General features: G+C 31.8%; 9 protein-coding genes across 11 annotated transcripts; 6 read left to right on the top strand and 3 right to left on the bottom strand.

The window, feature by feature from the left end:
- The first annotated feature begins 285 nt into the window (after positions 1 to 285).
- On the top strand, positions 286 to 2771 carry LOC126687202 (RAN GTPase-activating protein 1). Its single transcript, XM_050381650.2, has 2 exons — positions 286 to 487; positions 884 to 2771. The coding sequence occupies exon 2, from the start codon at positions 895 to 897 to the stop codon at positions 2524 to 2526; it is 1632 nt and encodes a 543-aa protein (XP_050237607.1). The 5' UTR covers positions 286 to 487; positions 884 to 894; the 3' UTR covers positions 2527 to 2771.
- An 11-nt stretch (positions 2772 to 2782) lies between these two features.
- On the bottom strand, positions 2783 to 5097 carry LOC126687204 (chloroplast stem-loop binding protein of 41 kDa a, chloroplastic). The gene is made up of 6 exons (XM_050381651.2): positions 4628 to 5097; positions 4373 to 4494; positions 3899 to 4001; positions 3678 to 3816; positions 3320 to 3597; positions 2783 to 3119 (listed from the first exon to the last, which is right to left on the bottom strand). Exons 1-6 carry the CDS (start codon positions 5015 to 5017, stop codon positions 2937 to 2939), a joined length of 1215 nt encoding a protein of 404 aa, XP_050237608.1. The 5' UTR covers positions 5018 to 5097; the 3' UTR covers positions 2783 to 2936.
- Positions 5098 to 6476: 1379 nt separating this feature from the next.
- On the top strand, positions 6477 to 8296 carry LOC126687206 (uncharacterized). Its single transcript, XM_050381653.2, has 6 exons — positions 6477 to 6646; positions 6725 to 6865; positions 6956 to 7078; positions 7158 to 7412; positions 7491 to 7655; positions 7786 to 8296. Exons 1-6 carry the CDS (start codon positions 6590 to 6592, stop codon positions 7999 to 8001), a joined length of 957 nt encoding a protein of 318 aa, XP_050237610.1. The 5' UTR covers positions 6477 to 6589; the 3' UTR covers positions 8002 to 8296.
- A 206-nt stretch (positions 8297 to 8502) lies between these two features.
- Positions 8503 to 11067, bottom strand: LOC126687207 (uncharacterized). Its single transcript, XM_050381655.2, has 5 exons — positions 10951 to 11067; positions 9587 to 10000; positions 9406 to 9489; positions 9224 to 9295; positions 8503 to 8886 (listed from the first exon to the last, which is right to left on the bottom strand). Exons 1-5 carry the CDS (start codon positions 11050 to 11052, stop codon positions 8701 to 8703), a joined length of 858 nt encoding a protein of 285 aa, XP_050237612.2. The 5' UTR covers positions 11053 to 11067; the 3' UTR covers positions 8503 to 8700.
- Positions 11068 to 18321: 7254 nt separating this feature from the next.
- On the top strand, positions 18322 to 20192 carry LOC126687896 (uncharacterized). Its single transcript, XM_050382448.2, has 3 exons — positions 18322 to 19426; positions 19506 to 19943; positions 20035 to 20192. The coding sequence occupies exons 1-3, from the start codon at positions 18322 to 18324 to the stop codon at positions 20190 to 20192; spliced, it is 1701 nt and encodes a 566-aa protein (XP_050238405.2).
- On the top strand, positions 20189 to 22062 carry LOC126686296 (pollen-specific leucine-rich repeat extensin-like protein 2). Its single transcript, XM_050380335.2, has 5 exons — positions 20189 to 20224; positions 20306 to 20701; positions 20781 to 21041; positions 21112 to 21252; positions 21328 to 22062. Exons 1-5 carry the CDS (start codon positions 20189 to 20191, stop codon positions 22036 to 22038), a joined length of 1545 nt encoding a protein of 514 aa, XP_050236292.1. The 3' UTR covers positions 22039 to 22062.
- A 2362-nt stretch (positions 22063 to 24424) lies between these two features.
- On the top strand, positions 24425 to 31164 carry LOC126686582 (probable transmembrane GTPase FZO-like, chloroplastic). Of its 2 annotated transcripts, XM_050380704.2 has the most exons (11): positions 24428 to 25060; positions 25181 to 25722; positions 25832 to 25900; positions 26618 to 26815; positions 27507 to 27638; positions 28129 to 28215; positions 28344 to 28784; positions 28915 to 29082; positions 29399 to 29629; positions 30424 to 30539; positions 30761 to 31164. In XM_050380704.2, exons 1-11 carry the CDS (start codon positions 24559 to 24561, stop codon positions 31041 to 31043), a joined length of 2769 nt encoding a protein of 922 aa, XP_050236661.1. In that variant the 5' UTR covers positions 24428 to 24558; the 3' UTR covers positions 31044 to 31164. The 2 variants fall into 2 exon arrangements, with proteins under 2 accessions (XP_050236662.1, XP_050236661.1); XM_050380705.2 differs by lacking the exons at positions 30424 to 30539; positions 30761 to 31164 and adding an exon at positions 29239 to 29309 and having other exon boundaries at positions 24425 to 25060; positions 29399 to 29488.
- Positions 31165 to 42021: 10857 nt separating this feature from the next.
- On the top strand, positions 42022 to 43379 carry LOC126685917 (protein FANTASTIC FOUR 3). Its single transcript, XM_050379926.2, has one exon. The coding sequence runs from the start codon at positions 42289 to 42291 to the stop codon at positions 43219 to 43221; it is 933 nt and encodes a 310-aa protein (XP_050235883.1). The 5' UTR covers positions 42022 to 42288; the 3' UTR covers positions 43222 to 43379.
- A 19028-nt stretch (positions 43380 to 62407) lies between these two features.
- LOC126688252 (mitochondrial Rho GTPase 2) lies at positions 62408 to 67054 on the bottom strand. Of its 2 annotated transcripts, none has more exons than XM_050382884.2 (13): positions 66808 to 67054; positions 66410 to 66692; positions 65936 to 66112; positions 65591 to 65842; positions 65157 to 65225; positions 64973 to 65028; positions 64752 to 64833; positions 64048 to 64259; positions 63747 to 63831; positions 63445 to 63557; positions 63013 to 63163; positions 62691 to 62877; positions 62408 to 62587 (listed from the first exon to the last, which is right to left on the bottom strand). In XM_050382884.2, the coding sequence occupies exons 1-13, from the start codon at positions 67014 to 67016 to the stop codon at positions 62514 to 62516; spliced, it is 1950 nt and encodes a 649-aa protein (XP_050238841.1). In that variant the 5' UTR covers positions 67017 to 67054; the 3' UTR covers positions 62408 to 62513. The 2 variants fall into 2 exon arrangements, with proteins under 2 accessions (XP_050238841.1, XP_050238843.1); XM_050382886.2 differs by having other exon boundaries at positions 63747 to 63816; positions 66808 to 67053.
- Positions 67055 to 70683: the final 3629 nt, after the last annotated feature.

Here is a 70683-nt window from a genome sequence, read left to right as displayed (position 1 = left end):
AAAGAATTGATAATAAAATTACAAGTCTATAATTTCATTTTAATTTGTACATACAGATAGATACTAAGAAGCCCAATTTCTAATGCATTGAGGCCAGCCAATCTCCACACTTCAGACAAGTTTAGGACTTTTTATAAGGCCATGAAACACATACTGGTAATCTTGAGGCCCAACCAAGCCCATAAATCATAACATGTAAATACAAGAAAATTACGGGGTTATAATCGTCAATTTAAAGAAGAAAGCGAAACGGAAAACCTACCCATGTCAATAATTTCCCTCCAATTTCATACCGCACGCACACATTTTTGATATTTCAATTTCCACTTTTATTTTATCTGCCCAATCTCATCATTACACCCATTATGCTCATTTCTCAATTCAAAAATTAAAAATAATTTTCTAGATTCCTTCTCCTGCTAGGGTTTGCAGTTACCATTTCTCTGCTCCGCTCCAATCTAGGGTTTCTCACGGCGGTTTATCTCCGGTACTCATTTTCCGTCCTCTTTTTAAGCAATAATGATATTTATTTTTTCCCAAGTTCTCATTTATGGTTTGAATTTATTGGCACTGTAGATCTATGTATTTTGTATCACTGCTATAGTATTTTGTTATGGATTGTGTTGTAGTTCATTTATTGATAACTGCTTTATTTCTGTTAACTGCTACCTGTATATTGTATTCACTATTATAATAGTTTAATTTAATTAGATTTTGGTTTTAATTTTCATTGTTTTGACCCGAATTGCTTAATTTCGCAACTTTAGATGGTGTTTGAGAATCTTATGTATGATGGAAGTCGGATGATTCGGGTTTTTATCTATTATCGGCTTTACTTTTGCTTTTTATTTCTCTAAAGTTCTGTTATGTGCATCTTTTTCAGGGTTTTTTGACATGGATTATGTTGCACCGGCTTTCCAACACCATACATTTTCGGTCAAATTGTGGCCTCCGAGTCAGGGTACTAGGCTGATGCTTGTAGAGAGGATGATTACGAATCTTACGACTCCGTCTGTTATTTCTAGAAAGTATGGCCTGTTGAGCAAAGAGGAGGCTGTGGAGGATGCCACACAAATTGAAGAGTTGGCATTTGTTGCAGCGAATCAGCACCATCAGAAGGAGCCAGATGGGGATGGGAGTTCTGCAGTTCAGGTTTATGCCAGAGAATCCAGTAAGCTCATGATGGAAGTTCTGAAAAGGGGTCCTAGAGTGAAGGAGGATGCTGAGGTGACAACCGCTGAGATACCTATCCTTGTACATACAGATACTTTTGATATATCTGGTGGCAACCGAGCATTTATCAGCGCAGAGGAGGCTGATGATCTCTTAAAACCCCTCAAGGAACCAGGAAACCAGTATACTAAGATCTGTTTTAGCAATAGAAGTTTTGGCTCCGACGCAGCTGGTGTTGCAGAGCCAATCTTGTCGTCCATAAAGGGTCAACTGAGAGAAGTGGATTTATCAGACTTTGTTGCGGGAAGGCCAGAAGCAGAAGCTTTAGAAGTCATGAAAATATTTTCTTCGGCTTTGGAGGGTTGTAATTTGAGGTGTCTCAACCTTTCAAACAATGCTCTGGGTGAAAAGGGTGTAAGGGCATTTGAAGCACTTCTCAAGTCACAAAAAAACCTGGAGGAGCTTTATCTTATAAATGATGGCATATCTGAGGAAGCTGCACATGCACTTTACGAGCTAATTCCTTCCACAGAGAAACTCAAGGTCCTTCAGTTTCACAATAACATGACTGGAGATGAAGGAGCAGTGGCTATCGCTGAGATTGTGAAACGGTCTGCTCTGTTGGAAGATTTTAGATGTTCTTCAACAAGGATAGGCTTAGATGGAGGTATTACACTGTCTGAAGCTCTTGGAACATGTAGACATTTACGGAAGCTTGATCTGCGCGACAATATGTTTGGAGTAGAAGCTGGTATTGCTTTGAGTAAGGCTCTAATTTCATTTGCTGATCTCACTGAGATTTACTTGAGTTATCTAAACTTAGAGGATGAAGGTGCAGAGGCACTTGCCAATGCTTTAAAGGAATCTGCACCTTCACTTGAAGTTCTCGAAATGGCTGGAAATGATATTACTGCCAAGACAGCTCCTTCTTTGGCAGCCTGTATTGCAGCAAAACAGTTTCTCAGCAATTTAAGCCTTTCGGAGAATGAACTGAAGGACGAAGGTGCTATTTTGATTGCAAAGGCAATAGAGGGGGGTCATGGCCAATTAATTGAAGTTGATTTGAGCAGTAACCAAATCAGGAGGGCCGGGGCAAGGCTCTTGGCACAGGCTGTTGTGCTTAAGCCTGGGTTTAAGTTGCTAAATATCAACGGCAATTTCATATCCGATGAAGGAATTGATGAGGTGAAGGATATATTCAAGAATTTGCCTGGTGTCCTCGGACCTTTGGATGAGAATGATCCAGAAGGTGAAGATCTTGACGATGAGGGCAGAGAAGATGAAGATAACGAAGATAACGAAGATGAATTAGAATCAAAACTCAAGGGTCTTGAGATCAAGCATGACGAATAGATCTGTAGGTCGCATAAGTAATCTACTACAGCAGTCTCTTCTTTTTTAATGCAGACTTATTATGTTTAGTTTTATTAATATCTGTTATCAAACAGATTGTTTCTTGGGTTCTAGTCCAGCAGCATTAACCATAAAAGTACTGGTTATTCTACAGAAAACCCATAATTGGGTTTAGTTATAGGATTTTCTAGACATTTTGTATTGCAATAGGCAGTAATATTTAGTTACTGTGCTCATTTGCTGAAGATACTCAGTGTTTGTGATGAATTATTTCCCGTGGATTGAAAAGAACACAACATTCTCCACTTAAAAATAGTCTGAAATTGGAGGAATACAAAATTACAGTCTCTTCAAGAGACGATAGCTGCAAATCAAATGACTTGATCTATAAATGTTGCTGATCCAACAGATCATGCTGCTACTGGAACTTTAAGTGATTCGAGTATTTTATCATCTAACTCAAACTTCATAGGCTTCTTGTCTCTTCCAATCTTGACATACTCATCAAATCTTTCTATTAAGTCCGTAGGAAGGTTAGTTGCAGATTCCCATCCCAAAATTTCCTCTGCAGCTCTTGGTTCTGCATAGAAGTGCTGCAAAACATATGTATGATCTTAGATCGTAGCAAGAATATTATGTAGCACGGAAGATACTGAAATGGTGAAACTGACAAGAATAGAGGTTATAAATATAGAATTTGAAATTTCAGAAGTATTTTTGAAAACGAAAAATGCTGATTATTAAGATTGAAATAGTTTTTACGAAACATAGCAAGAACATATAAAACTATTACCATATTCCGGAAAGGAAATGCTTTCTTTGCATCAACTCCAGCAGCCTTTGGGTCATAATGCACTATCTCAACAGGCAGACCCGCAGCTTGAGCACACAGTTTAGCCATTCCATCCAAAGTGACAGCGCGGTCACTTACGCAGTTGAAAATGCTTCCATCTGCAGCCTCAGAATTCTCAACAGCTTTAGTAAGCATTGAAGACAAGTCCTTAACATGGGAGATGTTAGTTAGCTGCATTCCAGACCCAGGGATCGGCACTGGCCTGTTGCGGACAATCCCTGTGTACGACCATCATCATCATCATTATGCGATAGAATTGGAAAAGAAAATAAGCAAACGAAAAAACTATTGTACTTACGATCGAAAAACCACTCCTCGCAATCTTTATTGTTGCCTGAACCAATCATATATTGTGGTCGGAAACTTGCCCAGCTACTGAAAGTCTCTGCAATGTAGGTTTCCACAGCAACATGACCTGCACTAGATTTAACTGCATCCTGTAATGGTAAAGCAATCATTTGTTAAGTTTATAGTACAAATCGTATTTCAATTTTTATAGCTTATCGATCAGTTGATTACCCCTTCAACATGGGGAGGTTCATCAGTAGGCAGATAGATTCCAGCACTGCTGATAAATAGAAACTGCTTCACACCAGCACTCTTAGCCCAGTCTGCTACTGGCCTATCCTATGCATTAAGATTGATAGATCATCTAAATTGTATCAAAATTAGCTCATTCCCCATTTCACAGATTTATGTAACAATTTGGATCCAACTAGCCTAATTAACTTTCAGACCCAAATAGCTAGCCAGCGACAGCACCCGGTATGATATCTGAACCTTAGTTCAGTCGCGGTGAGGACATTGCGAATTTAAAAGAAAAGTGAATGTAACATCAATGTTGAAAATATAAGTCGTTTTGTCATACTTAAAATTCAATTACTAAATTAATTTGTATTAACCGATTTAGTTCGGTAGTTTGGGCCCGTTCGAGTGGAGACTGTTACAGTTTAAGCAGCTTAAATTATATGTAATGGAGGTATGATTTAAAACCTGACAGTATCAATGTCCTTGCCATTGTTATCTAACACAACATCAAATGTTGCTCCTTCCACAACCTTCCCTACTTCTGCTGGGTCTCCCCATACTGTTTTCCCTCCGGCGCTCACAATTTCCTTAGTCAAAACAAACACAAATTAAACAATTCAGTTTCCTACAGACAGTACGGATACTTCATTCAATTAATATTTCCCGTTTCAAAAACGTGTCGGACACTTACGTTTCCAGCACTGAATTATAATTACTTACAGAGAATCTGCTGAACGGCGGTTTCTTCATTTTATCAGATTGCTCATCACCAACGGTGAAAACAGTGACCTCATGGCCAGAACTCAGAAGCTCTTTAGCAAAATAAAAACCAATAACGGCGTGACCTCCGCTGTTAGTATTAATTATAAGCACCTTCTTTTTAGCTGCCGCACTGGCCTTCACTGTGACGGTAGAGACAGCAGAGAAGCGCCGTGAAGTTAACGGCCGGTATGCTGAAGAATTTGGAGATATAGAGAGAAAAGAAGATAGAGATGATGATTTAAGAGAGAGGCGTGATGAAGAAGATAGAAGTGACGGTGGAGAAAGCTTATTGGACGGTGGAGAAGAGAAGAGAGATGAGGATGGCGGTGACGTGGCAAGAGTAGCCATTGATGACTGGTAGTTTTTTTTTTTGGAGCTCACGCTGAGATTGTTTGATCGTTTTAAAACCAGCAGTTTTGATTTGAGGCTATGGCTATAAGATGATTGTAACCACAGAGTTTTGCTACGGTTGTTTTCCCGGGTAATTTCGAATGTTACCCTTGGTAAGATTGGTTAGTCCAAAAAATCAATCTTTTTCGACTTTATACAAAACAAGCTCTAAAAATTTATCATAATTATTCATAATTTAATCACTTCGTCATAATTCTATTTATATTTTTTTTTCAATTAATTTAACTGTCTCAGTTTTTAGTTGAATTTATATATAAACAAAGGGTCCATGCCGCTCTCAAATTATTATGTCGAGATCAAAGAAATCAATTTTAACTTTTTGGGTTCAATTAGAGTCAAAACTTGTATTTTTAAGGTCAAATAAGTCACTTGAGTCAATTATACTCCAAAATTTGTGCCTTAGGATCAAATACTCACATTTGAGGTGTTCAATTTCATTAACTCAATTTTTGCTTAAATTTCTACATAATATTACCAATTGTTTTTTATAATGACTGCAACAATACACTTATAACCAATGAGCTATAGCTCAAATTATATAAGTGCTAGGCAGCAAACTGCTAGGTCGTGGTTTCGATTCCTCCCACAAGCGCTCCCCCTCCCCAATTATAAAAAAAAACAATACACTTATGTAAATAAAAAGTATTTATTGGCAGTCTGTTGATTAAAAAATGATTAAAAACAGTCATTGAAAACTCTTACAAAATTGAAATGCTAATTTAAAAGAATTTTAAATATCACATTAGAGAAATATTCATATATTAATTGTATAGTTATTTTTAAAATATCTTAACTGTAAAAATTATCAATTAAAATAAAATATGTAAAAGAAATATGATCAATTAGAGAAGGACAAGACAAAAAGAACAATAGATTGATAATCATTATTGTTATTTTGTTTAATAAAAATAATAATACAATTATAAAAACATAGGTATAAACTAGGGACAAAAAAAGAGTGGAAAATACACATTATTAGAATAAAATGGTGTAATTAGATTATACTAGTGGAGTACTACTAAGCTACAAACTTACAATCTAATTGTGATTATTGATTAACCTTAATCATGACCCAATTACAATACAATCCAAATTCATGATTAGCATATTTTCATCTTTTGAAATATGATTACTGTACATTTAAGACAAACTAGTTCAATCTAATTTTTGATGGATCTAAGCCAACTGATAATACTTTAAAGTCTAACAAGTTCAAAATCATAATCTTAGACAAAAACATTATTAACCAAGCTAACACTTTCAACGGATGAGATTGGCTGATTGGCTGGATCTATAAATGGCCCCACCTTGGAGCCTTTGAAAAGCACCGCAACTTTGAAGATTATAAAGGAGTGGACCAAGTTTCAAATTTAGTTATCAGATTTTTATAACGTTATGTTAGCTTGACGTGTCCTCTTTTTAAATCCCCATCATCATTCAACTAAAATAACTAGCCGTTACAAAATCTGTCTGACTCCATTTTTTCTTCTTCTTCTTCTTCCTACTTCCATGGCAGCTTCAGTAGAATCTCCATCTCCTTCTCCTTCTCACATGAATAAAAACAAGGTAAATTCTTCTTCATGGGTTTCTTTTGTTATATTTTATTAGGGTTTGAAATTTGAAGATTTTTAGTTTTAATTTCAGGAGACTACAAGCTTGATGGGTTCTACTTCTTCTCCAATCTTCAGTCCTTCTTCCGACAAGCGTTTCTGGAGCTCGCTTCGTAGCAGAATCGATACTCTTCTCGAGAATCGACAGTGCAGGGTTTCATCCACTACCCATGTGGTGAGTCAGTCTACATTTATTTTTATTTTCATTTTTTGGTTGGCATGTTTTGAATTTGAAAAAATAATTGTGGTGTTTTGTTTTTTGAAGAGTGTAGGAGAGTCGGATCGAGCTAAGAGAATGAAAGAGGACTCGTTGCTTTTGATTCGAGGGTTTGATTCTGTTGCTCATACATTATCTCAGCTTTCCAACAATCTAGATAATGCTCTTCAGGTATTGTAATTATATAGACATGGTTTGAATGGTTAATTTGAAGTTGAAGGGTTCATTATGTATTTTACTCTTTTTTCAGGGAGCTAGATGTCTAGCTGAACCACCCACATTGAGTGAAATCTTCAAAACCAATCTCAAGAACTCGGAGATTGAACAGGAGGATTTGAAAAGGAAGGAAAATAATGGAGAAGAGGACCAAGAAGGTGAAGAAGAGAAAAATAAAGGATTAAAAAGGAAATTTGACCAAACCGGTGAATCTGTAGAACAAGAAAATGGTTTAGACAAGGAAACTGGGGAGAATCTGAAGGATGATAAGCTTAAGAAAGCCAAAAATGTTGGTTCTTTATTTCATTTCAGCACCTATATTACTTGTTCTGAAGTTTATACTAATTGGGTATTTGTAAATTTGCAGCTTGCAGTTTCAATGGCAACCAAAGCAGCTACACTTGCAAGAGAACTTAAGTCGATAAGATCGGATTTATGTTTTATGCAAGAGAGATGCTCGCTTCTTGAAGAAGAAAATCGAAGGTTTCGAGATGGATTTTCTCAAGGCACTCGACCGGAAGAAGATGATCTGGTAAAACTAACAAACACTTTCGAATTTGCTCACCTTTTCTTATGAGAATATTTAGAGTGCATTCTGTTCAAACCGAACTGAGCCAGTCAATTTGTTGATTTTTGAACTGAAATGGTTTTAATGTTGACAGATGAGGCTACAAATGGAGGCATTACTGGGCGAAAAATCAAGATTAGCAAATGAAAATGCAAATCTGACCAGGGAAAATCAATGCCTTCACCAACTGGTAGAGTACCATCAAATGACCTCTCAAGATCTATCTGCATCTTATGAGCAACTTATTGAAGGAATGTGCTTAGACTTTTCTTCTCCACTACCTTCCCCCCAAGGAAGAGCGGGACGATAACTCAGATGATCAACAAACACCAGTGCCAAAACTTTGTTTTCAAGAAGAGCAGCTCAACTCTATTTGATATTCTCGACTTCAGTTCCAGGAACAGAAAATTTTCCATCCAATGGACATCAGATGGAAACTAGACACGTTCACTATAAGAAAACAGTGTATTACGCAATGGCAATGGTTTTCTTTATCGTTTTCAGCATTCATTTTGGGGTTAAAATATGTAAATTTTCAAATGCCATTCTATGGCAATGGTTTTATTATCCAAAGATTTATCATAGTAAATAATTTTATTCATTTAGTCTCAGATTTCTTAAATTCATATCATATATTTAGTAGACCAAGTTTACAATTTTTTTGATAAACATGATGAGCCTTGCAAATTGATTTTCACCTCAGGATAAAAAGGTAAGGTAACACATAATCGTCTGATTTTACAGTTAGCAAAATGGATAACAAAAAGATATGAACCCACTAGGCTAAGCAGCTGTGCAGAAGTAAGGTAACTGAACAGAACACAACAGCTGAATCGTTAACGCATAAATTTGTACGATTTTACAGTTAACAAAAAGGAGCAGTACTAGTTTATATAACAAAAAGATATGAGCCCACTAGGCAGCTGTGCAAAAATTGATCAGCTCATAACTCTACCGAGCAGTTACACTGATCACATGGGCATATCATTGCTACAACAAAGGAAGTGCTTTATATTGCACCTTTAACACTTCGCTTTCTCTTAGCAGAACTCTTGCATTCAACGCCATTTTCTGCTGGACTCGGCATTGCGCCGGACATCATGTTTACTGCTGCCTCAGTGGCCCTAGTCAGACTTGAACATAGAAACATGTGCTTCTCCAACATTTCAGAAGTAACATTATTCCCCTTCTCACACTACAGAAAGATTACAAAAATGAGAGAAGCTAAAAGAGTTATCAGCCTGTCAAACTGTTAGAATCTAGATAGCAAGGACACGGATACAGAAAATAAGACACTAGACACGGCACTATTTTAAGGTTTTCTATGTTAAAAATGAAGTTCCTTATCCGAAATGCCAAGATTCTGACATGTTTGCGAAACGGATAATGTTGATCGGATGAAGTGTTCGTGCTACGTAGGTTAGAATCTATATCAATTATAACATGATTCCCTTTTTAGACAAACAAATGTTTATGATTAAAAAATTATATGAGTTGAAATATAATTGTAATTCTGAGAGCAGAAAACGTACAATTTCAATTTTGCCAAGCGCATTTTGCAACCTGTTGTGAAGCTGAGAATTATCTACCATTAAAGCATCCATCTGCAATGTAAATAAAAACAATGTAACTAAGAGTTACGCTAACTCTTGATCCTCAATAAATATCAAAGTTGGAATACTAAATATGACACCAAATAAAACAAAACTTCAACCTTCTTCTGGGAGTCGATATACAAGGCTTTGTATGTGACATGCTCAATAGCAGAGCTTTCGCTATACAAGGCTTTCCTAAATGCCTGTCATGAATCACAATAGCTGTTTCATTTATAGGAGCTATTCAAATTGTAAAGTCAGATAGATAAGATAGCTAGTTTGCATCGAAAAGTTTCGTACCCCAGAGCCAGAAGTCAATTCATCCATTTTCATTTTCTGTTCCTCCAAAAGTTGTATAATATAGTCAACTTTTTCCATAGGCATTTTTTCAAAAGAAACAGGCACTAGCTCTGGATGTTCCTCATCTGCTGGCTCGTCTTCTTTCTCGCTATCGCTGACAGTTATCTCTTCAAAAATACGTTCAATGTCTAGGTTATCTGTAGCCGCAACTGTGCTCTGCAAACGTACAGACCGCCTAACTGAAGATGGTGTTTTCTTCAATGCCTTTTTTCTATAAAGCGTTTTGGTGTTTTCTTGCAGTTCCACTCCATTCAGAGTAGGATTAGCCTGTGCGTCTGAATCTGCGTTCTCTGAATGATTATTGTTTTCAGGCTTCGTTTCTTCAGCCTCAACAGAGGGATTCATGCTCTCTAGCTACGAAAAAAAAGAAGCTAAATTTTGTTACTCGAAATTTCATTATGAGATTTACACATAATGCTTACGGGTTAAGAACATGCAAGTCAGTATGAACAATCTTACAGGTGGGCACAAACATAGCACAAGGCAAAAACAATGAATTGAAAAGCCTTAAACAAAACTATTAAAACTTACACCTACATCCCATAAATCAGTTTAGAAAACACAAACACCGCTACTAGTTCTCCATAAATTGTTCATCGCTGCTTTTGAACTAGTAAATCCTCAATACAAAATTTTGAAAATTCAAGATAATGATGATAAAACACTAGGCAAATAGGTTCGAACCCACAAACAAAAATCACTAATTTTAATCAAAGATCACACCTTTCCTAAATACATCAAGCCGAAAACAAACTAAAATCAAAATGCAAACTTTTCTTTTTCATTTTCTCAAATACAAACAGCCAAAATATCACTAATTTTTCATCAAAAGATTACACCTTTACATAAAGCCAAAGTAAACTAACCAAAATCAAAATGTCAAGTTTCTTTTCCTTTTCTAAAATACAAAGAAACAAAATCACTAATTTTCATCAAAAGATCACACCTTTCCTAAACACCTCAAGCCAAAATTTAAACTAACCAAAATCAAAATGTCAACCTTTTTCCTCTACTAAATTATAAACGAACAAAAATCACTCATCTTCATCAAAAGTTTACACCTTTTTCCTAAATACCTCAACCCAAAAATAAACTAACCAAAATCAAAATGTCAACTTTTCTTTTCCTTTACTAAAATATAAAACAATAAAACCTATAAAAAAATCAGACTTGCATGTAATCTTACTATAACCATGATCACAAAACCTAGAAAAAAAATTAAAAAAAGAACTCAGGTAAGGATGATCATGGTACCCACACAAGCTTTAATGCGTAAAAACGTAACAAAATTATTGTGTTCTTACCTTTTGTAACTTATTTGCATGTCTGGAAGCATAAGGTCTCCTACCCATTTTGATCAACAGTTGAAGCAGAGTGAGAATTAGAGCGAGAAACGAGCAGGTCATCTGTTTTTCCTTCTTTAAATATGGCGTTACGTGTAGGTCATCTTTGGGATAAAAGCTCTTTTCACCCTTCAACTTAACATAAGAGAAAACAAAACTTCAATAACTTTTAATAAATAAAATTCACAATTTATCATTTTCAGATGGCTTGGTGTTATAAAAAGTCTCGATCTTTTCTCTCTTTTTTAATTTCACTCCAATGCTGTAGAATCGTCAGTTGTATACAAATTCACAATGTTGGATTTTTTTTTTTTAACCGCGTTGGATTTTAATTGTATCTAATTTTATAAATTGATTTTTTCCATTCAAAAAAATAATTTAATTTTTTTTATAAATGACTTATTTGAATTGTTTTTATTTAAAAAATTCAAAATGAATGAATTATTTGAACTTTATTCTATAAAAAGGAGATAAATTAATTTAATAGTTGTGCATATAGTTGAAAATGAATGGCGTAGATTTAGATATAATTGGAGATTTTACAATATCGATGTGAGATTGAAAAGGGAATAAATTGTTGAGATTTTTTGAAATATTAGGCCTATTCATATTATTTAACTTTTTCGCTTGATTTTAGTGAATTTCACTTTTTATTAATAAAACTAATTAAGTTTATTTTTTCAATATTTTTAATAAAAACAATCTTCAAATATACACCACATTGTTTATTCTTATTCTAATGAACATTAGAGGTCATGTTCACTTAGAGCATTTTCAATGATTAATAGTGTTGGTATCTCCTGATAAATCAATATAGTTAGAGATAGCAATTATTTTATTTTTCTGTTTAAATTTATTATCTTACCATTGTATGCTTGTAGTATAAAAGCATAAACGGTTATAGCTCTCGTAATATTTTTTATTCAATCAATAAAGATTATAATTTTTTTCTCTTCATTAACTTTCTGGAAAATAAGACACATAAAATAAATTAAATAATTTTTCTTATTACTTCCTAAAAAATTATATTTTCCTATTCGACTCACCCCCAAACAAAGGCCATCATTCACTTATTATTTTTCATTTTTTATTAAACGAATGTTTAATTAGATGGCTTATAAAATGACTAAAAAGTTCATATATTATTTTTAATTAAATTTAAAAATTTATTATATACTTTTTCTTTTTTATAAAAAAAAATGAAAAGTAAAATGGTGGGAATCAAGCAGACATGTTCATGGAGTATTCACCATGCCCAGTTTTTAGGATTAGGCTTGGACAATGATTTTTCGTCCCAAGCCTAACCCGAGCTAAAAAAGCCCTCTATTTCATAAGCGGGCTCAATCTTTTATTTTTATAGAATTCCCACGTAAGACCGGTCCGAACTCGCAAAAATATAGTGATTATTGGCTGGGTTTGTGTAGGAAATATAAAGAGAAAATTTGACAAATACCCTACATGAGTGAAAATATTGTAAATTTTACTAGAGACAAAATCAAAGTTGAATAATACAATTACCAAATTTAAGATTGCACAAATATCAATTTTAATATAGGAAATACGGTGAGCATGAAAATAGGAAACCAAATGTTATGGTATTTAATATCTCCTACAAATGAGCAAACTAACATATTGAGAAAATCTTTTCCAGAATCTTTTCCAGAATCTTCAAGATTCATTAATAAAAATAACGGCAAATATTAAACAAACCTTCCATATATATCAGCAACTAAAATCTTTACAAACATAGATCATTAGAAAAAAGCAATAGGTTTAAACATTCATCTATTCCAAAAGGTTAGTGTTTTCTGGAAGAAAAAAATTAGTTAATTACATGGTTGATTTGCATATATCAATTTTAGTTTTAAATTTGTCTTTTTGGTGTTTTTTGGAAATAAAAAGAAGCTAATTATGAACAGTTGACTGATATTATGTGTTATAATTGGTGAATTATATGTGAACCAATGATTTGAAAAAACCAATAATTTTAAATAGCTGTGATTCAAAAGAAAAAATAAACAATGAATAGCTGGAATTTTATTTCGTAATTGGTTAATTACATGCTTGTATCATAACACTAAAAAAATTGTTAAAGCAATTTCATGTTTTTTTATGCAATATAAAATAGATTAAAACCTGCTTCTGTAAATCTTATTCTAAAAAAAAACGTTTTCAAATTTGTTTTATCAATAACTGAAGTTAACTAGTTAACTAATGTGATTTTTAACAAATATATCATATTAATGCAGGAATGGCCACATTAAAGGTTCTAGTTTACTATGACGGAGTATGACAGGTAAATGATTTGATTTTCTATTTCAATTATTCTGTTTTTATAAAAATGCTAAGTAGTTAACCTATAGTTAACTATTAGTTTACTCAGAATTAACGAACCTCAGTGTTTTAATTGTACTCATCACTTGAGTTGAATCAGGTACTCCACAATGACATCAAATATTGCTGAGTCTGTTAATGCAACAATCAAATCAGCAAGGGAATTACCTATTTCAACACTTCTAGAGTATTTGAGAGGGTTTTAGTTCAAGAATGGAGCTACAAAAATAGAAGCATAGCTTCTTATACTTTGACCAATCTGACAAGTAAAACAGAAGAAGAAATTAGGGATACTTATGCCATAGTCTTCCAAAATGAAAATAATTTTGACATCATATTAGTGTATGAACAATTATGTTTTTTTAATGGTTGTATTTGAATTATATATTGTTAGATTGAAATTATTATTTTTATTAAAATACGTATTCCATTCACATGTTATTTGTAAATTTAGTAATTAAAAGGTATCTTTATGTGGACAGTTGGTTAATTTATAGTATACTACTTATCATTTAAAAAGATAATAGTATGCTACTTATAATTTAACTAACAGTATACTACTATTACTTAACTAATAATATACTACTTATCATTTGGTTAATTGTTAGTTAACTAGTAGTTCCCACATGCGTAAAGGTGACTAAATGGTAAACAAAATATAATATACGTTTGATAATAACAAAATGTTTTGAAAATAAAATAAAGGGAAAACAAACTTGCCTACAAATCAGTTACAAAATACCAATTGTTTTCAATTTATAACTAAAAACAAAACCTAAAAGTTCCAAAACTATAAAGACATCTAATTCTTCTGCCTCCTCCTCAGCTTTGGTTTCAGTTCCACCTCCTCATCGCTGTCAATGTTGCTCGTTTGCTTCATTTTACCATATTGATAAAATATGAAAGAAATACGTTCATGATGGCTCTCAATGGAAAATGCTGCTGGAATTGGAAGATTCTGGATCAAATGCTCAGCAAAAGGCAATACAAACGCTCCATGGTCACTAAACAAAAATGCAGAATTATAAGTAATAATACATAAAAAAATTATGTATTAAAAAACTTACCTATTCTGTTGGGTTGGTAGATCAAAAAACTAATAAATTCATGTTTTTGTTTAAAAAACAAACTAGTTAACTATTAGTTACCACATAGTTAACCATTGGTAAACTATGTTTAAGAAAAAAAAAACCTATTATCATAAAGTCAATTCAGATAAATAACAACCAATAAAATATTAAAAACCATCAGTTAACAATTAAATAACCATCAGTTAATCAGAATAATGATAATTACTAATTGCAAAATTAATTTAATACCTATCAAATTAAAAAGGCCTAATCACTCAAAAACCCCTCACCTTTAAACTTTTTTTCAATTCCACCCCGACGTTGAAAATTTGTCAATTTTACCCACTTTTGAATTTTCCGTTTTTAATTGTACCCTAATATTTTGATTTTTGTTAATTTTTTTACTTAAATGATGAAATCATTCAATTAATTAAGTCTAAACATGAAATTAAATTCTTTTTTATTCAAAAAAGTATAAATAAGTCCTATATTTTTAAAAACTAACTAAAAACCATAATCAAATTAACACTAATTTAAATTCTTAATTAATTTAACTAAATTTAAATAAATTTTAAAAATATACAATTAATATATGCGAGACATGGAGAATGTTTTAAACAAATTTCCAAACGCAAAAGACGTTAATTTAATTTTTCAGGGTACAATTGAAACACAAAAATTCAAAATAGAGTAAAATTGACAAATTTTCAACGTCAGGGTATGATTGAAAAAGGGCTAAAAGGTCGGGGTTTTTTAAGACATTAGGCCAATTAAAAATAGTAGCAGCAAACAGAAAAAATGAGAAAAACATATAATATAGCTATAAAAAAACAAGTTAGCCAATATATTAACTTTAGTTCTAAATAATATTCAATAATTTTTTCCATAAGTTTTTTCCATCAGTTTGACAGAAAAAACTGCAATACAAAAAATAATAAAGACGATTCAAAAAATTTAGAAATAAATTGTAGAAGAAGAAAAATAACCCACCACCGTCACGACCTCCCGCCGCCCCGCACTTCCGCCATCGAGTCTTCCACGTCTTCCACGACCGCCATCGTCACCACGGCTTAATAGTTCAATTTTTTTAGTGCGAGATAAAAGACAAAGAGAGTGAGAGCAGGTTTTATCAAAATTGAATTTTAGGGTTTACTGGTTCATAAGTATTAGGTTTTTCTTTTGGATTAGAGAAAATGGAGAAATAAATGCCGAGAATCTCGGTGGATTTTTGAAAATTCTATCTAAATGGAAGATATGAAAATCCTTTCCAATTTTTTATTACGATATTTTTTAAATTAAAAAGGTATAAAGTTGAGATAATAAAGATTATTTTTGCAAGGAAAAAGATGGACACTGTAATCTTCAAAAATGAAATTTGGACCCGTATGTTTGAGATTAAGTAGGGGCTTAACAGTGTACCATCTAATTTCCTCAAATATAAAATCTGACCTGGGCTCGGATCGGATTTAAATTTGTATAAAAAATTTAAAAATATGGCGGACCTGGCCCAAACTCGGCCCATGGCAGGTCTAGAATCAAAGGAGTACAAAATAAAAGGCAGATAACGTTAAACCATAAGTCAAAAAATTGAACTAAATCAAAACACTGGTATGTTTTAGCTCATCTTAAGGAATAATCTGTAAATGCTTAATGCATGAAAATATATGTCAAATATTTTAAAATAGCAAGCTGTGTGTTTGAATAATTAGTTACATTTTAAAGATTATTTTTTATTATTTAGAAAACCATTTTAATTTATGTATTGATAAATATAGCTTAATGAATGCAAAAACATGCAGGGAAAGATACCATGAGGCATTAACTCTTGGGTTAAACACATCAAATGATGTATGTGTATGCGGGGGGATAAGTCTTGCAATTTGGCAAGTTAGTGTTTTCTTGTGCTCCGGCGACAAGTTTTAATAGATGCCGGTCTTTGTTCCCTACTATCTATTAGTAAGATTTAAGTATGAACAAAGGGTCAATTCACTCCCTCAACTTGGCACGAAATATCAAATAAGTCATTTTGGAGGGTTTTAGGTCAAACAGACCCACAACTTGCGTTTTCGTATCAAAAAACCCCACAACTTACGTTTTCGTATCAAACAAGCCCTTCTGACACAAAAAAGAGAGTGGATTAATTAATCCAAATTTTAAATCTAATTAATCCTAATTAAATATTAATTAAACACAATTTAAACTCTATTTAACACTAATTAAACCAAATTATAACTAATTACACTTAAATTTAACTCATCGGAAACCTCCGCCGCCGCCGCCCTACCCACCACCGCCGCCGCCGCCCTACCCGTGCCGCCGTTCATCCCTTAAAGGGATGAACCGATCTGGGTTCATCCCTTTTAGGGATGAATAGAACTGTTCATCGCATTTAAAAGGGATGAACAGATCTGTTCATCCCTTTTAAAAGGGATGAACCAGATCTGTTCATCCCTTTTAAAAGGGATGAACCAGATCTGTTCATCCCTTATAAAAGGGATGAACTGTTCATCCCTTTTAAAAGGATGAACAGATCGTTCTTCCCTTTTAGGGATGAACAGATCGTTCTTCCCTTTTAGGGATGAACAGAGCTGTTCATCCCTAAAAGTGAAGAACGGTGATGGAGGTTGGTCCGGTTTTTGTAGGTTGGTCCGGTTGGGGGTGGAGGTGAAAGCAGTTGGTTGGGGGAGAAGCAATTGGCCGGAGAAAGGGAGAAGAAGAAATGAAAAAAAATAAAATTAGGTCCTTAAAATTTTATTTAAAATTAAAATAATTATTAAATTTATTAAATTATAATAATATAATTGAAATTTTAGAATTATTAAGGATCAATTTAAAAAATAAATAAAATATTAAGGGTTTTTTCAAACTTTTTCCAATTGTATACGGAGAGTGTAACACACTTGCTTAACTGAGAGTGGGGGAGGGGTTTTTTGACCGAAAAACGCAAGTTGCGGGTCTGTTTGATCCAAAAACGTCCAAAATGACTTTTTTGATATTTCGTGCCAAATTGAAGGGGTGAATTGATCCTTTATTCATTTAAGTATCTTTTTTTCTTTCTATTAGTTCAGTTTGTTCCCTTTTTGGTAGATTTGCTCCTTACTTTCCTATATTTGGATTGGTCTCCTATTAGGGTTTTTGACAAAAAAGTTCCCCTCTACAAAGGCTAATTCGGATTTTGTGCCCCAGAACACAAAAATTACATTTTTGTGCCTGGGGCCCACGCTGCCCGCAAAGGCTCATTGCGGGCCAGTAATTAAATTCCATGCCACATGGCAGGGAATTTAATGTCGCCCGCAATGGCTGTTTGCGGGCGACATCCCCTATATAAAGGGGGTGTGTGGTGAATTGTTTCACCACACTTACACTACAAGCATAAAAAAAATTGCTTTAGATTAGTTTCGGCGGATTTGGAGTAATTTGGCGGATTATTTTTGGAGCTTAATCGGATTATTTTGGAGCTTAAAATTTTATTATTATTATTTTGCGAGGACTACAAGAGGTAAGTCCGTATTACTTTTTACTTTTTATAGCTAATTTTTTTTATTAATAAATATTAAAATGTGTATTGTTAGATTTAGAATTTAATTAATATTAGATTTAAAATTTATATTATTAGATTTAGATTTAAAATATTAAAACGATTTGTATGAATATAAAATACAAAAACATTATAGAATGAACATTACTCATAAATATTTGATAAAATATATAATAGTTTGGTTAAAATGTGGACGATTTGCTAAATAGTTAAATAAATTAATTTAAATTTTTAAATAAATTGTTTATAAATTGTTAAAAATATTACTTTATAAATATATCTAAGTGAATTAAATTTATCATTTTTTTAATCTAAAAATATGAATTAAGCCTAGAAATGTACATTTGTAGAAATTACTTTAATATTAATTTATTACGCATGTTTGTAGTAATGGCGTCAAACAATATATTATTTGTGATATGGTGTGATGGTAGCATCATAAACTCCCCTCGTGGAGTTGAATATTTGGGGGGTAGATATGTTCATGTGCCGATTAATGGAAGAATAAATTTTGGGGAGTTGGCCGAAATCTGTAGAACGGCAGTATCTACAAGTGTGAGCCCTCCGGAGGTCACGAAAATTTATTTTCGGCTACCTCATGTTGAAAGGTACGAGATATGTTCATACTCGTTGTTCGAAGTGCAAGATGACCAATACGTATTTGCGATTCTGAACCAGACAGCTCGGATGCCGACGTTGAACGTGTTAGAGTTCTACGTGGAGTATCATATTTCGGCTTCTAATGAAACTTCGATACAACTAGATTTATGTTCTAGTGAGTCTGAGAGAGGCAGTGTGGAAGAGGAAGAAGATGAGCACTATGATAGTGAGGAAGAGGATATGGAGGATATTCTAATCGCTGAACAACCAAGTAATATTACACATTACCAGTCTCGACTTCCGCAACACATACGATGTGTCGATCTCAGTGACTTTGATGTGGACGAGACATGGGAAGCGCCGAACATTGAATGGCAGCGTGGGATGGAATTTCAAACCGGGATGATTTTCTCGAGTCGATTGGCTGTGCGAACATGTGCCATTACTTATTCGGTTGATAATGGACGAGAGTTTAAGAGTCGCCGGACAACAAAAACAACACTGGTCCTAGTTTGCAAGCATCGAGAAATGTGCGATTGGTGGCTGCGGGCCACCCTGCTTCAGAAAACCAACACATGGACGTTGACGAAATATATAGGGCCACACAAATGCGATATGCTAGCGTCAACTCGTAACCACAGAAATTTTGGAATTATTCAAATTGCCGATTTTATTAAGACTCAAGTGTTGGGGCAGCGTGATATTCGGATTAAGACGCTTATGGCAGGGATTTTAGAATCCTTAGGACTGGCCCTTCCATATAAGCGGGTGTGGTATGCAAAGGAGAGAGCAATTAGCAGCGTCTACGGGGACTGGGAATATAACTACACGCAAATCACGAAATTCATGGATAATGTGGTCGAAGTGAATCCTGGATCCTTTTGGCATGGTGAAGGTATGAAAATAAATCACTTTTGTAAATTTAATATGTAATTAAATTTACATTATATCCTAACTATATCCATTTTAAACAGGCCGCCTAACTGATTGCGGTGGGGTGCAATGTAGAATTTTCAAGCGAATGTTTTGGACCTTCTTTCCGATGGTTGACGGATTTCCATTTTGCAAACCAGTTCTATTCATCGACGGGACGCACTTATATGGTAAATACAAATTGCATATGTTGATAGCGTCGGCGGTAGATGGCAACAACCACATAATGCCAGTGGCGTTTGCAATAGTTGAGTCCGAATCTAGTGAGAGTTTTGAATATTTTTTGAATCATCTTGGAGATCAAGTCATTCGCGACCGAAAGGTGGCCATTGTATCAGATCGTGCTCCCAGATTAATATCGGTTTTGAGGCGTCCGGAATGGGAAGGGATTGATCATTTTTTCTGTATTCGGCATTTAATGGCTAATTTCCACACTCATATCAGAAATAATGATATGAAGTTGCTGGCTGAGAAAGCAGGTATTTTGCTGTCACTCGTCAATATTTCTGGTTATTGAACCAGAAAAGAGTATAAATTTTGCATTAACAAATACCTCATATTAACGTGTAGGTCGGACTTTTCAAGAGAAAAAGTACAAGCGATACATGGCCACTATGGCAATAAGATCTCCGGCGGGGTATGCTTATTTGACCGATGAGAGATATCTTAAGAAAGAACAGTGGGCTTTGTGTTGGGACATTAAGGACTTGATGTTTTGGATGCCATGAGATTAGCACTTGATGTTTTGCGTTACTCAGATGTGAGTTATTTTGGAAATATTTATTTTATAGTTATCAATTTGCACAACGCTATTGCTAAAGTCTTTATTTTATAAATGCAGATCGATTGGCAACCATACACCGAGGACGTTATCAGCCAGCTGCTTCCTTCTTTTTTGGATGGTGCTCATTTCTGGCGTGCCCGCGTGCCACTGATTTACTATCATATCATCGAGTGGCACCAGCCGGATAGGGTGATGCCGCAGTTTGGATTGCTTCAGCCTATACCTGAACCACCTTCGCAGCTCCACATCCACCACACTGTCCAGTTTCGGGGGAGCTCAAGCTTCCAAAACACTTTTAGAGAGTATGTCGCGATTTGGGACTCCAGGGAACTGTATGTGGTCCAAGGCCCGTTGCTGGACCATCCGCCCCACTTCCATTCAGAGTACATGGAGTGGTACAGACGCATCAGTAGGAGATGGATTACCCATCACGGAGCAGAGACTGGATCAGCTGTATGTAATCTACATAATTCTAATTTAAATTTTCTTTTATTCAATATGCTAACTGACTTTCTATTTTAATTTTTTTCAGCGTGATGCCATGGAGAGGATTCGCTTACAGTCAGAGGCAGGGTCAAGTATTGGTACTTACGCTCGTAGTCACCAGTTAGGCACCATGGAGGACCGGAGGGACACACAGTGGCCACCCCCAGAGCCTGCTGTTCTGCCACAGCCCTTGCCTCATATAGATCCCCCGACGGTCGACGTACAGCGTATACGAGGTCGTCGTCGGGCTAGAGCCAGACCTCACGAGGCGACGCGCGAGATGGCAGAGAACCCTATGCCACCCCCAGTACGTTTTAATCTAAATTTTTTTTATTGAATATTAAATCAATAATTCTAATAAACAATTTGTTTTTTAGGTCGACTTTCACGGGGATACCGAGGATTTCGTCCGACAGTATTACGGGTCTACGACGTATTATGGGAGTACCTCAGCGCAGACACAGTGCCCACCAGCTGCATCATTTTCGGTACCACCTACGGACCCTCTCCCGGCACAGGTACGTTTCAATCTCAATTTAAATATTTTCCATTACAATATCAATTATAATAAATATTAATTTCTTTTATTTCAGGATGATTTCTTTGGGGATACCGAGGACTTCATTCGCCGCTATCCAGCTTCGTCTTTTACGGTACCGCCTGCGTCTGTACCCTATGTAGGCCCGTCATTTGGGCAGGCAGATTACATCACGCCACTGGCCACTCCTCCTCCACAGTTCTCACAGCATCCGGCTTCTGCTTTTACCCCGTTCCAGGCGACTCAGACGGCGCAGACACCTCCTCCTCAGACACCTACGTATTTGCCGACTGTTCCTGTATTTGACGATTCTTGGAACTTTAGCTCCCTGACCACTCCTCCCTCACAGCGGTCCCGACTTATGGAGGGGGGCTACATTCCGATGCTGCCAGGTCAAGATCCGGGCTCCTCTTCTCGCCAGACTCAGAGTCCCTCCCAGATGCATTTTTCTCTGGATGATCCTTGGATCTACAATTTGGTTCAGGACCCACAGCCGTTTAGTGACTTCCAAGGAATGCAGGCTCCTTCTTTTTCTCTGGGATTAGGGTTAGACCCCTCCTCACAGGCTCCTGCTCCTGATGTGCATGATGATGACGAGATTGAGGATGTGGCCAGTCCAGTCGCCGATAGTGGAGAGAGAAGCTCCGGACCAGATGGAAGACGTTACCGCCGATTAACTGATAGTCAGATGAGTCGACGTGTCAACAAGGGTTACAACATGATGACACGCTTACGGAGTCCTGATAGATCAGACTTTACTGAGTAGTTTTATTTTTGTACAATTTTTTATTTTTGCATTATTAATTTATTTACGGTTACTTTTAATTGTGTATAATTTCATTATTAATTTATCTTTATCGCTTGCACATTAGTCGGAAAGACGCTCGAGTCCTTTTAAATATCGAAATTGTAGATAATTTTTATTTATAATATTTATAATTTTTATTTGTAAAGTTTTTTTAAAAATTAATAACGATTTTTTTTTTAAATAGTATTGCTGCCAATGATTGGGGAGAGAATCTCCCCAATCATTGGCTTCTTAAGCAGCCCGCAAAGAGCCATTGCGGGCTGCTTAAGAATTAATCCAGCTGTTAATCAGCTGGATTAACTGGCCCGCAATGGCTCTTTGCGGGCCAGATTTCTGCCCGTAAAGAGCCATTGCGGGCAGCGTGGGCCCCAGGCACAAATTGAGAAATTTTGTGCTCTGGGGCACAATAAAGGAATTTCCCCTATAAGGGGGGAACATTTTTGTCAAAAACCCCTCCTATTAACCTATTAAATGTTACTATTTTTTTTCGTACTTTCGCTACAAGCCTTAGTAGTGTGAGTATGTTATTAAGGAAATGAGTATTGTTTTTCTAGATTGTTTTGTCAATGATTAGAATTAATGGTGTGGTGGACTTCAACTCTCGCCTGGATGTAGAGGAGGAAGACGACTAAGGCTTGGATTTCTCCAGTGTAGGTAGCACGGACACTTCATTCAATCGACGTGTCCCGTTTCGGAAACGTTTCGGACACTTGACGTTTCGGACACGAAACTTCATTTTATACATAGAAAACTTTAAAATTATACCGTTTCGCCGTGTACAAGTGTCCCGTTTTCCCGTATCCGTGTCCGTGCTACCGAAGAATTTGGTAGGTATAAGTGGTGCATATTGGGATGATTTCTAACTATGTCAATCATTTAGCAGTAAAAATGGTGTTACCTCCTATTTGGAAGCCGGTGAAGAGTTTTTGTTAATAATCACTAGTATGTAATTATGGTGTGGATAGGAATATCATCTCTTTTTATTTTGTCCGATTGCTGCTAGTTATTGAAAAAAGGGAAAAGTTATGGTGCTCGTTGAGGACAACAATTTTTGGATTGAACGTCGAGTTGGTTTTTGGAACTTGTTGAGGAGGATCAGGCGTTGGTACCTCCGGTTTGCTGGACTCTTTGGAAAAATAAAAACAATATTGTTTGAAGTAGTAAGGCGGGTTCAACAGATTTCTTCTTTCCTTAAGACAGTGCTTAGTTGGCAGCTAAGACAATTTTTTTGATTTCAGCGGATCAGTTAATGATGTTAGGCATGTTGAAGGAGAATAGACAAGTTCAATAAAAAAAACTCCCAATGAAGGTTGGTTAAAGATAAATGTGGATGCAACAATTTTTTTTCTAGTGATACAGGGGTCAGCATTTGCATTATCGTAAGAGATTGGAATGGGTTAGCTATTAAAGCGAGACAGCTAAAACTTTAAGGGAGTTACTCGCCAACAATAGCAAAGACATTAGCTATTTTGTATTGGCTTAAGGGTTTCAATATGATTATTATTAAATCAGATGTTATAGACGTGGTTATGGATATTCGAAATACGAGTCTTTTTGATTCGAATTTTTTGATGGATGATTGTTTCAGTTTATAAAAATAATTTAATAACGTTATTTTTATTTTCGTGAGTCAATATGCGAAATAAACTGCACATATTCTAACGCAAAATACAATAGAGTCTTAATTAAATTTGTTTCTGAGTCAATTTTTTCAGATTTTATTGACACGAGGCCCTTGATTTTTGTTTTATGAATGAATATGTTCCACTTTAGGTCACCGCAGGAGTGGTTCCGTCGAACGCCAAAATATCTCACAAAATTATCTATTTAGAATTATTAATATTATTCCGTTGATTTGAAAGAAAAATTATAAAAATTGAAGATTTTCTAGCAAATACATGTATTTTTATTAGGCTTAATGCTTTAAAAAACTCCGACCTTTAGTCCCCTTTTCAATCATACCCTGACGTTGCAAATTTGTCAATTTTACCCTAATTTGCACTTTTATATTTCAATTGTACCGTAAAGCATAAAATTACCTTTTCTTTATTTAACAAAAGTACAAAAAAATTCTTTAAAAATGATCAATTTAATATAAAAAGTTAATTTAATGCAAAAAATGTCAATTTAGAGAATTTTTTTGAACTTTTGTCAAATAAAAAAGTCCAATTTTATACTTCGGGGTACAATTGAAATGAAAAAATGCAAAATAGGGTAAAATTAAATGATTTGCAACGTCAGGATAGGATTAAAAAGGGATGAAAGGTCGGGTTTTTTTTTAAGAAATTAGGCCTTTTTATTAGGGCGAGATATAAGCTTGGACCAGCTTGAACCTTTGCTATATTTTCCTAAGAAACAAACAAAAGGATAAGAAAGAAGATTACGAAATCAAATCTCCACCATACACACTTAACACAACAACACACCATAACCTCCTTCATCCTCCAATTCTTCTTCTTCTTCACTTCCATTTCAACAATGATACCATTCCTTTCAGTTCTCAACACCTCGTCAACTACTCCGTTAACGTCCACGTCATCACTCCCCTTCTTCTCTAACTGCAAAACCCGCCCTCACAAAACGACCCACCGTTTCCCCATTTTCTCCTTCCCAAACAACGCTTCCCAACAATTAGTTAATTTTAACAACAAAGAATTCCCGACTCAGTCACAGCCTAGGACTGTTTTTCCTGGAGGTTATAAGCGTCCGGAAATTAAGGTGCCCAGCATTGTTCTCCAGGTTCAACCCGACGACGTTTTGGTAAACGGAAATGCTTTGGATTTTATTGATAAGGCGGTTTCTAAGGCGTTTGTTGGTATTGTTGTACTCAACGGCGGTGCTGACGGCGGCGGAAAGACGCTGTATGAAGCTGCTTGTTTGTTGAAGTCTGTTGTTAAAGACCGTGCTTATTTGTTGATTAATGAGCGTGTTGATATTGCTTCTGCTGTTAATGCTAGCGGCGTTCTTCTCTCCGATCAGGGTTTGTATTTTTTTCTCTTTATATTGCCCTATTGAGTTAGTGAATGTAAATTGATTTCAGTACTAGTTTTAGTAACGCTCTAGGACAGTAGGTCAATAAATTTGTTCTATTCTTGCACAGGTCTGCCGTCTATTGTGGCGCGAAACATGATGATGGATTCAAAATCGGAATCTGTAGTTCTCCCTTTAGTAGCTAGAAATGTGCAGACTCCTGTGGCTGCTTTAAATGCATCTAATTCTGAAGGTGCTGATTTTCTTGTATATGCTCCTGAGCAGGAGGAGCATTTTGATGTTAAATTGTACTCGGGATTTGCGGATGTGAAGATACCCATCTTTGTTTTCTACCCTTTGCGTAAATCACCTGTGTCAGTTATGGAGGCGTCGGAATTGCTTCAATCTGGCGCTGGTGGTTTAGTTATGTCATTGGAAGAATTTAGGATGTTTAATGACGAGTCTTTGAGCAAATTGTTTTACTCAACTGAGAAAAAAACAAAGAATGAGATTGAAAGTCTCAATACACACAAATCATTAGATGGAGGTAATGATGGGGATAAGAGGGTGGCTGGCTTTGTTAAAGTGGACGATAGAGAAAGACAGCTCATAGAAATTGAGAAATCAATACTTCTTCAAGCTATTAGTACTATTCAGAAAGCTGCTCCTCAGGTGATCAATTTAGAAATTTTGTAATTGAGGTAGGTGTTTATCAGAAAAGTCTGCATTTTTTTGCGATTCCTCTTTATACCTGAATTTGGGTACTGATTTTGAGTGGCAGATGGAGGAGGTATCACTTCTAGTTGATGCGGTTTCTCAAATTGATGAGCCATTTTTACTGGCCATAGTGGTAATTGTGTGCTGAACTTCAACAAATTCTGGTTCCAAGGATATACGTGGGTATTAGCTCTAAATTTCAAGTAAATCCTTTTCTGTTTACATCAAAAGGCCTACCCTTTAGTAACAATAGTTCATTTTTCACTTGACAAATTCTGGATTAAAAATTAGTTTCGGAAAGCTTTCGAACCATTTGTTGATGTAGTGTTTGTTCTGTCACACTTATTCCTTGGACAGATAAATGCAGGAGTTAGCATGCTAACATATTCCAATTTGTTTAGAAGTGTTTACTAAAAAGTTGATTTAATAGTTTTATTTGGCCTCTGCGTAATTACTTTTTGACTCTGTTTTCAGTCAAATATCTGGTCATTTTGATTTCCCTACTTCTGTATGGACCAAGGATCCTTTTGTTGAACTTATTTTCATAAATATTGCAACCATCTGGTTCAAGCCAAGTGTCATTAAATGCCAATAACGTTCGAAAGTCTTGGTTGAGAAAGAGAGGGTGACAGTTACTTCCTTGTGTTCTCTTTCTGTTAATTCATTTCTCTTATTTTGATAGTTTCTTATCTGGTTGTATTTTTGGCATAATCATAGAAACTTTTGTTTTGCATCTGCAACAATTGAAGAATGTGTTTGCTAGAGTGAAACAGATATTCATATTTTATGGAAATTAGATGCTGAGTTTTTTCCCCTCCCTCTTTATTAAAAATCTTTAACTTTGCACCAGGGTGAATTCAATTCTGGTAAATCAACTGTTATCAATGCACTTCTTGGAGAAAGATACCTCAAAGAGGGGGTTGTACCTACAACCAATGAGATTACTTTCTTACGATATACTGAGCATAAAACTGAAGGTCCGCAACGTTGCGAAAGGCATCCAGACGGTCAATACATATGCTATATACCAGCTCCAATTCTTAAGGAAGTGAGTATTTTGGTTGTCTTATGTGCGCTCCTGATATAAACACTGAGATAATAACTTTTTAGATCCCCGATATTAATGTTTACTGGTTAAATATATGTTTCCATGCAAGTAGCCTGAAGTTTATATTACCAAATAGCTTATTTACTAATCTAGGTAGTCCTTTAGTGTAAATATTTCCTGCTGTGAATCTTTCTTGTTAGTGATTAAATTTACTGGCAATAGCTACTAACCTTAGCAAGTCTTCACTTGAAAATCTAAGCGTACCTGTTTTACCATTTTTCCTTTATGCTAAGTTATAGCATTAACAGAAGTTAGATGTCCTTTATATGGCTACCTAGAGTGGGATTGGGTTAAATTATATTGCAATATCATAAGCCATAAGGGCTGCCCAAGAAGTCTATTTGAAACAACAGAAATACGAGGTGCCTCGAGAGAATTTTGAAATGAGTTTCAGCTATCTACTCTAGTTGCCAGACGGAACAAAGTGATAATGTAGCTGATACTGATGACAGATGGTAAAGATGACTCAAAGTAAAAGCAAGTAAAATGAAATTAAATTAAAGAAAACTATTTACTATCTCTGCCTGTTTTGCTGAGGGAATGCCTTTTAAATATTACAAATACACTGTACTTCATGATATCTGCTTTATGTGATGCATATAAGGTATCTAATTTGTTCTCTCTCAAATAGATGAATGTTGTTGATACACCTGGGACCAACGTCATTCTTCAAAGACAGCAACGCCTTACCGAGGAATTTGTGCCTCGTGCAGATTTGCTTCTTTTTGTCATTTCTTCTGACCGCCCTTTAACTGAAAGTGAGGTATGAATTAGAAGTTGCATTTGTTGAATTGTTAAGCCATCCTATATAGTTTACTGAAGAGACAAATAAGATGCGTGTAAACGCCACTCTAAACAACTTCTGCGTGAGATTAAAATATGGCAATCTATGTTATGTAGATTACTGCTCAGAAGAATATAAGTGTGATATTTCATTGCTCTGAAACTGTGTTTTGAATCTCTTATCTTATATGGCAATGTAAAATTGCTTTGAGGTTTGGAACTCGGTGAATATATCTCCCATATGAAATTAGGAAAATGGAATTTGGAGTACTGATGTCAACATCTATGTAAAAACCAGACCAACTTATACCATTCATGCTTATATTAGCATTACAACTATTGCATAATGTAGAGAAACACTCAGTTCGTCTCATTCATAGTATCAAAGTTATTGTATAATGTAGAGAAGCACTCAGTTTATCTCTTAAAAAACTCAAGACTGGTTTAATTCCCAATGATTGCCTTCCCAGGTTGCTTTTCTTCGTTACACTCAGCAGTGGAAGAAGAAAGTTGTATTCGTGTTAAATAAAGCTGATCTCTATCAGAATGCCAGTGAGGTTTATCTTTGAATTATCTCCTTTTACTTATTTAGTATTCCTGATAATGAGTGTGTTATGATTTATGTTCACGAAAGCTGTCAAGCAAGTTGGGAAGGTTCTAAGTTATTTTTTTCGTAACCTGGCAGCTTGAGGAAGCTATATCATTCATCAAGGAAAATACAAGGAAGTTGCTGAACACTGAAAATGTGACCCTGTATCCAGTCTCTGCCCGGTTTGCTCTTGAAGCAAAACTGTCGGCCTCTTTTGACTCTACAAAAGATTATAAAGAATCAATAGTTTCAGAATCTCATTGGAAAATCAGCAGTTTCTACGATTTTGAGAAGTTTTTGTATAGTTTCTTAGACGGCTCAACAGAAACAGGGATGGAAAGAATGAAGCTTAAACTCGAAACACCGATTGCTATTGCTGATCGCATACTTTCTTCTTGTGAAGCTTTTGTAAAACAAGAAAGGAAATATGCAGAGCAAGATCTGGCCACTGTGACTGAAATAGTTGACAGTGTGAAAGAGTACACAAAGAAGATGGAAAAGGAGAGCATCACTTGGAGGAAAAGGACTTCATCACTGGTATAGTTTATCATACAATATCTATTTCTTCCTTATCCTTTCCTCCACAAACACACAGCAATATGTAGTTGAATTTATTTTATGATTTATCAATTCTTTGCTTTTCTAAATGCTTTGGACTTAATTTCAGATTGAAATGACAAAATCCCGCGTCCTGGGGCTTATAGAATCTAGTCTACAAATATCGAATATTGATGTTGCCGCCTCATATATATTAAAAGGGGAGAAATCTACCATGACCTCAACTACCTACAGAGTTCAACACGATATTATTGGTCCTGCAGTTTCAGATGCAAAGGTGAGGTTATTCCTCTGAAATCTGACCTACTTAGGAAGTATGGCTACTCGCGGTTTCTATTTTGTTTATTGGGTAGCATACCCTTACATTACCTTTGTTACTTCGCAAGTCCTAAAATCATGATGTTGCAGTCACTTTTGGGTTTTTTCTTTACAGAAGGTGGCTGCAATGGGATCTTCCATTTCCCAGTCTTGCCAAAACCTTGATTTTCATTAACACATGTTGTAGTAAATTTTTAAACCATATATGTAACTTTTTTGTTTCTGATCTATTATCATTTATTTAATGTTTCTCTTATATTATATCTGGGTTGCAGAGACTGCTTGAAGAATATGCATTGTGGATAAACTCTAAGAGTGCTGATGAAAGAAAGCTGTACAGAGAATCTTTGGAGAAAAGATGGTCTTCGATCATCATTCCAAACGACGAACTGCTTTTTGTTACCAATCGGTTACCAGAAAAAATTGATGACCTCGGCTTGAAAGTGATAGAAAACTTCAGTACCAGTGCAGCTTCCAAGCTGTTTGAGCAAGAAATACGTGAAGTGGTTAGTTAAATATGTCTTACCATAATGCTTAAACTTCTAAAACTAGTCAAGCCAGGAAAGGGTGAAGTTTTAATTTTAAATACCATTTTTGAGCAAAAGATGGCATTGCCAATAATTAAGTAGCCTGCTGAGAATATGCGCATATGAATTGTTTTTTTGGATATGTGGTGATATTTATTTTAATGCATGAATAAACCGAGATACACAATTTGTATGTAACCTGCTGAGAATATGCGCATATGAATTGTGTTTTTGGATATGTGGTGATATGAGTTTTAATGCATGAATAAACGAGATACACAATTTGTTATGCATATTAGTCACTTTTCAAGTAGGATACAGTTAGAAATGTTGTTGACATTTGACTATTTGAGTTGATCAGTTTTTGCGTAGATTTGGTGGTATATATTCGTAAATGAATCTTTTTATGCAGCTGGATCTCGTTGATTTTTTATTGGTGAGCATATCATTTTATCCTTGTTTAGTGTAGTGACTTTTACGGTGAATATGTGGCACTCTGTTGTTTTGGTGGCTCTAGATTCTTTTCATGTATGGCTCGATATCCCAATTGTGACAATAAAAATCTCTGGAAATGACTGAATTAGATTATATTTTATTGTCCAATAATGTTATTTTTGAAGTATATATTTCCTTAAACAAATTCTAAAAGCTTTCATATTTTTCTGCTGTGTCGTAAGACTGTTTTTGCTAATAATTTGTTTTGGTTTAGATAAGCTTTCATATTGATTTATCATTCTGTGATCCTGAGGTATGATATTTTCTTACTTTTTTAGTACTTGGGAACTTTTGGAGGACTAGGAGCTGCTGGTTTATCTGCCTCTCTCCTCACATCTGTGCTACCGACCACTTTAGAAGATCTTCTCGCTCTCGGTCTTTGTTCTGCTGGAGGGTAACCTGTCCTCGCCCTTCGTCCCTGCTCCTTATTCCCGAAAAATATTTGCAAAATTTATATATTCGTACATTAGCAGCACGATTCAAATTCTTAATTCAAAAATTAAAACTCTTTATGCATTTTTTTTTGCCTATTATCACATATTTTCTTTTGCCGAGTAAATTCGACGTGACACCTTGACACTTCGCATTGATTTTTCTTTCTCCTTCCTGATATAGGTTTATCGTAATTTCAAATTTCCCGTCCCGCAAGCGAGGTATGATAGATAAAGTAAGCAGGATCGCTGATGGTTTGATGCGTGAAGTTGACGAAGCAATGCAGAAGGATCTCTCTGAAACGGTTGTAAATTTAGAAAACTTTGTGAAAACTATCAGCAAGCCGTATCAAGAAGCAGCACAGCAAAGAGTAGACGAGCTGTCTAAAGTTCAAAATGAATTATCAGAAGTCGAGGAAAAAATAAGAACATTGCGAGTCGAAATACAAAATCTTCATGTATCATGAATTTTTATTAATTTTATCAGCGAAAAGGGGACAGCATATCAAGGGAGTATAGTGATTGTAAACTGTAACAATGCATCATTAAGAACATTACTTTATGAATGTGTTTGATTTTCTGTACAAATGTTTTTTGTGATCTGATGCTCACTTCCAAGCTTAGAGAAAGTGTAATATTGCTGACAGATTCTTCACAATTATTCAAGTTTTTAATAGGAATTTATCTAAGTTTATTCTCATTGTCTTGTTCATTTTTATAAGTGGACCTAATTTTTTTCGTTTAGATCGGGTCTATAGTGGATCCCTAAACCGAAATGACTCGAAAATTTACCTATTTTTAAAAATCAAACATAACTAAATAACCAAATTAGTCGGTTTGATCCATTTTATGATTTGATTTTTGCTAAAACTGAACTGGAATTTATTTATAATGTCAAAATGAACCGAACCAAATTTACCGATTTAAATAAGTTATTCCATTTGGTTCAGTTTTTGCACATCCTAATAACAAGTGCTTAGTGCATGCGGAGACCGGGATTTTAAAACATTTGCTCCTTACTGCACAATTTAGCTTAAGGGATCAAACTTTTTCTTTTTATGGAAATGCAAAAGACAAGTAGAGAATATATACTTTGTCCCTAAACTCTATTAAAACCAAAAATAAAATTAAAAATATTAGGATATTATCATACAAGAAAGTTTAACTCCATCATTAATATCCTTTGTTGCCGTCCAAAAAGTTAATTTGTCGTCAATCTTTGTTAATTAACAACAGAATTAAGATAAACCAATTAATTTATAGCATCATCCCATTGTTTACGTGTACTTCTTAATTTAAAAATAAAAGAGCATAATCAACGCAAGAAATGCTATACTATAAATAGGGATATAACCAAGTCGAGTCAACTCGCAAACTACTCATGATTGACTTGAAAGATGTTTAAAACTAACTCGATTCATATCGAGTTCGAACTACTCGAATTAATTATTGAATTAAGTTTAAGCTTGAAAATACTTGACTCAATGAACTTGCTAGCTTAATTAAATTTTAGCTAATTTACCTTTTTTTTACGCTTATGCTTATATATTTATAATAATATTTTTATTTTTATATTAAAATTTTAAATATATATATATATATATATATAGATGATCGAGCCGAGCCGAGCCGAGCTCAAATTTTAATTATTCTACCGAATTTGAACTCGAACTTCTAAAATAAAATTTAACTGTGTTGAAGTCGAGTTTCGAACTTCAAAATTTTAAAGTCGAGTTGAGCTCGAGCTACAGTGTTTCGACTTGGATTATACCCCTACTATAATAGTTTAAAGGCATAAGTGCGCATTTGCTGACATGCTTGCTTAATGAATTTGATACCATGTTTTTTTAATTATTATTTTATTTATAAAAGACCCTTCAATGCGAGCTCGACAAATATGCACGTAATTAAACAAAGAAATAAAAAAGAGTATCTACTACTTTAGAGTGATGACACAAGAAAAAGCTTTTCTAATATTTAATTTTTCCCAATTGGCCAATCATAAATGAGGAAAGTAGACAAATAAAAGAAAGGTGGTAGTGAAAGCAATTTTAATGGTTAGGGCTAAGACAGAGAAGAGTATGTACAAAAGGGTACATATTCTTGTTAGCCCTAATTTAGCTACCAATCTTTAAGATTTTCATTTCTTGGATTCTAAGTAATGTAAAATAATTACTGTTTTAAACCAACAAAACTTTTTTATCTTTATTATTTGCTCCATTATATTTTTCCTTTAGTGTATTTCTTTTTTCATTTTTAGGGTTTCTTTTTTGAGTTGTTCATGTGTGATTTAATACATATCGTTTGTAGGAACATTTCTGTTTTAGACAAATTAATTTAAAAGATTGGTTGTCATCAAACTTTAATTACTTTTTACACAAAATAATTTTAAATGATTGCATGGTTTTTGGCTTTCTAATAGTCAACATTAGAAAATGATTCCTGTTTATTAGTGATTTTACTTTAGTTTCTTTAATGTTAAGAGTTAATTAATGATATCATTATGAAGAAGACATAGGATTAATTATTGGATTAGACTTACATTATAAAATTATTATTTACATGATAGAGATTTTTATTTGAAATATTGGACGTTGAATGAGTAAATTAAGATAGAAAGGTTAGCTGTCCTTTTAATTTCATTATAATGGTGATGAAGTTCTTTCGGTATTGGTATAAGAAAAAAAGATTAAGAAAAAAACTTATATATTCATAATACTATAATTTTTGTCGAAAGAATCTCAACTGCTCATCATTAAGAATATAAAATTTAAACTACAGATTAACATTAACACACACACACATATGTGTGGGTGTGGGTGAGGATTCTTTGGTATGAAAATTTAAGGAAAATACATATTTAGGTGTTAATGGTGTCAATTAAGACTGGAAAAAATTCCACTTTACTCCCTCAACTTTTTACTTTTATGTAATTAATATTTTTATTCTTTATTTTTGTTAATTTTGATTATAAAATTATTTGGATTTTTAATAATGACTCGACTTATGGAACTATAATAATAATTCATTAATTTTTATTATTAAATACAATAATTATTTTATCCAAAAAAATATAATAATTATTACAATTAAAATTAAAATTGTAAAAAATTATAAAATTATTTTGTAATTGATGTCAAACTTTATTATATTTTTAATTTAAAAAAAATAGTACCTTTTTCTTGATTCCACACACAGACACACACACACATATTTTTTTTTCTAACAGATTTAGAGAAAAATTAAATATATAAAATCATAAATAAATGCGAAACTAAATTTTTTACTATTAATTATCAAATTATAATTTTCTAAAGTAAATAGTTAAAATTTTTCAATATTTAAAACTGAATAAGATGTACGTTTGAAAACAGCTTTAAAAAAATTAGTATTTATTTAATATGTGTACAAATTTAACCTGATTTTTATGCGAGTGAGAGAAGTGCTTTATACTATACGATATAGCTTAGAAAAATTCTTCGTTGGAGAGAAATTGGCATTTGAAATTCATAATTAAGATCTCTTCTGTATCCAATTTAGCAACCAAACATATATCCGTTGTTCAATGGTTTGAGCTTCTACATACAAAAAAGTGGTTCAAATTATATTGCATGATGACTAGTATTTCAACAATACCCTTCCATGCACTCAAATTCAAAAGACCAAACACCACAGTCTGATCGAGACCCCTTTCATATCCATACCAGTAAAGAAAATACGTACCAATATCTAGGGTTTATTAGCCCGTGCTGTACTAAATCTTTACTTTTAGCATCGATTTCGATATCAAATTTAAATTCGTATCAAAGCAGTATTGCATATATAGTTTTGGTAAATGTATGTTGATATGGTATTTGGAGATAAGGATATTTTTTCAATTATAATATGCTGCACCGATATCAATCAATTTAAATTTATTCAAGGACAATCATCGAAGTGTAAATTAAATTTACGGTATTAAAGTGGTATAAAATGAAGTTTTGATATTAAATTGAAATTTGGGACAAAAGTTTGGTACCATAAGGAAAAATAACCATGTCTAATCACTTACTATGTTTCTTCTGCTAAATTCATCTATAGTTTTGAAATGTGATTATTTTGGTGGTATTTTATGTATAATATATGTTTAAATTGCATGCTTATTTTAGGCAAAAAAGAGTACGATTATGAAGAATCTAATTTTGAAGTTCTCATGTTCACCGCATACAAACCTGAAAACTAGTACGTTCCCAAGCCTTTTTCTTTGGGAAAAACCAAAGCTGCTAAAAACTTTGAAAAATAGGCCTCTTTTTTTGTTTTGGCTAAATCCATCTAGGCTCCTGCATTTTATCACTTTATTCAGGCTGCACAAATATTTTCTTCCAGTTTGCCTGCATATTTTATTTTTAATTTTCATGTCCTTTTCTGTTTTCTTCCAACCCTTCTAATAACAATTTTTTTCCCGTTCGGTGCCAATAGAAGAGAGTGCATATCGAAATTGGAAAAATAGAGAGAATTAAATGTGAACAAATTTACGGTAGGAGTTTCTGAATAAAATCGGTAAAGTACATGGGCTTCAGATGAACTTTCTCCTATTTTTTAATTTTATAAGCTTCATATTTCACTTTATATTTTAAAATTTTCATATCGTCATGCTTTGTATCATCGTGTCATTAGATGTATCAACAATTGAAATATATGCTATGTATCTGTATATATGTAAAAACTAAAACCACAAAACGTGATTTTTTTAAAGAATTAGATACATTTTAAACTCAGGAATATATTTTTAAAATTAAAAGTTCAATATTTTGTGTGTGAAAAATACTCCCCCCGTTCCGTTTTAAAAGTTCCATTTGCCATTTTGAGATGTTCCATTTTAAGAGTTCTGTTTTTATTTTTAAAATATTTTTACATTGAATTTTTTTATCCTTCTTTTAATTATTTTAAACAAATTCTATGAATTTTTTACTATTATCAATAAGGGTAAAATATAAAAATTATAAAAAGATAAAAATAATAAATATATTTTTATTTTTTATATAAAAAATGAGACATTTAAAATGTGACGGAAGCAAGTAGATCATTAGAAGTTATTGTCGGATATTTTTGAAAATCTAACAAGTGAGTCGATTGTATTAAGACTTCCACTAAGTCACTATCATAAAACTTTAAACTCTTAAATATAAGGCATATGCATGTCCGTACAGATTTAGCATCTTTTTAAAACCAACGAAAAAATTAGCAAATGCAGAAGTCATCTCCCATCAGCCTGCAAAAAAGCAAGTAGATGCTATTTTCTTTTAATTCCATTTACAGAAATTTTAAGTAATTTTTAATTCTTCAAATAATTCGAGTTGTGTTTGCTAAGCTTCATCATCATTTCACCAAATTTCGATTTTTGTCGCGGATACTATTACATCATTTTAATATCTTTATTTATGGTACAGCGAATTGTTTTCTTCTCATGTGGTCGGCTGTAATTGAAAACTTTGGTTCATTTTCACCATTCAACAATATTATTGGGTGTGTTTTGTCTTCACCTTTTTATCAAATCAATTGTAGATTGTTATTCTGATCTTTGTCTTATAACATGACGTAATAAATAAAAATTTCATTTTAGTGATTTTTAACAAATAAATTTAAGGACTAAGATCCCAAAAAACATCAACCTTTTAACCTTATTAATTTTAATTTTACCCGACATTATAAAATCATAAATTCTACCCAAATCCATACAAGTAGATTTCAATTGTACTCAACTTTGTAAATTGAACTCTTTTCTATTAAAAAAATTTTAAAAAGGCCTTATAAATAATTTATTTGAACTATTTTTAATTTGAAAAATTCAAAATAAATGATTATTTGACCTTTTTTCTTATGTATAAAAAAGGTCAATTTAGTACTTATAAGTATAATTGAAAGTAAAAGATATAAATTTAAATACAAATGACGATTTTATAAAATTAAAAAAAATAATTAAAAAATCAATTTTTCTGGAACATTAAACCTAAATTTAAAGTTCAATGAAACTAGATAATTTTATCCCCAATTGGTAAATAACAATGCGCGTGAGTTTATAAATGACGAGGTAAAACAACTCAGTCTTACCAAATTGCGGGTTTATTTGTTCAAAATTATAAATTTAAACATTTTATTTTAATATTAAGTTGGAGGAGTGAAATGAACATTCATTGGTAACATAATTGAAGCTGAAATATGATGGATTCTTTCTTTTTAAGACCATACATAGAAAAAAACAAGAAAATTGAGATCTCATAATTTTGTTTACATCTATTATGACGTTAAGAGATAATTATTGATTCCCAACAGTTTATTTTACGTATATATTTTTTCTGTTAGAGGATGATTTTCATTTAACTACCTTGTGGTTTCAATTTTTAAACTAAAAGAAATCTGTAGAAGTCCTATGAATATAATTTTTTTAGCAAAAACTATCAAATTTTATTAGTAAAATCTGTTAAATGACTTGTAATTTGGTCATTTAATTTATTTTCAGTTCAAACTAATCTAAATATAAATAAAATTATATATATTAATAAATTATATAATTTTTTAATAAGCGAATAAATAAAAATCATAATTTATACATTTTTTTATATATCTTTAATTATATATACACTGAAATAAGTTAGGGCCTAAAATCTACTTTATTTATATCAGTTTAATATATTTTGTAGAAGATATATAATTTATTATAAAAATTGAACATCTTTTGTTAAATAAATTTATACCACAATGATGTAAAAAAAGTCTACATAATTATTTAGGTCAGAAATTAAAACCACATGATAGTTGATGAATTTATCCTTATATTCAATTATCAAATTCTGCTCCTCTAAATAAATAATTTTTAATTATTTCAGCTTACTTTTTTCTTTAATTACGCGTCGTTTTTTTTCCTTTTTATTCTTTTTCTAGTGCATTGATTTGACTACAAATTAAAGTACAAACACAAAACTCACAATTTTGAAGATGACAACAATACTAATGCTGTGGAGTTACATCCTATTGGTCCATTTTAACATTTTTTACTCATTAAATTAGTACCTCTATACTTATAAGGTCTAGTGATGATAATGGAAGAAGAATCTTTTTCTCTCAAACTTCTTTTTTTCTTTTTTGTGGGACTAACTTGTTTTTTTTATTATTAATTCTAGCTCAATACCTATGGTAGAAAAAAAGGTGGGAAATAAAAAAAAATACAACAGAAATGAACTCGAGATCATTGGTTTGTCATGTTTAGAAAGTGAATAAAAAGATTACTACAATTTCCATAAAGTTAATTTCATATTGGAGTTTGCTTTTTCATTGTTTGCCCATGCAATTTAATATTGGTAATTGAAGTCATCATTTTAGGTCAAAAATATCAATTATATTAAAAAAACTAGGTTAGTGAGTGTGTAAAGTTACAAAGTAGAATACTAATTTTGCACTAATTAAATTAAAGTTAGGATAATAAATATCGAAGAGCATTTCTCCATTCGTTTTGGCCTTTGTTTGGTTTATTTTTGGAAGTTTAGTGAAAATGATTGAGAAAGGTTTATGTTTTCTATCAATCTTGCCATCTCTTTGAAGCATTTCACATTTTTTTCAGATCTGTTACCAAATGTTTTAAGATATTTTTAGATAAGCTTAGAAAAGAAAGAACTAAATCTACTTTTTTAAATGGTACTTCAAATTGTGATTTAATTGAGCTTCTCTTTCATTTGCATTCTTAATAATTTTACTAATATTGATTTGTTAACTCAGAAGCAAATACGAAATTTAACCAAGAAAAAAAATTAGAAGATAAGCACATGAAAATTTATGCGTTTCGATCAATGTTATCCATATTTACGGACAAAAAAATGTATATTTTATACGTTCGAGATGATGAGTTTTAAAAGAATTATCACTAATAATTATAAAAAAATCCTTATAATACATAATGTATATCGAATCCTACCATAACTATAATGGAATCAAGTCACACGGGATGCACCCTCCAAGAGAATATCAGTTCTCGCCGGAAATGCAAGAATCCAACAATATCGGTGGCCGAATCCATGAGATTCACCATATCCGAAGATCAAAGGAAGAACAACCCCGAATCTCCAGGATAAGCGGAAATCTCCGTCTTGAAGAAAGCGCGTCGCCTAAAGGGATTTTCCAAAGAATGAATCTACGAAATATATTTTCTATTTGAATACAAACTCCAACTTAGTAAGATAAGTTTTTTCAGAAAGATATTCATGAATAAAACTTTCTCTAAGAAATCTCTTTCCTATTCAATCTCAAACCCATTAAATAGGAATCACATTCGAATTTTACTAGATATTCTCTCAACTACTGTATAAAGAATTTGAGGTATTGTCTAAAAACACAATTATATTCATATACAAAAAAAACGCTGCTCAAGCCTAAATTGACTTAAATATCGGATAGTTGATCGGACAACAACCGTTATGTTAGCTTCTACCCTGTTTTACAGGTTACAAACCAGATCAAAAGGCAGACTCCATCAATACACTATAAACACGAATCTATATTTCTAGTCATAATAGAAAACTGAATGCTAAAAAATTGAGTTCATCCCGCTTCACGACCCGACCTATAATCGAATCTCTGAATAGAAAAATCTATAAAACCGGTTTACTTCGGAAAAGGTCCAAACAATTTAATCCAAAACCATAACATGCTTAATTAGAATTCATAATCATATGAATTATAAAATATTTCCAATCAACTTTTAACAATGTTTTTGAATTTGAACTCGAGATTTCTTACTAAGTTAAAACAATCTAACAACTTCTTTTCTATTGATCTAAACATGATTGATTATAGAGGCTTTTTGACAAATACCCATTAAATAGCAAAATATTTTTAAAAATACGGGTTAAACAAAAAAATTACAAAAATACAGGTTTTATTTTGCAAAAGAATCACTTTTATCAAAAAAAATGTACAATTTAAGTTTACCCACGGTTTACTAATGGTAATACTAAAATAAATTTATTGTAAGTTTACTAAAGGTTTACTATCGGTGTACTTAACGGTTTATTAATGGTTTACTAACAGTTTACGAAAAAAATATTTATTGTTAAACCATTAGTAAACTATTGGTAAACCATTATTCGAATTTGATGATTTGTCTCTTTTGGATCAAATGCTGAGGAAATAATTGGTAAACCATTAGTTTACACATTATTCATTCATAATCAAAATAATGATAAAGAGTTGTCGTTGCTTGAAGAACTGTTGCCTTAGGAATTGTGTGAGGAACCACTACCGGATCTGAAGAAGTAATTTTCGTGTTGATTATTAGAGCAATGGTCGCCGGATCCAAAGAAATAGATGATGATGTGGGTTTAAAACTGCCAAACCTGGAGAGCTCAGAGGTTGTTGTGGTTGGAGAAGATGGAAGGTCGCTAGGTCTGCTATTGGAGTCCACCACCATCGCTGAGCTCGGGAAAGGTCTTGAAGCCATTATTCTTAGAGGATTTATAGTTACGGAAGCCGTGAATCTTGGGAGCCCAGTAGCAACGACCGTTAAGAAGCAACTACCGCCTCCACCACCATGAACAACAAACTCAATTTCCTTCCTTGTTTCTCATTTTTCCAACTTCAAAAACAATCAAATCCATCTCCTTCTCCTCAAACCCAAATCTAGCATTGGTATTTACAGATAAACCGAAGATAGTGGTGGTTGAGATGAGGTTCGACAGTTATGGGAAAGAGAAATTGTAATTTTGAAAAATAAAAACACAAAAATTAACAAAAAAAGGTTGTACCGTGTGTTTGCAAATACGAAGGTAGTGCCGTATTTTTGAGAATAAAACCTCCTTTTCCCGTATTCTATATCTCTTTTCTATAGATCAGAGGTCTGGTGAGCCATACGAGCTATAAAATAAAAGTAGCTCATTTCTTTACATACGCTACAAAGATGATAAACCATCATCTTACTGCATGAATGCAGCAGTGTGGAGATTCGAGATCAAAACATGTACAATTCTCATAAAAGTGCATAGTTAAAGTAACTATGTCATTAATTTATTCATACTTACTACTCCTTCCGTTTCAATAAAATTGTCCATTTTGATAATTTTTTTGTCTCAAATTTTTTATCTATTTCTAATTAATAACAATTATTAAAATGAATCTTTTTATACTATCTCTATTTAAAATCCACTTATCAAAATGGTGTCAAACCCGAACCTAACCGGCAAGTTCGATAAAAAAACCCGCAAACCGGTCAGATCAGCAGTTCGAGTTGCTCTAAAACCCTTCCAATTTAAGACCCGCAGTTTTTTTTCTAAGCCTGCCGGGTAACCGTTAAACCAGAACAATTAACCAGCCAAATAACCGTGAAATCCATTTTGGTTCAATCAACAACAAAGAAACCAACATTCTCCTTATCAAAGGAAAATATATCACTAAATGACATTGCTGGGATTCGAACCTTAATTGCATGGTATTTAATGTAAATATTCAAGACCACTAGACTACATTGCTTTTTATGCATATGTTTCTTATTTTCTAACACACACACACACACACACACATGATTATTAAAAGTTATAATTTTTCATATACATATATTTTTATAACACGGGTTTTATTCCGGTTGAATCCTAATTGAACCTTCAACCCTTAATTCTCTAGTCTCACCGGGTTTATCACCGGACCGGGTTTGACAACATTTCTTATCAACTATTTATTGTTAGTATTTGTTGTTATTATTCATTAAATAAGGATAACCTAATAAGTATCCAATAGTATTAATTACTCCCTCCGTCACAAAACAATAGTCCACTTTCTCATTTTCACACAGTTTAAGAAACACAATTAATGCTCCAATTATTCACAACTTTATCTTCATTTTTTCTATCATGCCCTTATTAAATGTCTTGTCTAATTAATCTTTTAAGCTAATGGCAATAAATGATAAACATTAAATAAGGGTAAAATAAAAAAATCAACACTTCAAATTGTGATTTACATGGAATGTGGACAATTATTTGAGACAAAAAAAGAGAGGAAAATGGAATATTGTATTGGGACGGAAGGAGTATATTTTTTTAAATTTTGTGAAATAGTTAAAGTGGACAATTTTATTGAGACGGATGTAGTATTTTTTAGAGAGGTTTAATGGACATTTGTGAGCTATACAATATGAAATAGCTTATATGTTTATATTTATTGTAAAAATGATAAATTTTTCGTAAATGAATGAATATGATCGTGTGAAGAAGTAATTTAAGTAGTATGAATGGACCATAAAAATGAGCGATTCAAAATAACAAGTCTAGTGGCGCTCTTATCTTATAATCATCGTCACTTTTCTCTCTATTATGTTACTTTTTTTTTTTATTTTTCGCTTTAAAATGTGTGGCAGTGTAAAAATTCCATAATTCTAGTGGCATCAAAAGTTGCCCTACACCTTACTATTCTTACACCATAGTGCACCTCAAAACTCTCCTATAAATTCCTCCACACTCCCTCTCATTTTTCTTTATGTTCTCACCTTCATTTCCTTCTACTCATTCCTATATTTTTAATCAAATCTCTTAAAAATAACCAAATTGAACATTTTGGTTTTGTTTAAACACTTCAATTCTATCTTAATATCCCATTTTTTGGATCCATAAACCTTCAAAAATCTGTCATTTCATATTAAAACACACTCTCCCCTGTTTTTGCTCTGTTTTTTGCTCTGTTTAATTGTGAAAAATGTCGTGTTCAAGTTACTGCCAGGGACTCCAATCATGCTTAGAACCAGCTCGTCACGTCGAGCCACGGGTTTTAAGGCTAAAATTAGCTCCATCTAAATCTGAAAACTCCGGCTCTTCGCCAGCAACTCCGACCACCAACAAAGCTGATGATAATGTGTACAATGGTGGCTGGACTTTTCTTCAATCTTTAGGTTCTGATAACAATAATTCAAAGAAAGATGAAGAAACTAATCATAAGGATTTAAAAGAATATATTCCTCCAAATTTCAAACGTTCTTCTTCTTCTAAACTAACTGAAAAAAGCTTGGAAATGTGCACGGAAGGCTTGGGAAGCGAGACCGGCAGCGACGGCGGCGAGAGTAGCGATGAGATGGCTTTACTCTCGTTAGACAATGAGAATACGAGCAGTAATGAGACTCGACTGAACCGAACGAGGTCACGAAGAATGACGAGAGCTGCCACCTTTCCTCCGCCGCTGACATCAATCAGCGGCTCATCTAATGTTCAAGTCAGGACTCACAGAGAAAGCGGACGGCTAGTGTTGGAGGCAGTGAGTGTGTCTCCGAGTCAAACTTATTTCCACGCAGAGCGAGTCGATGGCCGGCTCAGGCTTCATTTAATGAAAGATCGATCTTCCGGCGAGGAGAAACACGAGGAACGTGAAATTATAGCAGAAACAGCAGAAGAAGTTGACGAAGTTGAAGAAGAAGAAGAAGAAGAATTATCTGATGGATCAGTGGTTGAAGAAGAATATGAAGGAGTTGAGGAGAACTGGGAGGCGGCGGAGATGGAGATGGAGGAGGAAGACGGCGGTGAAATGGGGCCGGAGAAGCTGGCGAGGCGGAGGTTCAGCAGTAGCAGGTGCATGGAAAGTGAGAGTAGTGGGAATAAAAGTTTGCGTAATTGGGAGCCATTTTGGGTTTCGACCTAAAAAGCTGAAAGGCTCTTTTTTATTTTATTTATATTACATAAAATTGATCTCATTGTCATAACCTATAACCTAGTACTATTATTGTTATTAGTTCAGTTATTTTAATTTGGATTTCATAACTAATTAATGGTAGTTATTATCGTTACTGGTTTGTCCTATTTTTCCCTCTCCTTTTTGCCCTAATTTTCTCCATTCTTTTTCTTTTCTCCATATGCTTGAATGCTCGTCACTTAGCAGATTATAAAATATCCATAGTTGGATCTCATAAAAATTTAGAAATCCGACATTTGGAAATAAATTCAAAATGAAAGCAGATGATTGTTTATTTTCCTCATATTTCGTGATAGCCGGGTGAGTCACAATAAAAAATATTTAAAATATTTAAGTAGTTGGCGTGATTCTATCTATGTCATCCGCGGTGGTGAAATCAAAAAATAAATAAAATAACTGATAATTAAAATAAGAGAACGATGTAAGAATTAAAAACGACCGAAGAAGGAAAGAAAAAACTTGTTATGCGCCCACAAACGGATCTAAAAGAGTGTATATTGCACACTTTATAATTTTAAATATTTTTTAAATTTATCAATATATAATTGAATGATATAATTTAGCCAACTTAAAATTCATAGTATGTCCCCTCTAATTTTTTAATTTAATCAATTCTTGTCCATTTTTTAAATTTTCAATACAGTCTTGTTCATTTTATAAGAAGAATTTGGACCCGCTACTGTGTGCTCCTTTATTTCTACACTTGATTATGTACTTCTTTAAAAAATACCGTTTAAAATTTACACCAAATATCAACTTTAGGCTAAATTGGGTTACCGACAATGAAAACGGATATTCATTAATTAAATAAAACAATGAAAATAGATGATGATGATGATGATAGAAGAATATTATATATGATTGTCAATTTCCGACTCATATTCTCTGTAAATGAACGGGTCCGTAATATAAATTGGTAAAGCACATGTATCACTTTCATAGCTAGCTAATGAGCATTTTGGACCATCTTTTTGGTGCAATAGTATTGTCCGTGGATTAAATTAAAGTTATATACTTAGCTTTTGCCACGAATCCCATACGTCGAGGAATTGTATATCCTCATCTCAATTTTGGTTTCTTGATGAACTAGAAATAAAGCATAATTACTGTATGTAATAGTGATGGAATCAAAATTTATGTTCATATGGGTGATTCTTTTGTTGTTGGACTATACGCGGTTCGGTTATTTTTTAGATGTAACAGTAATGTTGTTCGATTTTTTATTAAAAATTATAAACCAAACGAATTGTCGTTTGACTCCACTTTTTCAAAACAAATTTTAAGATTATCTTTAAAATAATTATTCAGTTCTCATCAATCAAACATTTTGAAATTGGGATGAGACGACTAACCCACCTTAATTCTCTCATTCTGATTACGCCGCTCGTATGTAATTTATCATTTTAACGGATCCTATTCAATCCGGTTAAACTTAGTAGAAACAGTGGTTCTAAATATCGAGCCGTATATATACCAAGAAAAAAGGAAATATAAAGCATAAATGTATCATACGACAGATCTTTATGGGTTTATTGATGGTGGCCTAGGGTTGAATACGGTTTGAGGTTAAGAAAGTGTAACGGCAGCGATAAGTTGAGGGGTACGATTGGGGTACGAAGGGCTGTTAATCATCAGGAACACGTCCCACAACAGAGTAACATGTAAGTGAGGATATTACCCATGTGCACTTTATATTGCATTAACATTATATCATCAAATTTCCTTCATCAAATTTTTTATAAAAACGGCTCATCAACAAATACATCAGCTATTTTTCATAATTTAAAAAATTCGATCTAATCTATAACTATGATAATACGCTATTATTCATATGTTAGTGTCAAAACTTGCAATATGGCAGTGGTGCCTAGCCCGAGCGTTTTTAAATACGCTTTTGAAGTTTCGGTTTCAAATTTCAGCTAGCTAATTTAGAGTGATATAACATTATATGTACTTTGTTTTTAGCTTATTTTATATTTGACCATTTGATGAATGTAACAAAAATTCATCCAACACTAATGAATGAACCAAACAAGATTTACTTTGGAAAAAACAAAATAACCATAAAAAACCTAATATATATATATATATATAATACTAACAACTAATTTCTATCTTGAAAGAATAAGTCTTACAATATTTATGAAGATCTTAACAAATATATCTACAATTATATTTTGTAATTTTAAGACTAAATTTACAAATTTAAAGACTAAACTTAGAGCCATTCATTCAACAAATATTCATCTCTTTTTAATATACAATCTTTATATACCGATTAAAGTTACTTTTTATATATAAAACATTGTATTATAATCAATTATCTTTTTTTTTCTCAAAAAGTTTCCTTGCAAATGAAACATACTATGTATTTTACATTTTAAAAATTATAAAAACAGGAATGTATATTTTTTTAAGAAAAATAACAAACTTAGAGCAATTGACCATTTCTAATAACTTTCAACAAATATTCATCTTTTTTAACATACAATCTTTATATACCGATTAAAGTCTCGTTTTATATATAAAACGTCGTACTACTGTCAATTTTCTTTTTTTTTTTCTCAAATTTTTCATTGCAAATGAAACATATTATGTTAACTACATTTTAAAATTATGTATGATAACATATTACTATTTTTTAAGAAAAATAAAAAACTTTTAAAAAACTAAAATTATTTAAATACAACATAAGCCCTTAAAAGTGTAAAAAAAGTTAACCCGCAAAAGGAAAGTAAGGAGTCGGAAAATGGTTGGGGAAATAGGTGCGGTAGAATGTGAGTGTGGGCGACATTCCCTTAAAAAGAGAGGAGCTGTGTTGTCCCATCGTCGAGTTTGGCTGTCCAAAACGACGTCACCTTATGCTTTCAGAACCTTATAATTAATAATGCATCATTCCTTCTTCTTTAAGCATATAATTTCTCATCATGTCCTTTCACATTTAACCCAAAAAATCTGAGGCAATCACAATGTTTCCACATCTTCTTTTATCATCACTCATAACTCGATAAATTAAGAAAAATTCCTACCTATAAATAGGATTCAGAACCAAATCATTAATCTGAATCAAATCACATTCAAATTTATTAATATTATTATGAATATATAATTTTTGTTTAATTTTTATTATCAGTCAATCGAACCAATTGAAAAATTATTTTTTAATATGTATAAGGATTAACTCATTTAAGATTTCTCAACTTTCCGTCTTTTGATTATCTGGTCCTTGAACTTTACTTTCGTCTTTTCTGATCCTTAAATTATGATTTTTCGCTTTCTCAAGTCCAATCGAGTATGAGGTCACTAAACGAAACATAAATACTTGTATGAACCTACTTCACCACGTAGAATTATAAACCATTTATCGTGTCACACGTGGCAACAACAAATATATTAACCAATCAATAAATATCACATTAACTCACATTAAAATAAAAGCAATTACTTGTTAATTGTTGTTACGTGTCACACGATAAATGTATATTTCATAATCCTACTTGGCGAATTAGGTTCACTTAAGAATTTCTCGTGTTAATAAGTTTAGAATTGATATTTTGTCTGTCCCATTGAATTAATTAAATATATAAAATAAAGTGAACATGTCCTTATTTACATTTTAAACTTGATGGATATATGTTTGTAGGTTGATGTTTTAAAGAAAATATAACTGAAGTTTCATCTAATAATTTAATTTTTTTGATGATGATTATTTAAAAAGTATTATCCGACAATTAAATTTTAAAATACTAATTACATGTTTTTTTATAAATTATCAAATTATATTTGGGATTATTTTTAAAATATTTGATTTTCAAATTTATTTACACTTTTTGCACCGATCTTTTCATAATTTCCATCTGTATTTTTTTTACAAACATATTTACAAAAATACCCTACTATATATAAAAAATTGGGTTAATTCAATAAAAAAGTACGACATTTACACGAAATTTCATTTTAATCACGACCTTTAAAAGTTGGCATTTAAAGACACGACATTTCATTTTGTTTCAAATCTATCACCAAAATAACATTCGGTGTATTTTTTTCTGATTAAAAATTATTAATCCTACATACTCTAACTGAAAGATAATAATATTTGATGTCAATTTATAATTTGAGTATTTAACTAATGGTTTATTGAAGAATTTAGTAAAAATATTACACTAAAATAATAGATTTTAAAAAATAAATGAAAGGTCATGGTTTTATTTGGCAACTTTTAAAGGTCGTGTTTAAAATGAAATTTCATGTAAAGGTCGTGATTTTTTATAAAATTAACCCTAAAAATTTTAAACTCATTTTATGTCATTTTGTACACACACAGCTGCACTCTCTCTATACTTCTTTTCCTTTCAAAATTTTCTCTTCCTTTTTTTCTCCTTTTCCGCTCCTCTACTTTTCTTAAATTTCTTTTTCGTTCGTCTACTTCTGCCACACATCGCTCTCTTCTAACTCACCGTCGCACGTCTTCCGGTGAATTTTTTGTCGTGGTTTTTCCATTGTCGCGTTTTTTCTCAGTGAATTTTTCATCGTCGCGATTCTTCCATTGATTTTTTCCTCACCGCCTTTCTTCTGATGGATTCCTCGATATCATTCTAAAATTTATTTTATAATTTTTTAGGTTTTTTGTGATAATTAGATTTTTTTATAAATAGTTGTGGATCTATTATTTTTTTGTTTATGAAATTCTTCTATTGTTCATATAATTATTTTGTTTTTCTCTTGTTCATAAATTTATTCTTTTCTTTTGATGTTACTGATTTTGTAAACAACGAATTGATTTATGGTATTTGCAGTGTTTTTATGGTGTATTTACAGTGTTTTTATGATATATACTATTAAAACATTACAATAACATTATAGATACACTATATATACACCATAAATACACTATAATAAACACTATAGTTATACTAAAAAACACAATAAAACAAATAAAATAAACATCAGTAAAAAATCTATAAAAAAGAGCATAAAAGGTGAAAAAGGTACTTTTGGTATAAAAAAGATACGACCTATAAATATGTTTAAAAACAATATAAAATTAAAATGAAATACAAAACAATGTACTATAAATTTTTTTTTATTATAATTTAGTCATTAACAAACATTCAAAAATATACATAACGAATACCATAAACATTTTTTTGGAAGAAAAAATAATGCACATAATATTTTATCATTTATTTTCTAAAAACAGGCTGAACTTTAAACAAAAATTGTTATTTTTATTATAAATATATAGTACTTAGTATATGATTATTGATTAGGATATAAAAAATCTATACTAAATTATGAAAATTCCCTTGATTTATATATATGTCCTCTCCTACTCTCTTTTATACTTTTTTTTACCAGAGATTACACTACTATAAAAATTACATTATTATAATCAAAGCTACAATTAAAGTTATATATTACCCTTTATAAATATGTGCAAATCCGCCATTCCTGCCATCCACGTCGTTTATGTTGAATGCATCGCCTTTACGAACTCGCCAATATGACAGAACGATGTCGCAGCCGCCGCTTCTGACGCTTCTCCAAATACCTTCAATAAATCTTCAATATGTGCTCTCTCTTTTCCACATGAGGGATAGAACCTAACTATTATCTCCACACAATGTCGAATACTCTCTCAACTTTCACTTAATTAATCATTTGTAATTATTTTTATTTAAAAAAATTTAATAATAATTTTTATTTAAATATATCATTGTATTGTACATTTATGAAATTTTATATTATAAATATAATATTATTAATTATTAAAGTAATAATTAAAATTAAATTGGTTCAATTATAGGGGAGGAAAGTAAAAGATGCCACACCACATTGGTACTTATATAAAACGAGTAAACACGCATTTAAATTGGTTACCTAATCTTTACCATTCCCTGACAAAAGGTTTTTTGGAGTTGCATGGCAAGTTGGCTTCAGCATTGAAAAAAAAGGAATTTCCATTGGCCATGTTTTTTCTCCTTTTTTTTTAAAAAGTTAAAAGTAAAAAAGTAAAATTAGAAAATAAATTCTAACATATGTATATAAAAATCACGAGTAATTTTGCTATGGTCGTTATCAAATTTAGCCTGCAGAACCTGTGGTCTGTAGATATATATACGTATCATCAAAATCTCCCCTACAATGGAAAATCATCACAAAATTCTTCTTAGACGATCTTCCTCTAAGATTGTAATGTCAGCATTTAGATTTCGAATTTGGCATGAAAATTGCAGCTATTTATTATTCTATTTATAGCTTTTGTCATCATCTTCTTGGTTAGAATATTTTTATTCTTCATTATCAAAACCGAAACCCTAATATATATCCCCGCACAAGGAGGTTGGTAAAGATTCATGGCTTAACTGAAGTAACGGGTTCAAACTGCAGTCATGTGTGAAGCTGGATTACAGACTTTACAGTTTTATCTTTTGCAAGAGACATACATGGATTAAATTAATGAATATTAAGTTGAATATAAAAGATTTAAACATGTCGTTTTATAGTTGGAGTCCGTCCAAAATATCTCAAATACCCCGTACCAAACCAAAACCCTAATATTTCTCTGCTCCTCATTATTTGAGTCTCATCAATAACGTTTTCAATTCTAACCATGCTTGCATATCTTTATCTGCATACACCACTGATTAATACGTATTTAGAGCCTTAGAGGTGAAATTTAATTCGTAATCCACTACTTTTAATGATCATAGTAAATTGTTGAAGTGGATGGTGAAAATTTATCCTTCGGAAAGTATAAATATTAGGAACTTTACACTATATAAGACTACTACTTTTTACGAAAACATTGTAACATCCATACAGATTTCTTCATTGTCAATAATGTGACAAGCAACTTGGTAAGTTGGTACGGTATATCATAATAATTTGGCTGACATGGTCCTCAATTTTACATCTTTTTATTGCATCCATATATTCACGATTCAACCTAGCTATAATGGGATTTATTTATAGTGGAGTTTGTCCTTTAAAAAAATATTAATCAATTTTTTTTCCTAAGGTAAATTCATTGATGGAGATTACAATATAAAGATAAAGTCATATAACAAGAGTTTTTTATATGATCTTCTAAGATTGGAACACCAAATAAAAGATAACAACACAAGATACAAGTAAGGATTAAAAAGAAATTAAGTGATGGATCCCGTAAACTTAACACAACGATGAATCAAGTTCGGTTGGATGAGGATTTTGCTCTCCTTTTTACGCTAAGACGGAAGATTTGCTCGGTCCGTTAAAGCGTAATTTTCTAAAAAAAAGCTAATAGTTATACTCCTAGGAAACAGATAAGTTTGGGATCGATCCCTACAATCTAAGTCGTGAAGGAAGAGAAGATAATTTCTGAAATATTGATATGGAACAAAACATGAAAATTTTGATTATGTAATTAATATATATGAATCAAGATTGTCATATTTATAACTAAAATAATATTATTTCAATATGAAAATTTTAAGTTTAAGTTTCGACTTAAATAGCAATTTGCCTCCTTAACTTGTAAGCAATGGCAATTATAACACAGAAATTAACTTTGTTGACAAATCAGTACATGAACTTGGTGATTATGGGCAATTAGCCCATTTTGGCAAATTAACCTACAAATTAAGGGGAAAATTGCCAATTGAAGGAACTATTAACTTACAAATTGAGGGGGCAAATTGCCAAAATGGGGTAAATTCCCATAATCACCAAGTTCATATACTGATTTGCACACAAAGTTAATTTATGTGTTAATTGCCCATGCTTATAAGTTAAGGGGCATATTGCCATGTAAGTCTTTAAATTTCTTTGTAATAAAAAAATATGGATGAAGATTGATGAAAAATATATATTAGTATAAAATAAACATATGGTTTTCTGAGCTTAAAGAAATGAAAACAAAAAGTTTTGGAGATATAGTTTATTGATAGAAATATTATAATTTGGCCTGAAAAATGAAAATCTCATTTTTGTTTTCTTTTTAAAATATAAAAATGAAAACAAAAACAAAGAAATAGAAAGCTAATTTTTGTTGGATGTATTAATGTGATCACAAAACAAGAAAATAAGTGGTCAATTTAAGCACAAAACAACCCCACCACTCTGTCCACCCAACCATAGACACAAAATAAAACCACAAACCCTACAAAGGGACAAAACACTATATATTTTTCAATTTATTCTCCTTCCAATTATTACACCTCTCATCTCTATTTGTTCCGAATTTATTTAAAAAGTTTATATATTTATATATCATTTTAGTTTTTAATATAAGATATATTTGGACGAATTTCAAGTTCTAGTTATAAATCAACATTTTTAAGTTTTTTATATTTAGACTAATTATCTTTCGAGTCTAATAAACATTTTACAAGAGATAAAATTTTGATTCTGAATTTTAAATGTTTGTATATATGATTACAGTTTTGCAAATTTTTTTATTCATCGTACATGTATATATAGAATTATGTTGTTTTTCTCCATGAGTACACGTGTCGAGTGTGGATGTAACTCCAAGAAAATCATAACCTTAAAATTGCACCACAAAATACACACACAGAATATATTTATCCATGTTTTATACTCCAAACAAGAAAAATGTACATGATTCTGTGGTCATCCAATCATGTCTCACCTCTTCCTACGTGTTCAAGAACATTGTTCTCCACATATTTATTATATTTATGTATTCATTTAAAAAAATTAAATACCCCGTTTTTGTTTTTCTGAGTTGTTGGATTTCCATGTCACCAAACCAATCCATTTTCCTCTTTCCTTAATCCATTTAAGGGGTTTTAAGTTGGTGGTAGAAACGATTTAATTAGTTTAATGTGTCTATTGAATATATATAAATATATAGTAGTATTTTATTTTATGATAATTTATATAATTTTAAATAATTTTAATCATCAATTTCAAAGAAATTCATAACCTATTTGTCAAAAGATTAATTCACTTAAAAAAATGAGGTTCCAATAAATAATTCTTTAATCTAAACACATATTTGCATATAGATTTATTGAACTTGAAATGTGAACAAATAAGTAAACATAATCATTTTAATTTGTGTAGAAATATTTTAATTAATCAATCAAATAAAATTGGAAAAGGTTGAATTTTATACCCTTATCATACATCGCTCCATTATTTTATTAAATAACTAATTTATCAAAAAAAAAAATTATCCAAACTTCTAAAAATAATTTTACTATTTTAGCAATAATAAAATTTTCATATATTTAAAAGAAAAACTAAAATAATATTTAATAATCTATCAAGGGTCCCGTGGTCATGGTAGCTCGCGATAGAGGCCGCAGCTATAATTGTTTTGGTGCTTATGTTATAGATGTGCACAATTTTGTTGGTGGTGGTTGGAATTTTGCTAGTTGGTTTACTTATGTGCAAACAGTCACTGAAAGACTAAAAATAACATAATTATAATCAAATCAGTCTAACTAAACCAATTTAATCTGATTTATGTAAAAACACTCGATGACTAATTTTCTTTTTGTGTGTCTTTTCTTAATACAAGTGGATGCACTTAGGATATATTTTCATTGCGGTATAATTATAAGAGAAAATTTATTAATCTATCCATGGCTCATTTTTCATCAAAACAAATTATAGCTCTTTTATTAAATATACTGTAATTTTAAAATTTATTAATTTGGGTTGTTATTTTTTAGAGTATTGTAAGATATATTTATATTTAATCTATAACGGATGTGATGTGATGTTATTATAATATCAAATAGGATAAATTTTATACACGTGGGCCATATTGCGGCATATATATCCACTCTAAATGATGGATATATTTGATAAAGGATAAAAAAAAATAGAGTAATTAACAAAATTTTAAAATTATAATATATTGGCAAACAAGATATATATATAGTTGTAGGTAGTTTAATATATTTTGTTTAATTATAAATATATTTAGAGTACAATGTGGTCGTTATGTTATTTATGACCAATTATGAAGTGTAATAATATATATCTAATTAAAAAAATTAAATTAGGTATAATTAAATTAATAATAGTGCTATTTACACAAAAAAAATAGTGATAAATATTTGAATTGTTATCAGTTATATTGTTATAATACCTTTTATATTATATCTACATAACTAATAAGTATAATATTCCATGGATCGTGGAATGATTGGACGCTCTCTATTTCATAATTAATAAAGAAATTTTGTGGATAGACGTAAAAGAAAATAAAAGAAAAAGAAAAACGAGGAAAGTAGAATTGACGTTGAGGATTTAGAAAGAGAGAAAGAGTTGACCAAAAGGAGGATTAGATTAGATGCAGAGGATCCATGACAGTATCCAATTAGGACCCACCATAAATTATGGATTTTCTACGTCTCTCTCTTATTCCCATACCTAATTTATATATGACTTAATTATTTTAAAACCATCCACTTTTTTTATGATTATATTTTGACTTAAAAAATAAATTCAGTTAAATATTTATTTAAATTTTTATGTTTCATTTTTATCTCAAATTTCTTTAAAAAATTATTAAAAGCAACTAAATACAAAAATTATTTCATACTTTTTCTATTAAAAAATATAAACAAATCATTCATCTTTAAAAACGTTTAAGCATATCCTGTTAATTAATTTATTTTTTCTATTTTAATAAATAAATATTTTCGTCAGACCCGTCATGCGACTTCTTCGGACCCACCGCCTGAGTTTCTCAAATTTATTATCGTCCTCCTTCCATGAAAGAAAGAACATTGTTTCTCCTTCCAAGGAGGGATAACAAAAGAAGGACGAACGATCTATTCCTCTACAAAAAGAAGGAACATCTTATAATTATTATTTTTTAAATAAATTTATTTTATTTTGTTTGAAAGGTATTCTTTTATGGTTTTTAATAAATAATTATTAATAATTAATATAAATTAAATAAAAAATTATTATAATTTGTTAAATTTTGTGAGGAAGAATGTCTTCTTATACTGATAATAACTTTAACGTCTACTTAGAATATATGCTAAAAATGAAGGATTATTTTAAAAAAAAAATTAAATGAAAAGAGATCAATCTAATGCTTTCGGGGGTAGAGGTGAAACATAAAAACCCCAAAAAAAGTACAATTGAAGTTTTTTCTAGATCAGAGTATAAACGCCAAAAAAAGTTAAAAGTGGGTGGCTTTTAAGCAATTAGGCCTTTATATAAGGATAATTTCAAAACTATCTGCTTTTGAAACTTAATTATAATTTTTTCATCTATATTTACTAATTTCACTAAATATCTAATTTCAAATTCTTTTTCTGATTCATGTTTCGATAGAGAACATGTATGTCTCGATCGGAAACATGTACGCATCGATCGAGACAAGCCTTACTTACGAAAAAATCATAAAAAAAAAACCATAAAACATCTTTAAAATATTATAAATACACTATAAAAACACGTCTTGATCGAGACATGCCCTATCTCGATGGAAACATTGCCCTGTTTCGATCGAAAAAGTAAAGTAGGAATTTGAAACTTAAAAAATATGAGATTTAAATAGGTAAAAAAAAATCAGGTACATATGAAATTAAGTTTTAAAAGTAATGTATTATATAAATAATCTTATTTATATATGACTTATTTAATTATTATTTTTTATTTATTAAAAAAATAATAGGGGTTTCATGATTTTTTTCTTTTATACAATTATATTTTAGTGTATTTTTTGAATATGTTGCAGATAGAAAATGTATAACGTGATCCGACAGAAATGAAGAGTTTAAAAGATAAAAATAAAATATGTTAATTATATTCATTATAAATTAATTTATAATTAAAAGAAAATATACAATTTTAAGAAATTATCTATCAAATTTTATTATAAAATTATATTGTATTAATTTTTTTATTATAATACATTGCATGTATTTTTTGATGATTGACAAATTTTTCATAAAAATATTTAAATACTAAATTATTTTTTACTTTTATTCTTGTATCACTACTTTTGGATATAACTGACTGAAAATATGTTGATCAAATTGTCAAAAAACATTATTCATGACATATCTATCAATTTAATTATAATTGTGTATATAATAGTTTATTCTTTCTTATTAATATATTTTTGACTAAAATAAACAAGTTTTAATAAACTATAAAAAAATTAATCCAACTTAAAAAAATTACATTAAAAAATATTTCATTTTGTACATTATTTAAATTTGTAACAATATTTTAATTACTTTTTATTTACTATTACATTTTTAAAATATATTTTGCTATTTTAAAGGTAATTTATAATTCAAGTATTAATATAAAAATTATAAACTTATAAAATTGCCTAAGTAATTTAATTTTTAACTAATTAAAAAATTATGTTATTAATTTATCTAAAATAAATGAATGCTTTATTTAATAAAATAAACAAATAATATATTTTTAATATAATAAATAATATATTTTTAATTTAGTTATTAATTACTTTTATATTTCTTTATTCGCTAGAGTACATATTTATTCTTCCCATCGAGTACTTTTACGCATTACCAATTATAATAATAATAATATCGATTACTCTATAGCCAAGTTAACGAGAAGATAAAATTGATGAAATATTCATAAAGATTGGATGTTTGATGGGTTTAAATTACTTTACTCTCATGTTTTAGATTGTGGTCATAAACATGTCGTGTCGATCCAATCCGTTGACACGATTAGTGTCAACACGAACACGACACGTTTAACTAATCGTGTCAAAACCTTCAACCCTAACACAACACGAATTTTGAACGAGTGACACGACACAGTTTACACGTTAAAATAAACAGGTAACATGATTAACAGAATTACATGACTAACACAACTCGTTTGACATTTAAAAATATTTAAACCATAAATATATATTTTTAACCTCAAATTTATCAATTAATACTCTAATTATAAAAATTTAATATAAAAATCATATTCATAAGTTAACATAATTTTATTTAATTAATTTAATAATTATATTTTTATTTTATGAAATTATAACTATTTTATTTTTATATTATTATAATTAATATAATTTGTAAAAGGGTTAGGGGGGTTAGACGGGTTCGCGTGTCAACCCGTGACACGATCCATTTATTTTTTTCAGAAACGGGTTGGCATGTTTATGACACAAACCCGCTAAGCCTCAACCTGAATTCGCCAAATTTACGTGTTAGGCGAATCGTGTTATTGTGTCATGACCAATTTTGACACCCCTAGCCGATATATAATACTAAAATTAACAAATAATTATATAAATGTTATTTCTGAATTAAAAGATGGCATTGAGTTTAAATTCTTTTAGATCATATTTGTTTTCAAAGTTAAAATACAAATAATTATAAAATTAAGGCTTAATTGCACCAAAAATCACCAACTTTCGCGTGTCTTTGGTATTTAACATAATTTTTTTTCTTGGCATAAAAAATCATCAACTTTCATTTTTTGGCATATTCGTCCACATAACCGTTTTTTTTTTTTTAAAAAATTAAGCTCAAAACGACGTCGTTTCACATCCCGTGGAAAAATATGCCAAAAAATGAAAGTTGGTGAATTTTTATGCTAAGAAAAAAAAATTATGTTAATTACCAAAAACACGCGAAAGTTGGTGATTTTTTATACAATTAAGCCTAAAATTAATTAATAAGAGTCAAATTAATTTAAAAAGAATAAATTACGATGGAATTTTCACTTAAAATCGATATAATTAGAAAAATTCATTTCATGTTAATATAAATGATTATCAATATGATTCAAATAATAATGAATAAATTAATAATAGTAGTTTTCTATTAATAATTAAAATAATACTTTATTAGTCCCAAAATAATTATTAATAAAATCTATCCAAATAGAATTGATGGATACCGAATCCTATCATAAATACTATGGAGCCGAGTCACAAGATATCCATCATCGGATGATACCGGACTCTCGCCCAAAAGGCTGAGTCAGATAAAACCAGCGGTCGAATCTATGAGATCCGCCTCGACTGAAATATAACCTCAATCCATATAGGTGAGACGGTGAGACAGAGAACTCGGACAAAGTGCGTCGACCTGGGGATTCGGCAGGATGACCAGATCTACAAAGATTCTCGGAGATCTTTCATATTTGGATACAAATTCCAATTTAGGAAAATAAACTCCAACTTAAAAAGTCGAGACTATTTAGAAAGATATTCACAAATAAGACTCGTCTGAATAAGTATTCATACTTCTAATCATAGTCAAACCCTATTAAATAGAATTCACTTTCCTATTCCATATCTACAAGGTATACATTCAATTATTATGTAAAGAGTTTGAAGTATGCCTAAACACACAATTATATTCATATACTGAAAACGATGCTCAGAGCTCAATACTGACTTTATCATCGGAGAGTTATTCGAATCAGAAGATAGACTCCATCAAAAATAAAGAAAGGGAGAATAAGCGGTGGAAAGCGGTGCTCTCTCCAAACAGGCAAACACAATGGTAGTTTTCAAATATCATATTTTGAGATAAAAGAATCGGCAGTTTGTAGGTAGGAACAGGCTGATTGAGGTTTGTGATTAATATCATCTTTTTCTTATCTGATTTACTTGGTTTTTCTAATGAATTACTCAGTATGATGTAAGTGAAGGTTTATGTGTTAAATTTTTTATTAAACCAAAATATTTGTAGTGTTTGTTCAAATTTCAAATTCAAATTCTTGATGTATCATGGTTGCTCTGTTAAAGTAAATTTGAAACAGAGTACTTAAAAAATTGAAGTTTTAAGGGTGCAGATAACGCACAGAAATTTTCATCACTTGAATTCTTCTAATTTATTGGCGCAGTTAAAATTTCATTTTTAGATTATGTAGTATTGTTACGTAGACCAATTGTTTAAATTTAATTTGATTTTTGATAGTTTGTATCAATTAGTTTATCGTGTTCTAGGATTTTATCATTATATGTTTTACATTTGAGAAAAATATAATTAATTATTATTTTTAAAATAAGTAATAAATTAAGAAAAAAATTAATTTTTTTTATTGCGAGTGGCCATACAGAAAAAATTCCTCTGTCCGTATAAGGACAATTCTACATAGACAAATTAAAATAATATTAGTTACTATGTTTTTTATTTATTTTGACCCTAGTAGTGATGGTTTTATAATTTGTGAGTAAATTTTAAAAAAAGAATAGAAAGTAAATGAAAAAATTCATATAAATTCTAATAAAAAATACGATATAAACTTTTTAGTTAAAACATAGAAAAAAATTGAATATATCATGTTTTTTTTGTATATAATTTATGAGGTTTTCTAAACGAGTTTTAATGAAACATTACTTTTAAACTTTTCACAGACTAATTACATACTCAAATAGTGTACAGGAAGCATACTTTAACCCTAAATTTTTAGCAACTGTATATATAAGAACAGCTCGAACCCGCGATCTCACTTGAATCAAGCGAACGTCTCATCAACTCATCTACGTATGGAGGTTAATATATCATGTCTTTAAACGGAATAGAAAGGAGTATATATCTTCCAAAATCAAACGTGAAGAGCGGCATTAATTCTTCTGTCTATGTTTTATTCATGTTAGGTACTGATCATAATTGGACAAGTAATCAACTTTATACACAATCAAATCCCTCCATGTTACCCACTTCCTCAACATATTTTATTTCCCTTATACTTGCAGTTTCATGAAATTCAAAACTTTACAGTAGTAGCTCCCAATAATTTCTAAAACAAATAAATTATAATTAATATTATATAAAATTCAAATATTAGTTAGTAAAGTGCATTTTATAAGATATGGCTTAACAGGAACAATGATACATTATTATTATCCATGTTAAATTATAATTAATGTTATAATTGTATATGTCATTAATCCTTTAAAAAAAAATTAGTATGAGAACCAATGATTTTGAGAACAAATGTTGAAATGAGATATCGGTTAGAGTGTGAACGAGTCGAATCTGAATTAAGCCAAATTTGAATATAAACTCGAAAATATTATACAAGTTTGAGCTCGAGTTTAGACACAAATATATGAGTCTAAATTCTCAAAATTAAAATGTATGATGAACAATAATAATAGTTGAGTCTGATTCGAGATGAAATTCGTATTCAACTCAAATTTTTAACAGTCGTTTTAAATGTTTTTCAAATTAATGTAGAATAATTCACAGTAGTCCGACTCATCTATACTTTTAGTAATATCAAAATAGCTGACTTCGCATTAACCTTTTTGACGTATGGATCTGACAAAAGTTCCACCTGTTTAAATTATTTTCCAAATCATTATTTTGCAGCCTTGTATAGTTGTCGATCTTTTATTAGCTCCGTACAATATCTAATAATATTTCTCCTTACAACCAAGCCCTACACACCGCAATCTCCCACAACTCCTGTACCACATCCCATAAATGGTAAAAATAAAATAAATAAATTTGATATAATCATCCAACATGCATTCTGTTATTGAAATAGCAATTATTATTATATTTCAAATTAAAGTAAAAACTTTAAAATACATTCTTTAAATTAATTGAGATAAATTCACAAATCATCACGTTGGCATTAAAAAAGTGTTTTGATTTTAAATGTAAATATTTTTAATGTTTTGTTTACTATTGAGAATTTTTCTTTGACATGCTATACCAAATCGACAGATATAATATGAGTTCATTTTTATCTAATTAAATACACGTGACAATGTGATTTTTGGTGAATGGTCCAATTAAAAGATTAGCAAATAAATGAAAATTAATAAGATTTACTAGTGGTTTATTTTTAAGGGTAAATTTGTGATAAAGAAAAAGATTAATCCAAAAATACTTGTAAAGGAGAATTTAAATGAACAAAAAACTTATGATTAAATCTATACATATAGTATATAGATATATGCCACAGACAAATGAAATTTAAACAAATATTACTATATTCAAAAGCAGATCCTAGCTAGAGAACTAGTTCCAATCTCGTGTGGTTCTCTAATATTCATTCTTTTTTTAATTTCAAAATTAATATTAGCTTTATTTCTTCCCACCATCTATATACTTCCAATTTCCAAATGAAACATATATGAACATAAGAAAAATATACTTTATTGGTATTGATATTGGCTAATAATATCTTTTTCGGATTTCAAAGTGTTTTAGTACAATATAGAATTGAGTAATACTATATAACCCAACATTTTTAATCCATCTTTTTGTACCGCCTGACGTGGCAATTAAAGAGTGGATTGATTAAATTCTGTTTTTTTTGGTGAAAATTGAACGAATGAAACTTTGTCATGTAAAGTGAGATAAAAGAGTTGGGTTATAGAGCATTTTCCCATAGAATTTTAAGATATTTCAACCCCATCTTCCAACTTTTAAAAATTGTCTAAATAATAATACTATAATTTTGTGAAATGTTGCATATTATCTATATTGCTATGTAACCCTCAAATTAATAATTATAGCTCCGTCGCCATCTTAAAATATAATGTTATGAATGGCCTTCCATAATTATGACTCTATCATTGCTTTAAATTATAATTTTATTGATTAATTAAATCAATTAGTAACATATATTAATGTAATTTTTTAAAATTTGATAATTGAATTGACAAAAAGAAGATCCGACAATGAATCAGAAAATGCAAAGAGTTGAGATAAATAAATGATGATGTAATATAAAATGTGTATGCCAAATGAGACAAAGAAGCAAAGATATGTAAAATATAATGATGCATGTAAAAAATAGTCAAAAAGCATAGACAATAAAATTTGAAGATCTTCTTTAACTCTTTCTTTTATCTCTCACAATCCAACCCTTTCACATCAAATTAGATCGTCTATTCTTTTTGTGACACATTGGTTACACATTCACCACTTTTTCTACCAATCATAAATTCCTTGTATGTAGGTACACAATAGTATTCCTAAATTTTCAATTTTACATTCGTAAATTCTTACATAATAAATTATGTATTACAAAAAATGTGAAATTCGATAATCAAAGATAAACTTGTCATTACATTTCTTACATTTGAATACTTCAACTTCAATTTGATTCAATTGGATCCTTAAACTTATATTTCTTTGAGGAAATTACATCATTTACCAAAAAAAATGAAAATAATTACAAAGCTACATGTTGACTTTTTTCATTTACAAAAATCTTAATAATATTTACAAAAGTACAAAAAAATAAAAAAAAATATCAAACATATGGTGTATATTGTAAGTATAATGTCAATATACTGATAAACTAACATTATATCAACATTATACCAACATTATACATACTGAGATTTTATTAATATTAAATAAAAATTTACCAAAATTACATCAAATCGTATACTAAAAATTAAATTAATAATATACCTACCAACAGTATACCAAGAGTGTACACATCAAAATATACTGAAATTTTATCATTACATCAACATTACACCACATCGCATACTAAATATTAACCTAACAATATATTAAAATTATACCAACAATATACAAATCTCTAGTTCATTACCAACTATAGTGAAAAATACATATAAAAAAAATATACATGTTATCAATTAGAAAATATATATAATTTTTTTTAGTCTATATACAAAAAATATACTGAAATTATACCAATAATAAACCAAATATTATTTCTAAATTATCTGATTTATAGTTTAATATTCCAAAATTATATCATAATTATACCGACACTATACAAATCGTACTTTTGTAATTAGTTTTCATTTTTTGGTACTTTTGTAATTAATTTTAAATCAGTCGTACTTTTGTAAATAAAAAAAAATTACAGGTACTTTTGTAAATATTTTTAAAATTTTAGGTACTTTTGTCATTGTCCCAATCGAATCAAATTGAAGTAAAAACTTGTTATCACACTCAATGCTTAATACTCAGAACTGATTCTCTCCTAACAAAATCATTTGCCAAAGCACCCGCAGATATAGATATATATATATATATATATATTGAATGAATGAGAAACATTCACCTTTAATTACACCTATTTTATAATTATTTTTTCCTTTTAACCTAATCAGTCCTAGAAAATCATATAATTAGGCTTATAACTATTTGCATGTTAACTCATTTACCAGCACTATAATGAGTGGGACAAAAAAATTAACGTAAGAAGAATTGTTTATATACACAATTTAAAAAATTGAATTCCAAAAGTGCAAAATTTTAAAAACTCTGTTTCGAAGAAATATGCAAGGTAGATGAAGAGCTTAACGATTAATTAGAAGAATTCTTTCTTGCGGAGTAGGCACGGAAGGCTGCGAGTCCAGCAACAGTGAAAGCAGCTCCAACTGTCAATTAAAACACAACTCCGGTAAAAAAACTGCATATAATGAGTTTCATAAACGCTATGCAAATACGTAACTCCGACACTTGGAACAAGAGAGGACGAACCTGACATAAACAATAGAGAGTGGCTGACAAGGTGACGAAAGTATTTCTGTTTCCTACAGGACTCGGTTTCGGGAATATTTACATGAGGACGTTCAGCTGCCTCCAAAATTCTGCAGAACGCATTGTTCATTTCTCCTGTTCTTGAGCTCACAGGAATAGGGGCCTCAATTCCCAACTCCTGACAAACCTGGAAAAAAAGAAGAGCGATATTTACTAATTTATGCAAGCAGACTTTTTCACACACAAATGTGCAAGCAACCCATTATCAAGAGAATTGCACGTCAGAAATCAAGTATGCAAAGATGAGGGCAGAAGTTTATACCGCAAGTGAATCACGTACAGCCATTGGATATGAATCCAAATCATCCTTGGCCGCGATAAGAAGGCAAGGCAACAAATGGCCAGTTTCTTCACCTTGCCTAGCTGTCTCCATTAGCATTTCACATGACCTTTTCCATGAAAATTCATTCGAACTGGAATACACAGAAATTCTTGTCAAGCTATGCTATCACCAAAATACAACAAACTACGCAAAGAGGAAGAAACGCCGCATTGCAGGGAATGCTCATTCATGGATACAGAGATAAGAAGGTACTACTAAAGATTTTGATAAGAAGAAAAGGACACGAAGCAGCGCATACTGCATGAATTCTAAAAATGTGACTTACCATGGACAATTGAAATTTAATGGCTACTCTAAATTAAATATGTCATCCAAACCTGCTAATCTAATAAAAAGAATTGTCAAACTTACCAGTCGTAGACAAATACAGCAACATCACATGCAGCCAAAGATTCTTTATTTGCCATAAATATCTTTACTTCATCTTCTGGTACCTCGTGCATAACAAGAGTCTTCTTATTCCCCTACACAATTGGTTACATGGAAAAAAAATGATTATGAAACCTTATTGATGAAAAATATAACATTTGTTCATTAATATTTTCTAGCTGGTTAAAACAGAAACACATTTTCATAATCCATGTTTCACATAAATGCTACTTCAGATTCAAACAGACGAGTCCAGGTTCACTATTTCTACTGCTCCTACTCACCCCGTGCTGGTTAACAATATTTGCCGCATACTGCTCACCCATTGGCAGACTCTGACTTGCTGAGAACGACCTGACATCAGTCTTGCTAAGAGGAAACAATAAAGAAAATGAAAATGAAAAGCCAACTGAGAATGCGAAGATAGTAGTCGAACATTCCTAAACAAGATTGCAAAGCCAATGAAAAAAGTTGGGAATAGAACTGGCTATTACTAGGATTACTAAGAAAAGTACATAAAATTATGATAGAGCATGCCAGCAATTATGCTAAGATTTGCCATAATTATAGTTCCAGATTCAATACCTTTCCAAAAATGAATGCAAGAGAGCGGACTTTCCAGCCTTTTTGGCACCAAAAACTGCACAATGAAAGACATTTCTTTCTGTTTGTTGCTTCTTTCGATTGACTTTTCTTCTTCGAGTAACACGAAGAGCTGAATCAGGATTTCCACTATAACCAACATATATCAAGTTTGATAAACTACCCTTTGGATCCAGATGGGTCATAAGGTCCCACTACAAGCATATAGTCAAAATTGACAATTAGAAACTTACAAAATTATATATTTAAAAGTTAATCCAATAAAAAATGGATGGTGTCACTGTCACTGTCACCAATAAACTAAAAATGCCATTTTAGGTTATTTATATACTTTCTAAACTAACTAGAGGAAAACACCAGCTTTACTGTTATAATACAAATAGCATACATAGCTATATATCCATTCAACATCCAAATGAACTTTGACATTGAACAAGCATAAAGAACTAGAAGCATTGATAAATAAGTTATTTGACACTAAAAAATTACTCCAATTTATATGCAATTCATTGCTAGAGCTGAGTTTCAAATATAAAATATAAGTATCTTGCATACTACTGTACCCCAAAGAAAAGAATTTGAAGTACATACAAACATTAAAATGCTGTTTTTGTGCAAAATTTTAATATGCCTTACAGCCACCAAAAAGGACAAAAAAGTATAGATAGATAAGTGAAAATACATACACTAGATAAGAAGCCCTTAAGAGTTAAATTTCCCTCTGTTGTTGTCTCTGCAGCATCCTTGTAAGGAGCCTCAAGCCAAGGACTGACATATATAAAGGAACATAACAATGCCATTGTTGTAACTTCAAAATTCAAATTGACATAAATAAAATTATCATATGTCAAGGTACAAATTCCCCTCAGTTACTATCGATTTGAACTAGAACAATAACTGAACTTACTTTTCTGGAGCAGTTGAAAACAATTCATCAATCTCTGCAGGTTGTAGGGCTCCACGCTAATACATATGAGATTAAAAATCAAGACTCTTTTACATAAGATTAAGCAAATTAATGAAAAGAGGAAAAAGTGAAACTGGCGTCGTGCGGAATTCTAATACAAGCATTTGACAGAAAAAATACATACGTTATCAATGTCAAATAATCGGAAAATCCCACGAAGAAACTCTACTGCTTCAACAGTCAACTCTATACTCTGCAAAATGAAATGACAGTTGAGAGGTTAATGTTTACTGCTGTATAAAAAAGAAAAAGAAAACATTGAAGATATAACATAAGCACCCAATAATAATTTAATCTTAAATAGATATAGTGAAGAATACTACTATGAATCTTCAAACGGAAAAACTCGCAAGTAAATGAATGAGCACTACAATTCCAGAAGGAACATATGGTAGTGCACTGAGTCAATTATTAGAAATAAAAATACAAACATGAGAGCAAATATATCTGAAAAGCACACTGTAACAATACTAGTCTGCTAAGCAAGTAAAGACAAACATGAGACTTTCATGGCAAATGAACTCCAAAAAATGAAATCTGAGATACACTAAGAGACACCTGATCAGGAGCATGCTTATTCGGTACAGGAAGTAGATCATCTCTGAGTTTTAACTCATCATTATAACCATAAGTTCTCAAAACACTCCAAGTAGTTTCAATTCGGCCTCTATCAATAAAAAGAGAATGAAGATATATAAACCCTTCAAGGGTAAGCCCCAGTTCATTGACACCGCCGTTCTTCTTTTCTTGTACCACACTCCTCACTCCCACTATTTCAGCAGGTTGCAATGGAGCGTTAAAACATTTCACCTGTGCACAGAATTGCAATGTGTCATATTCATGTCAAAAGTGAAACAGTTCAATAATAAAGTAAGAGAGAAGCAGTAAAACAAAAACAAAAACCTGAAAGTTATTCAACTCTAAGTCATTGAGTGCACCATCCATGTCATGATCACATAGATGAAATATCCTTTTCAATGCCCTCTCACATCGAGGCTTCAATGCTTGATTTTCGTGGTCGAACAATGGAGCTGTCGGATTAAGCACAGCTTTTTGAGCATAAAAGAAAACATCCGGAACCTAAAAACAATTCAGCTCCATTTTTAATATTTAATCTTTAATACTGATGCACAAAATGAAAGAGAATGAGATTTCTGAAACTTCGCGGTCTCAAACTTACAAAAGTTACTGAAAGTTACAACTTACTATCACTTATTATATACAAAAATCTTCTACTATATAATCTCTCTGTCTCATATTTCTAATAAATCTGTTATTTTCACCGAATAACAGACCACGGTTAGGAAGAACCTAGGACCTAAGTTTAAACTTTAATTTGATTGCATGCTAAAAAATTGTGGTTGAGGCAAAGTATACCTGCATAAGTGTGACAGCAGAACATTCAATGCAAGTCTCAATTTCTCTAAACTGATGCATAATTGGTCCCATAACTTCCTCCAGGGTAACAGGCTCAGCCTCATCGCGCAAATCTAACTTACAACCAACCACAATAACCGGCGCCTTCACCTCCAAACGCCGTAACTCCTCGAGCCAAAAAGTTCTTAAACGGGTAAGCGTCAGCGGTTGATCACACGAATAAGTTAACAAAACGACGTCGGCTTTCTTCAGTTCTTCAATAAGCTTCCCTCTATTCTCCAATCTAATAGGAATTAAATATGAAACTTACGTCAATCATTAAATTGATCATTTCATAATTTTGAACTTGATAATGAGATTTAAACTTAATAAATTGACAGAGAGAGGGGAGTGATTACGCCGGAGATGTGTCGACGATGGTGATCGGGATGCGATCGGGGAAGTAATCGGTGGGGAGGCGAGTAGGAGGAAGAACGGGAGGGACGTTCTCTGGATAAGTCTCGGTAGCAGCCGCCGCTATTAAACTGGATTTTCCGGTGAGACGGTCACCTGCTACCACTACTCTTACGCTTGTCCTGCCGCCGGTGACGGAGTTCCCGCCTGCCATTGAATTTATTAATGATAGATAGAATTAGAAAGAGAATGAGATGTATTTTTTGAATTTGTTGATTATACTTGCGAATTTATAAATATCGACGTGGCTTGCGTAAGCGTGAGCTAAGTTCGATAGAAGACCCTTAGGTTTCGGACTCTTTTGCGTGGGCTATAAGTTCTGATTCCCTCAGGTTTCGGACTCTTTTTGCCTCCGCTCACGGGTATATAGTGGGCCGCGATAGGTGGGCCTGAGCCTAGTGGAATCAGCCCTTATGAAACAAATTTAAAAAAGACTTAATTACACAAAACACGCCATTAACCCAAAATAATTCCATTATTACGTGCCTAACTTTCTTTTTTAATAAATACAATACTGGTCTTTTTTTCTACTTTTATACTTTCTCTTTTACCAAACCACGTTCTCTCCATATCTGTAATACCCCAAAATGTTTAATTGTCTAATTGGGCCACGTGTCCAGTTTGAATTCGCCCGAGTGGCGTTATCAGAAAATTTTCCGATAAAATTAAAATAAATAAGTTTTAACAGGTCGGTTTTGGAAAAGATTATTGCGGAGAATTTAATATTATATTTTCAATTCTAAAATTAGAATTGGAATTAAAAGGAAAAATGTCAAGAAAAGCCCAAAATAAAATACAGAGACCAAAGTGGTAATTTAGCCACTATGTGTCGAAAATGGAAATAATAGGTTTTGACGGGAAAGTATTAATATCGAGTTTCGTATTATTTATTCGATATAAATAATACGTATAAGTTATAATTTAAGAATTTATTGATTTAGTTATGGATTAAATTGTACGAAAGAAAAATTCGAAAGATAAATTGTAATAAAGAAAGAAAAGATGGACCAAAACGGACTTTTAGCCATTCAATATCCGAAACTAAATTTGAAAGAAGAAGAATCAGAAGGAAAAAGAAGAAGCCAGAAGCTTCAATCGACGACTACGATCGTTTCGCCGCCGTTTCTCCGTTCGACGTCCGATTCGAGCGATTCTCGCGGCGATCTCTTCAGAATCTCGTCCTCTATAGATCCTAAACTTTGTTTTGAGGTAAAATTCTTGAGATTTGGTGCTAAATTCGAAATAATTGGCTGTTTTTGAGTTAGGATTGAGTTTGGATTGAAATTTGACATTTTTGAAGTTATTTTAGCGTTTTAAGAAAACCCGAGACATGAGTTTTGGAGGTGAGAGCGTTGGGAGCACGTCGGGGTGGTTGGAGACCCTGGAAATCGAATTTCCGGGGCCGTGCACGACCGTGCACTTGGTTGCACGAACGTGCACTTGGTTGCACGATCGTGCACCCACCGAAGGGCACGCCCGTGCACCCCGACTCGTACCTACATGTATATGACGCATATTTGATTTAGAAATTCGGCGTTTTCAAGTAATTTGACTCTAAAGGACGGATTTCGAACTTTAAGAATTATAGTCTCGAGCTAAGCCCGACGTTTTCGATAGTCAACAATAATGAAAAATGCTAAGTATGTTATACGATTCTCGAGAATGATAAGCGGTATTCGCTAAGTCGTCGATACGACTAAAGTTATCAAATATGTAAATAAGAATAAAAATGAAGCTAAACCCTAAAACTTAGAAGTATAATACGTGTAAAGGTACGAGTTTCACGTCTTACTATTAAACGATTTGTGAGACGTGTCAGCGAGTAGTGGGGTCAGTAGACGTGGACTAGCGAGGGCATACTATCAGATCGACCACATCATTACTTGGATAGCGGTCACAGTGAGTTGCACTTTACTTTCGTGTATTATATATTAAATTTATTTTATATAGATAGTTATACTGTTATACGCGTCGCATGTTATATGATTCTATTTATGTTATATATTTCTATCAAGTACATATACGAGAACTAGTATGTGATCCGAAGAAACTAGCTACATATTGGGTGTCAATAGGCTGTGTGATCACCAGTATCGAGTCAGTCTAGTGTGTTGCATATGAGAAATGATTTGATATACACACGTATGATATGATACGACATGATATAAGCATGAATTTCGAAGTCGGATAATGAATTCGATACGAGCGAGAACTCGGTTACGGTGTAATTACCTAAGCCCCGTATCTAGTGAGTTGGACTCACACTTTGGGATTAAGAGATAGGTCGCGATCGACGAGGTAGAGTGTGAGCACTCCCGGGTCGGACTATCTGGATCAGTATGATTTGATTATTCGAAAGTTGTGTCGCATGCTAGGATATTAGTTTCGTACGGATCAAATACCTGTTTATATATTTTATTTTTATATTATTGTTTCCTTGAAATGCGATGCTATGTTTTTATAATAATACCGTTAGTAAATGCAAACTCACTAAGTATTTTCCCAAATACCGACCCCTCACCTTGATGTCTTCAGGTACTTAGCATGTGGACTTAGCTAGAAGCCAATTTTGAAGTCCAGAAGTCAGTTGTGTATGTATAGTTTCTGACTTCTGTGAATGCTGCAGTAGTGGTCCCGCGTTGACAGAGTCGTAGCCTGGACAGCAGTACATTTTGATTGTACGTATTACTTGTTGTCTTGTTTATACGTTTTGATAGGCTATGTGTTTTATGTTTTATTCACGGCCCCAGATGCCGGTGATATGTTGTGTTTCACTAACTGATGTATATAGTACCGCGAAGCCAGTTTGTACAGGATACGGTAACTAGAGCCCGCGAGGTTTTTGAACAGTTAATGTGAATATTTGTTTATGTGTTATATATGTATATTTGCTTCCGTTGTGTTATGTTATTTGTTTATTATTTTAAAAAAATTAAATAGTGATTTAAGGCTTCCTACGGGTTCCGGAGCTACCACTCCCGTTCCCTAGCGCCGGTTGCGACTCAATATTTTGGGTCGTGACAACAAGGCAACACCTCTAACCTTTCCAAACATGGTAGTCAGAGAATACTCCATTCCCTCCAATTTTACACTTGGATCAAACACATAAGCAAAAAAGATAAGCTTGTTCATTTTGTCAGGGTCTCCCTAGTATTTATCAAACTTAACTTTCATTCTATCACCCAAATTTTTTATCTCTAAGTCATCACTTTCAATTATGTCACCCAAGACTACATTACGATCACAGATTTCTTGAAAGTGCATATCAGAGATAACATACAATGAACCAGAAATACGCAAAGTGACTGTGTAGAAGTGAGCAAGACAATCAGAAAATTTTCTAACTACCTCCCAGTCATGCGAATCAGGTATATTACCATTCAAATATGTCCTAAATGATGACTCATCCTCATCATATTTCTCAAATACTTTTTCATACAAAGCAGCAGTGTGAAGCATCAAGTAAGTAGAATTCCAGCGTGTTGGCACATCCAAACAAAGACATTTCTTAGACTCAACACCAACAAAATCAGCAGATTCTTTAAATTTTTTAACCTAGCTGGACTGTTTCTAATGTACCTGACTACATCTCTTACTTTTTTCACAGAGACATTAACATCTTTAAGACCATCACTGACTACCAAATTAAGAATGTGAGCAATAGAACGCATGTGCAAATATTTCCCTTTTGCAACTCCAGTTCCCCAAGAAATCAATTTCTTTCTAAGCACACCTACAGCTACATCATTGATACTGGCATTGTCTATGGTAATAGAAAACACATTTTTTACACCCCAATCAAGCACACAATTCTCCAAAGA

Source organism: Mercurialis annua, linkage group LG6 (assembly GCF_937616625.2).
Source record: "Mercurialis annua linkage group LG6, ddMerAnnu1.2, whole genome shotgun sequence".
NCBI lineage: Eukaryota > Viridiplantae > Streptophyta > Magnoliopsida > Malpighiales > Euphorbiaceae > Mercurialis > Mercurialis annua.
Note: the sequence above shows the minus strand (reverse complement) of the source record. Positions and strands in the feature narration are given on the sequence as shown.

Excerpts from the sequence above, each read along its gene's own strand:
- LOC126686296 (XM_050380335.2), top strand. The coding sequence starts at position 20,189 with ATGAGATTAGCACTTGATGTTTTGCGTTACTCAGAT. Across the intron at positions 20,702-20,780 it reads GAGCAGAGACTGGATCAGCT|CGTGATGCCATGGAGAGGAT; the intron begins GTATGTAATCTA and ends AATTTTTTTCAG. Across the intron at positions 21,042-21,111 it reads AGAACCCTATGCCACCCCCA|GTCGACTTTCACGGGGATAC; the intron begins GTACGTTTTAAT and ends TTTGTTTTTTAG.
- LOC126687896 (XM_050382448.2), top strand. The coding sequence starts at position 18,322 with ATGGCGTCAAACAATATATTATTTGTGATATGGTGTGATGGTAGCATC. Across the intron at positions 19,427-19,505 it reads ATCCTTTTGGCATGGTGAAG|GCCGCCTAACTGATTGCGGT; the intron begins GTATGAAAATAA and ends CATTTTAAACAG. Across the intron at positions 19,944-20,034 it reads GTTGCTGGCTGAGAAAGCAG|GTCGGACTTTTCAAGAGAAA; the intron begins GTATTTTGCTGT and ends ATTAACGTGTAG.
- LOC126687204 (XM_050381651.2), bottom strand. The coding sequence starts at position 5,017 with ATGGCTACTCTTGCCACGTCACCGCCATCCTCATCTCTCTTCTCTTCT. Across the intron at positions 4,002-4,372 it reads AAGGACATTGATACTGTCAG|GCCAGTAGCAGACTGGGCTA; the intron begins GTTTTAAATCAT and ends TGCATAGGATAG. Across the intron at positions 3,817-3,898 it reads AACCTCCCCATGTTGAAGGG|GATGCAGTTAAATCTAGTGC; the intron begins GTAATCAACTGA and ends TTACCATTACAG.
- LOC126686582 (XM_050380704.2), top strand. The coding sequence starts at position 24,559 with ATGATACCATTCCTTTCAGTTCTCAACACCTCGTCAACTACTCCGTTA. Across the intron at positions 25,061-25,180 it reads CGTTCTTCTCTCCGATCAGG|GTCTGCCGTCTATTGTGGCG; the intron begins GTTTGTATTTTT and ends ATTCTTGCACAG. Across the intron at positions 25,901-26,617 it reads CATTTTTACTGGCCATAGTG|GGTGAATTCAATTCTGGTAA; the intron begins GTAATTGTGTGC and ends ACTTTGCACCAG.
- LOC126687207 (XM_050381655.2), bottom strand. The coding sequence starts at position 11,052 with ATGACCTGCTCGTTTCTCGCTCTAATTCTCACTCTGCTTCAACTGTTG. Across the intron at positions 9,490-9,586 it reads AATTGACTTCTGGCTCTGGG|GCATTTAGGAAAGCCTTGTA; the intron begins GTACGAAACTTT and ends GATTCATGACAG. Across the intron at positions 9,296-9,405 it reads ATATCGACTCCCAGAAGAAG|ATGGATGCTTTAATGGTAGA; the intron begins GTTGAAGTTTTG and ends TTTACATTGCAG.
- LOC126685917 (XM_050379926.2), top strand. The coding sequence starts at position 42,289 with ATGTCGTGTTCAAGTTACTGCCAGGGACTCCAATCATGCTTAGAACCA.
- LOC126687206 (XM_050381653.2), top strand. The coding sequence starts at position 6,590 with ATGGCAGCTTCAGTAGAATCTCCATCTCCTTCTCCTTCTCACATGAAT. Across the intron at positions 6,866-6,955 it reads TTTCATCCACTACCCATGTG|AGTGTAGGAGAGTCGGATCG; the intron begins GTGAGTCAGTCT and ends TGTTTTTTGAAG. Across the intron at positions 7,656-7,785 it reads GACCGGAAGAAGATGATCTG|ATGAGGCTACAAATGGAGGC; the intron begins GTAAAACTAACA and ends TAATGTTGACAG.
- LOC126687202 (XM_050381650.2), top strand. The coding sequence starts at position 895 with ATGGATTATGTTGCACCGGCTTTCCAACACCATACATTTTCGGTCAAA.
- LOC126688252 (XM_050382884.2), bottom strand. The coding sequence starts at position 67,016 with ATGGCAGGCGGGAACTCCGTCACCGGCGGCAGGACAAGCGTAAGAGTA. Across the intron at positions 66,693-66,807 it reads ATCGTCGACACATCTCCGGC|ATTGGAGAATAGAGGGAAGC; the intron begins GTAATCACTCCC and ends AATTCCTATTAG. Across the intron at positions 65,226-65,590 it reads ATAAGCATGCTCCTGATCAG|AGTATAGAGTTGACTGTTGA; the intron begins GTGTCTCTTAGT and ends TTCATTTTGCAG.